The sequence below is a fragment of the Thalia democratica genome, chromosome 2 (genome assembly GCF_965202585.1).
Source record: "Thalia democratica chromosome 2, ktThaDemo2.hap1.1, whole genome shotgun sequence".
NCBI classification, from domain to species: Eukaryota; Metazoa; Chordata; class Thaliacea; order Salpida; family Salpidae; genus Thalia; species Thalia democratica.
In genome coordinates, this window is record NC_139166.1 from 26,251,613 (window position 1) to 26,323,701 (window position 72,089).

The window sequence follows — 72,089 nt, forward strand, 5'->3', positions numbered from 1 at the left end:
TGTAGTGTTTACCTTAAATGAACTAAAAGCAGCAAATCAAAACAGTAAAACTTTAATATTTCTAATAAAAATTTTTAAATAAAATTCAACTTCAGTTTAGATCAGGGTTTCCCAAACTCATTTACTAAATCGCACCCTTTTGAGAAACTTTAAAAAAAACCGTCCTCATGATTTTATACAGTAATTTTCCTCTTGAGTACGCACTTTTGAGCCAAAAAAGTTGTGTTTGAAATGTAATATAGACTGGTACTTCTTAGGCACGCGCTTTTGGGCTAAGTTCAAAATAATTTACAGAGCTTGAGAAATTAGTTTGCAGTTATTTTATTATACGCCTGGTAAAGTGTTTTAAAATACTTAATTATTAAAAAACCTTATGTATTCTGTAATCAATTCTGTTTAAATATAAGTTGTTTTAAAAATAATGAACCTTTTAGGTTAGTGATGGACAACATTTTTAGTCAGCAAGTCATATTTACTAAAATATCCTTTATCGTGTCGACTTGTTAAAAAAATTTACTGGCGGGCTGCGTTATTTAAAAAACTAACATATAAGATATTCAAAAAACTCTAGCAAAATTGTAATAAAATGATCTAGTATTATAGTGATCTAGGAAGTGCTATTGTGAACTGAAAACCAAATTGAAAGCGTAATTCAAAATATTAAGTATCAAAAAACTAAATTTTATTTATTTTGCACAAGTAGTTTTCAAATTACTCAGCGGGCCGAAATTTTACTGGATCTGGACCGTACGTTACCCATCTGAAATCTTAACTGAAACTTGACACTATAATAGTCTCTGATATAACGAACTTCGGACATTTAGTAGTTTATGCTAAACAATTTATTTAAGCCGCACAATATACTTAGATTATTGTGATTATCAAACACTTGTAGTAATAACTAATTTGCATATACACTACCTGGGAACGGGTCAGATATACACGAAGACAAAATTGCACGAGGTTACTAAATTGCACGAGAACAAAGTTCCACGAAGATACTTTTGCACAAAGACAAATTTGCTTGAGGGCACAAAGTTGCACGAGCGAACAAAATTACACGAAGACAATTTTGCAATAAGGGTAAATTTTGCAGTATACATTTTAGCTCAAGAGTAAAAACAAACATGAAAAAAAAAAAACAGAAAACAAAACTAAAAGATAAATTAATAAAAAAAACAAAAAAAAAACAGCTACCGACCGAGGGTTAGGGGTAATAGTGATAGAAAAAAAAATTATTAAAAAAATTCAAATTGAAAAAGAAAAAAAAAAGAAAAAAAAAAAAAAATATTAAAAAAAAATGTTACCGACCGAGGGTAAGGGTTAGGGCCCCAACAGGGGTAACAGTAATAGTAAAAAAAATAATAAGTTAACCCGTGCAAAAATGTCTCCGTGCAAAATTGTCTTCTCGTGCAAAAGTATCTTCGTGCAATTTTATCCCCTCGTGCAATTTTGTACACTCGTTCAATTTTGTACGCTCGTGCAAAGTTGACAGCTACCTACACTACCTATATTTAAAATATTTGATTACCATGTGAGTACATTATAATCAAAAGTTATTTTTTTAAATTTAGTAGTGCAAGCTAAAAAACAAAATGTTAATTTCAAAACTTTTTTATTCTATTGAAAAATTGACTTTAATATAGTTTTATTTTTTAGTCTAACTTAAGTAATTTTTTTTTAAACAATTGGAAATGTCATGAGATGATAGTTTTTAATAGATAACGTAAATTTTTACAAAAAATTTATGATCCCAAATAGCCTATATGTCAGGTTATGAAATGGTGAGAGGGATTCCATTCATCTATGAAAGTAGTTGTTAAATGAGAAAAGATATGAATAAAGATATGTAATTTACGTGAAAATAGTAGTCCTAAGCACTTAATTTTTTTCTATATTTTACTTAAACAAAAAGGACTTTTTTTTGTTTAAATTTTACCTTAGGATCAAATATTCAATAGCAAGCTACAATTAGTAAAATAGCAAGCTAAAAAGTAAGAGTTTATTACTGTCTAAAACTTTAAAATCGCCCCCCTTTTTGCCCTTTTACTAGTTATTGCCCCCCGACTTTACTAAAATCGCCCCCAGGTAGCGGTACCGCCCACTTTGGGAAACCCTGGTTTAGATGTTATAAATAAACTTAAACTTGATTTTTATTTTTTGTTCACAAATTTGGTTTAAAATTCAAGTTTTGCTTTTTATACAGTTAGTTTTTTAGCTTAAGCGTAGTTTTTTAACTTTAATGTTACGATCACTTTATATTAAGTAAAGTTTTAAAGTAACGATCAAAGAAAAATCAAAGAGGTTGAACTATACTATAGTAATAAGTTATAAAACTGAAAGCGCTTGTGTCTTAAAGTTTGCCTAATCTCCAAACTTAACTTAATGTATTTGATTTTATTCTACTAAAGTATTGGAATTTTTTTTTGTTGAATTTTTGAGGAACGATAAATTACTTAAATTATGAAGCAAAGTTTCTAATCACTGTCTAAAATACTGTATCAGAAATTCATTCAAGTTGATTTTCTGAAGATTTTTAGTTACCTGTTAAAAACATTTTTAGTGAAACAGATATTTAAAATATTTTTAGCAATAAAAACATTTTTTTTGGTCTAATATTCTGAAAAATTGAAAGTATTCTTTCATAACAGATATTTTTTAAAAACTTAAAGCCAAAAATCTAAACACTTCGAGATCTGACTGGATCAAAATAGTTTTAGAATCTTTAAAATCATGAATATTAATTTATTATTTTATATTTTCTAAAAATAAAGTTAGACAATTTTTGTAGTTGGTGGTAATAGTTACAGAAAAAAATTTGCAGGTCGGAAATAATAAAAACAAATCTTGACGGGCCACGTTATTTTTGAAAGTTATTCTATATACTTTTTAAAATCTTTAAACCTAAATTAGATGTAGTCAACGTGGTAACCGCTCACTTCCAACCCGCGCTCAATTCCTACCCGCACAACTCCCTTCCGATCAAATCCCACCCTATCGATTCCCACCCGGATCAATTTCCACCCGATTCCCATTCAGTCAGTTTTGCACGTCACTTTTATCCTTATGCACTGAGAGTCATTTTTTTATTGTGTCAGTTTTGCATAGTTGTCATTTTTTCACAAATTATCACCTTTTATGACTGCAATTTTCCACGAAGCGTTATGTTTGTTATGTCATCAATGTTTCACAGGTGCCATAATTTGCGCCAGTCGTCACTTTTACCCGGCTAACTCAACTTGAATATAAATAAAACCAAATTTGACATAAAATTTAAGTAAAACTAAGTATAACTAAAATTAATTAAAAACTACGTTAAGTAGAGTAAAAAATATGTATATTAATTTTCATTATCAATAAGAAAACGGACGATTGAGAGATCAAATTATTTAGTTAAAGTTTTGTTTTGTTTAACTAACTTTTCTATTTTACTTAGATACTCATTGTTTTTATACTACCAGATCCGAATATCCACACTTAATTATACTGTTAAAGCAAAATGTTTTTTAAATGAGAGTCTGATAACATTATAACTTTTTAAGACAAGTTAACTGCTGAAAATAAAAGCAATACATTTTTTAAAATTTAGAATTTAACCTACAAAATTTTACCACATTTTAAACTTAGTATGAATTTCAGTTTTTAAGGTTTCTTCTTGCTAAAAGTGGGACGGGTTAGTATTGCCCGTCCAAAAGTGTCCCGTCGTGCAAAAGTTTCCAATTGTGACACTTATTATGCAACTATAGTTTAAATATCTAAAGCCTATTATTTATTGATATTTTTTAAGTAAGTATTATATATGATCAGTTTCAAAGTTATATCGACTTACTTGTAAAACAAAAAAATAAAGGCACACTAATACACAAACCAGTCCATACATTCTACAACAAACAAATTCTACGTTGTACGGTAGATTGAGCTAATAAGATATAGATTTGACACAATAAAAGTTTATAACAGTATTAACAAACGAGTCTCGGTAAAAAATATGTCACAAAATAGTAGCTTTTTTGATTTAGTGCAGCACTTATACATGTTAGGGGAAAACTAGTTATAAACTAAAATATTTTAAACTCTTTTTAAGCTAAACGTCACTTTTATTTTAACACTACTAACATTTACTAATAGTTTAAAACTAAGTCTACTTAGTTGTAAAGTGAATAAACATAAAAGTTTAAGCTATTTTGTTAGCTGTATATAAGAGTTAAACATTTTCAAAATAAAGAGTAAATAACTACTATACTGATAAACTAGCTCAACATAGTTTAAACTATCAAACAGTTGTTTTACTTTACCATAATTAAAGTTTTTAATTAGAAAAGGCTCTTGACATTTGTACAGTTATACTTAAAAGAATATAATTTAATATAAATGTCTAAATTCCTAAATCGTGCGTGTTTTTGTGCGTTTGTGTATTTTAATTTCTATTTTCGATTTCAAACCAAATCAAAGTAATCTTTAAATTGATTTAGAGAAATATAAAAAAAAAACATTCAAAGCATTTTTAATTTTAATCTATTTTTTAAATTTTACTTACAAATATATTTTAATTCGCAATATTAGTTTAATAAGTATAATATTAGGTTTAGTTTATTTTGAATTTAAAATATTCTATAGTCTCTACTAAATTAGTCAATTTTTTTATATAATAGAAGTTGTTATATAATTTTTGATTGGTTTATGAAGGTTAAAATTTGGCTTAGTTTAATTTTTTTATATAGGATGTTATATTGATAAAATTTTAAATTGTGCAAAAATGTCACCTCTGTAAAATTGACGTCATACAAAAGTGGATGATCGTCCAAAATAAACGCTTCGTTCAAAAATGAAACTCGTACGAAAATGACTCTATGCAAAAAAAAAAAGATCTTGCAAAAGTGACAAATAACTTGGGTGGCAATTGATTCGGATGTTAATTAATCGGGTGGCAATTGATTAGGGCTAGAATTGATTCGGGTTGGAATTGTTAGTATACTAGTCAACGTACAGTACGCGGGTCTTGTTTAAAATGTATTTTGATATTATTTTACTCACATTAGAAAAGGTGGTAAAATAAGCTATGTTGTCACAAAAAATTACATTGTTTAGAAAATACATGTTTTAGTTTTTAGTATACTAAAAATTAGTTGTGACTATTAGATGTGAACTAACTAAATAAAAAAAGGTTACATAACATCTGACTAAATCCTTCTAAAATTTTAATTAATATTAAAAAAAAACTATAAAAACCTTATTTAGTACAAAATCAAGTGGTTTTAATATTATTTGAAATTGTAAACATAAGTATAAAAGAGAAGCTAAGCTAAGATGTGTTGTTAAAAATTGTTTAACTTCCATAACAATAATAAAAATTTTAGATGCAAGATGATCATAAATAATTTCTTTAGCAACAATAAAAAAAAAATTTCTGTGTCTCAAATTTTTAAATAAGATAAGTAGTACAAATAAATTGTTCAACTTTAACATAAATATATTGTTAAAAACTAATATAATCTACATAACTTTTACCTTAGTTTTTTGGTATTTTAAGAGACTGAAAATTTTTATTGCTACAGGCGATAAATACTTTAAATTTTAACTTTATATAAATGGTACAAAAAAAATTCAACAACTGATTCGAGTGACGAATGTTAATCTCATCATGTTATAATAAAACAGTGATAAGAGCACTGAGTGGTTTTTTATAGTGATCAGAAAAATAAAAGTCAACACGTAAATGAAAGTAAAATATTAATACTTGATTGCTTGATTAAAGATTTTATAAAACTTCTGATTCTTCATTAAAACACAACTGATTAATTAAAACTTTTAGCAAACGTATGAACTTTTTTAAACACAAAATAGAAAGAAATTAAAAAAACACATAACATATAAACTGACAAAAATTTGTAAAAAGTCAATTGTAGAAACGCATGTTTAATTTATAGCTTAATTGTTTTACAATTTATCTGAAGATCTTTATGTTTGAACATTTTGTGTCTGCAACTTCCCATGAGTTCTGTTTTGATATTATAGTTATTCAGTCACTATTTGTTTGGAAATTTTTCTAAACAAAACACATATTTGCATTATATTATATTTAACTACTGGACAAGACGGTAAATTGTATTCGTGCCGTGGTGTATAAATGTGTGACTCGATAACCGATTGGGTTTTTCGTACATCTGGTCTTAAGACAAATCTTTTTGTTTTTTTGTTCTTAAAATAAATAATATATGTTTGCCTCTGTAATCAAGCATTTTAGTGTAATAAATTGCAAATGTACCTAGGCACAGTTACCATAAGTAGCTATAAAGCTATAAATCTTAGTTAAAAAATTGCTTTTTTGGAAGGTGGTAATAAATTAGCTTTTAGCCCTTAAATAATTGCAATAAGTGATTTTACACTATAAGCTTATGGAAAAAAATATTGCCGTTTTGACAAAAAAATTGCTTTTAGAATAAATAAAACCCCCTTTTTTAAAAGCTTTAAAATTTTTTAATTCTGGTGACTCAAACATTTAGCTCATCTAGTAATAGCTTCTTGCTCTAAATTAACCTTTAATAAAGAGTAAAACAGCATAAATAATTAGTAAACTGAAATTAATGTATGAAAATGAAATTTTTTGTCAAAATAAGTTTTAAATTAACTTAAATTTTAGCTTTAAGCTTGTTGAATGATAAAAGTAAAATTATTACAATCAATTCTTTCCTTAAAAAATATTAAGAAATCTTATTAAAAACTGTCATTAAAAAGGTTAAGTTGATAATAATCTTGTTTGTTAGTTTAAGATAATTAAAATAATTTCATTGTTTGAATAAAATAAGGAGTAGAGTTTGAGACTGATATTTATTCACCATATAGAAAAAATCAAACAGCTCAATTCATAGTATATTAGTTAAAAAAATGTCTATTCTTTTTGATAGAAAGTATTTTATCATTTCATTTTATACATATTATATCTTAAAAATTAACTTTATAAACTTCAAACTAAAATTTCCAGAATATTGTTCCATAAGTAAACATAGCAATGTGAAAAAGCAACTTTTTTAACTTTTTTTTTGCACTTAGACATTTTTTTACGTTTTTCATTTAATTTACTTAAATTAAAACAAACTTTATGCTGGTTGGACATGTTAATTGTTTTATTCAATAAAACAAGTTTACAAATCAATAAAACAGTTGAGCAAATATTTAAAATTTTTACCTACATACATATAGAAAAATTTTCTAGACAATATTTGAAATACATGGTGCTCTTAAGTTTTATGATTATACTAAACATTTTATTGTAGTGAATTTACTAATTCTTTCCTTTTATTTATTTTAGAGTTATTTATTGCATTTTTTTGGTTGCTCTTGTAGAAAGGGAAAAGTAAAATTTAAATGATGTAAAAATCAAAATTTAGGGTAGGAGACAGTGTGGGCGGAGCCCATGGTAGACTATAGTTTCCACGGTCAATATTAGCAGTAATAGGTTAAAAAAAGTGCTTTCCATTTTTTTTATTGTATGTATAAATAGTTGTTAAGTTTTTTGGTTATTTTTTACTTATTATTATTGTTTTTAAATTTAGCTCAAAGTATTAGTCACAAGCAAATGGTGCGCAGCCCACGACTGAGAGGTCCTTCTGCACACCAATCCATTGACCTTAGTTGTGAGCCTCACATGTTTTCTTTTTCTTTTTTTAATAAATTTTAAGTTATAAATTGAAAATGTGCTTTTTCTCTGGTTGCTAATGGACTTATATTTAAGACAAAATTTGTATGAAGTTTGTGAAGTTGAATTTTTGGTAGATATATTAGTTTAAGATTATAAAATACTAACTGTTTCGAAAGGATAATCTTAAAAGGATATTTTTATAAAAAGAATAGAAAGGATCTGTTTTGATACAGAAGTGGTAAATTTGTTTTTAAAATTCTACCTGTAGATACAATATTGCACATTTTAGTTTTTATAATCAAAGTTAAATGTGTTTAGTGTATACAAGGTTCTCTCTGGCCCAGACTTTTAAAATACCTAATCTCAAAAAACGGAGGAGAAGATAAATTTTTAGTGAAATAATCTATTTTTGCATTTTTAGACTGCAACTCCTGTAAGGAACCTATTTTTGCCTCTTCCTTTGACTGGCTATATCTTAAAAATTATTTTGAATTTTTAAAAGCTGTAAAAAGCATTTTGTAGCTTAGTAAAAATATATAAAATAAGATCAAATTGTGAAAAAAAGTGTTTTATGATTATATGCCCCATGCCCTTAAATTATTTTCAAAATAATTACAAAAATTACTTCTTGATTTTTTAATGTTATTTTGAAACATTTGCAACTGTTTTGTTCGGTTTGTTGTTTTATATGGTGATTGGAAAATATTGATCAAAACAATAGATTTAATTTTGCATAGTGTTGGACTAGTTGTTATATTTTTATATATACAATTTACTTTGATGATTTTTTTAAATAGTTCCAGACTAAAAATAAGTTTGATCTGTTTTAGGAGGCTACTAACACTTTGTCATATTATATTGGTTTTCTATATTTGTGCTCCTGCACTTAATTTTACACTGTTTTTTGAAATACTTTTCAACTTGATTATAAACAGGGTTGCCACTATACCTGGAAACCTGGAATAACCTGGAATTGGACAACTTAGGCAAAAATAACCTGGAAAAACCTGTAATTTTGATCAAAAAACCTGGAAAAACCTGGAATTTTCCATAATTTTGATATATTCAGTAGTAAAATTTCAGTTTGACACAAAAAATCTATCATATAAGTAAATTTTTTTTGTCATCATCAAAATTTTTTTTATTAAAATACACATTTAGAGTAACTTTACAGTTTTTTTTTCAAAGTTTTTATACTATTTAACACAGTTTCTTATATAAAAATTAACTTAAAACTAAAAGTGTGTACTTTTAAAAACCTGGAAGAAATTTGGAAAACCTGGAAAAAAAATTTAAAAACAAGTGACAACCCTGTATAAAGGTACAACACACTTTATAAAATTTTCTCACAAATTTTTAAAAGAAAACTTATTTAGTTCCCAATTTTACCTTGAATTTTTAACTAAAAATTTAAACAAGTTCTTTATAAAATGAACTATTATATACTGATAATATGTTTAAATATTTTTTATATTTTTGTTTAATAAAAAACCCATTATATCAAGTAGCTGTATAGTATCTTTTCATTATTTTTTACCTTTAGTTTAATTTTATACTTAAAAAAACAACTAAACTTGTACTTAAAAACTAAAATGTAGAACGAAATCAGATAACCAGGAAGATTTTTTTTTTAAAATCACTGGCTACCCTGTTTATTAAAAATATTTTAACAAGTGGTATGGAATGTAAAACAGACCCAACTAATGAATTATTATAGAAATTATGTAAAACATAAAGATAAACTTTTGACAGAGTGGTAAAAAAATCTAGAATCCTGGAAAAACCTTGAATATTCAAAACAAATTACTAGAAAACCTGTAATTGTTAACAATTTTTTACATATTAAGTAGTAAAATTTTGGTTTGACATGAAGAATCCCTCATAATTTTTTTTTTAACACATTTGAAGTAGCTTAACTGTATCTTTTTAATGTTGTTATACTACTTAACACAGTTTTTAACCTTAACTTTAGTCTAAAACTAGACTGTGTAATTTCAATATCTGTACTCAGAACGGATATCAAATATGTCAATATTCAGCTTCCCTGTTTAAATTTGTTTATGAATTACATGTTGTTTTTTGTTGCTCTACTTGTTTAAATTCTTTAAAAAAAAAACTAAATTTTTTAAAGAAAAATAATTGGTACATTAAAAGCAAGCAGGTTGATTTGAAACAAATGTTATGCTATGAAATGTTACAATTTGTTTAAATTCTTAAAATATTTTTTTTTAATCTTGATTGTTACATCAAAAGCAAGCAGGTTTATATGAAATAAATGTTGATAAAAGAGAAATGCATGAGCATGAATGTTTTGTTTTAATTTTTATAACTGCATGCATATTTTTCAGCAGATATTTGTATAGTTTGATAAATTTCTAGATGCTTTTTAGTTTGTTCACTTATTTTTCTAAGTAAAAGTTATAGAATATAATAAACATAACAATAAACTGTACAGACATAAACAAAACCTATAAATAGTATGGACAGATTATACATGTAATTTATTTATTTTTACAAAATAATTGATGGGTTTTTAAATATTACCGAAATACTAAAAGTTTTACTCTAATGCACCATGCTATAAGTAGCCAGCATTTAACAAATGGCAGTTTTAATTAATTTGAGCTAAAAACATTTCATAAAAATATAGCTATTATTTAAAGTTATTTTTTGTACATTTGTAAAACTGCGTTAGTTGAATGCGCCTTCTGTAATATGATGTTATTAACTATGAGTATACATTCGACATATATGAATTTTTATTTATTAAAAGTTTATTAAATGTGAATCAAACCTCACCCTACAGAAACTTTGAAGTACTCTAAAAATATTTTTGTAAATTAATTATGTAACAGTGTTGTAATTCTTGCTTAATTTGTAAACACAAAATTAATTAAACTTAGAATATAAAAACTAAATTCAAAAAAGTAAGTTAAATTTAAATTAACTAAATTATAAGTATACTTGGAAAAAGAGCAAAGATCATTTTTTAAACTTACTGATTTTTTTTTTGGCCTCTAAGACTTTTTCACAAAAGTTTTTGTAGTATGACTTTTTTTAATTTTAATAAAGAGAATTTAAGTAGATTTCTGAAATTATAATTACTATTAAGTTACAATCAATTATTTGTAGTGGAGGCTTAAAAACAAATCTGCTTCAGGCTCCCTCATCATTCACAATAGCTGTAATACATGTTAAAACTCGAGCTAAGATGCTTGAGGCAATACTGGGCATAAGCAGCTGCTTGCTTAAATGTTTGATGATAAAGTACAAGCTGCTTGTTTGAGGCGTACCGAGTGCACAGCTGTAATAAAACATGACCTTTGGCCCATGTGCAAGGATTACTCAAAAAGAAAATTGGAGATGACTTATAATTTCCTTTTTGTTGACAAGGCTACTGTTAAGGCTGGTGAAATCAGCTATTTTGGTAAGCATCCAAAAGTTGTAACTATTTTTAATATACCAAATTTATTAACATTATGTAATAATGGTTCTGCTTGTAAAGATTTATTTTTTTTAGAATTTAATAAAGTTCTTCTAGTTATTTAGTAGAAAGGTTTTAATTTCATATTTAATTTTTCAGTTTTTAATTTATAAATTTGTAATAATATTATATATAATTATTATTTATTTGTAATCATTTTGAAAATTATTTTTAGAGTCTTTTGTAATATGAATGGGTTTTACCAAGTAACAGTTTTTTTTACAAAAAACGCTTGTTATTATAAATTGTAAATTTACCCAAAATTAAAAAGCAGTAAAAGTTGTTTAAAGCAAATTAAGTAAAACAAGCTACAAAAATTATACATATAAATTGTAACGCTTTTCTTATGAAATAGTTTTAGAAAATAGTCAATTCTAGTTCTGTTGATCATCTCGAACATTTAAACATTATTATCAAAATCTCTTTAATCACAAGTTCAAAAATTATATGAATAAATTGTATATAGCTTGACTTTTATTTTTGACTTTGGTAGGTCTACTTGAATGCCCTTGTTCATGCACTTTTCATAACCAGTATATATATATATTAAAGGGAGCATAACAACTTTTTATATTCTGTAGGTTGATATGAAAAATACTACCAATGAAAGTGGTTGGATAGAAACCTCAAATTAGCTTCTTTGTCCGAAATTAAAAATTTCAATTCAAAAAACAGCAGACCCACATTAGATGCTTCAACTACCCAATAATATAATTCAAGAGGTTTGAAACTTGTTTTTTTAGAATATGTTTTAATGCTAAAAGCATTTTTAAATGGTTAAGCTGAAATTTAAAACTCTGTAAAAATTTTTAAATTACCTTTATACATGTCTTGTAATTTAAGATAAAAGTATGTATTATTATGAACAAGTTGTTGTGTTTCCTAGAGGTTTTGCAATCTTTATTAAGATTTAAGTGTAAAATCACAAACTTCAGAGCTAGGTATGCTTGATATATTGAAATAGTTTGTTCTTAGTGTTTTATTTCATCTGAGTTTTTAGGAAATGAAAACTTTTTAGAGATGTTTTTTATTTATTAGTTTAGTTTAGTACATATTTGTAGTTTTATCACTCACAGTTTTTTTTTCTAAAAAGTTAAACTTAATTTATTTTTAAACAAAGAACATGTTCCTCTATTGTTTTATCATTTTATTAGAATTATAGTTTTATCAATCACTGATTTGTGTAAAAGTCTTAACAATTAGATAAAGTACAGTAGACTACCGCTTAAGTACGCACTTTTTTTGGTACGCATCACGCCTTAAGTACGCACTTATCAAGAAAGGTAGAATGGCCGACCTGCTGAGTTAGCCTGAGACTTTCACAAATTTTAAACTAGGGTGAGTAATCCTGAGTAGTTTAAGTGGCCAATTGTGACAGTCCTGTTGTTAAATGTTAATAAACTAAATACTTATGTAGTGGTTGCAGAAAAGTGAAAAGAATAATGATATTTGAGCTGTAATGCTATTAAATTGTTAAATCTTGATGACAAAGCTAAAAAACCTACAAATACAACATAGTTAAATCATAACTTAATTTAAATGTACAAACATTGATGTTTTCAATATGTTTGGTAAACACAATGTAGTTTTGTACTTTACTTCTAACAAAACAAAATATGGCTTAATATTCTTTTTTATACCATTGACTGACATTGACTTTCTATATTAATAGTATGTATTAATTATGTAGAAACTTTTTATAGACAAAATAAATCTTTTTAAAATCTAATAAAAAGTTTTGCAGATTAGAATTGTGTATTAAATGTTATTTAAAATAAAAAGACTTGTTTATTTGGCTTAATTATTTGGTGGCTAGTTGTAAGAAAGAAAACAAACAACTAAAGTTCATATTATACTATGTCTTCAAAAAGTACGCACTACCCATGCTAAGTACGCACTTTTTGGTTGGGTTCAATTTGCGTACTTAAGCGGTAGTGTACTGTATTGTTTTTTAACTTAAAATGTGCTTAAAATCTCCTGTTTAATTCTATTTTTTTGTTGTATTAAACTACAAGAGTGTGTTAATCTACTTTAAATTGAACAAAAAGATATATTTTTGCTGTTTTTGTTTTCTACATGTTAATAACAAATCAAACATATAACATTTTAACGAACATTTTATATAATTTTATGTTGAAAAGGTAAAATTTTCAAAAGAAAGTTCCTTCTTGTGTGAATTTTCTTTTAACTTTGATGCTACTTTAAGCTTTTTTAAAGAAGTAGGTGACTCTAAAAAAAAGTAACTGTTTAAAGCAATTTAGTTTTTGATTGCATTAAAAGTTTCTTTACTTTTTAAGTCAACTTAAATATCGACAAAAAGGTTATTATTTAGTGTTTTTTTATACTTATTTTTATTAAACTACATTTAAATAAGTTTATGTTTAAAAATTGATTTCAAAATGTTTTGTTTTAATTGATTTTCATATTTATGTAGAACAAACAAAATTACTCAAGCTTGCAATATAAAATGCATTTTAAAAGCTTAGTTATTTAAAACTTATTTGAAAGTTGTATAGTAGTAAGTTATTTGAAACACGTAGTTTAATTTTTTTAATCTCAGAAAAAAAAAACTTCTAAAACGGAATTCATATATACTATATGATCAAAAATGTTGTGTAGTAAATTTTAAATTAATTAGATTAAAGGAACATAGCTTATTGTTAATTATTGTATATAAGTAAGCTCATGTAATGTTTTAAAACATTTAATATTAAATTTGTTTTTTTTTAAATCTCTGTTTTTTGTTACATCATTGGTAATATATGAATGCTTTAAACTAATTATTTTTTTACCTTGTACATTGGAGGTTAAGTGTGTAATCTTTCAATTAATGTTGTAGTTTTTGATATTCAATTTTATATGAGTGTAAAAAGTATTTTAAGCCATATCTTCCCATCGATTTTATTTATTTTTAAAAGTATGGATAAAAGTTAGTTTTTTTATTACACACTGAAAGTTTTTAATTCAATTTTTAAAACTATAATTTTAAGCTCTACATTTTGATTAAAATTTAACTATTATGAATACCAGTGTAGATACTATTCTTAATCAACTTTTTTACATTTCAAAGTATATTTACTGATGTTGTTTGATCTTTTTTCATTTTCACTTAGCTAATGACATAAAACTATTAGAACAAGAATGTAAATAGCATATATATTTTTTAAATAATTTTAATAAATACCAATGTAAGTAATTTTTAAAATAGCTTTAATCTATATGTTTTCTCATTTTTATGATGAACATAAAGGATTATAAGACCAGCTTCAAATTAAAAATAAAGCTTATATGTATCTTTCATTAATAAATAAATTTTACTGTTTTTAGGGTGTATTCACACTTTTAGTTTTGCTAAGTTACAAATAATAAACTGTTTCTTAACTTTTTCAGTTTATATATTGACATTTACTTTTTCTTTGATTTTTATTTGTAAAAAAGCTTTAGTTTTTATTATTCTTTTTAAAGCGTTTTTTGTAGATTAACTTATACCATTTGATTTTTTTTTTCAAATCTAAAAAATAATCAATAAAAAATAACCGTTAACCGGAAATTCTATTTTCTATGATTCAGTTTTAATAAGTACCAATAAAAGTATCTATTTTCTTTTTCAATAGCTTTAATCCTTATATTTTTCATTGTTATGATGAACAAAAAATATTATAAGACCAGCTTAAATTTAATTAAAAATTCTTCTATGTATACTGTTGTTGTTAAATATATTTTACTGTCTATAGGGTTAATTTACAATTTTTTTAAAAGTTAACCATTTAAAACTTTAACATATTATAAAAATGTTAATTATGAAAAAGCATTATTTTTTTTACTGAGAGCTTATAAATGTTAAAGGTAATGTAAAATAATTTAGGTATTGATAAAAATGTAAACATTGAATGCAATATTTATTACAAATAAGGTAAGTTTTTAATAAAGAAACAAAAGTATTTAGGGAATTTTTTGTTTTTAAAAGCATAAGTATTGATTACTTATATAAATTTAGTTTTAAAATATCGCTAAAACTGCAAACTAGCGAATGGTTTTTGTTGATTAGATCATTTAATGTTAATGTAGTTTTTGCATTGTATCATAATATTTTTTAATATATTTCGTTCAAGTATATTTAATAGAAGTTAATGAATTAAAAATAACTACATTTAAAAAAAGTTTTCAAGTTTAATTTACTTAGCAAAAAATAGAAAAAATACTATTAACACAATTTCTTAAAATGCAAACTTAAGCAGCAGTGCAAACTCATAACTTGCACATTTAACCGAATGTGCGAACTCACAAAATTCTCCATTTAGAAATAATTATTAGTTTTATAAACAAAAAATTATAATTTTTGAAAGTAGCTTTTCAATCACCTAAAAAACAGTATAGGAATTTGCTCTGCTCTGATGCAAAGGCTTTAGTTTAAGTATTTAGTCATGAAAAAGTTTACTTTCATAAACTTTAAATTTGTGAGAAAAGCACTATACTATAACTTTTTAATAGTAAGCTAAGCATTCATTGATATTCAAAGTAAGTCAAACTTAGCTCTTGTGAGATACCAAACGGTTAAAATATTTTGTATGTCAAGTTTTCATTGAAAATTCTATAAGGGCAAAAATAGCTATAAAATTCTGGCAACTGTGTACCTAGGTCTCCTCAGATACCTTTTTACATAACTTTTTAATTTATTCTAATTTTACAACAAAGTAAGTTATGCAAGCCAGTAGATTTAGTAATAGGAGTTAGGACTAGTTAAGTGTTACTTATATTAAATCAAATTATATATTTTATATTAATAAACTAATTTAAAAAGTTTATGCCAAGTTTAGGGAATTTTCAAAATATTTTCAGCTATAAGAAACAGCTTAGTATTTTAATAATTTTAGTTACATTTTAAAGTAGTTTTACATTGTTTGTATGAATTTTAATTCGATGAACATCAATTACACGCTATGATTATATAAGAAATTCAATTGAACAAATTTATTTAACTTTAGTGGTTTTTTACGAATGCTAATACGATTACCTTTACTACTAACTTAAATTACTTTAAGTGAACAAAAAAAAAACTCGAAAATCTTTAAATTTTAAATACTAAATAACCTTTGGTTCGATAAAAGCTACATAAAGTATTATGGACCAAAAAACTTTTAATAGCTACACATACGTATCAAACTAATAGTATAACTTTTAAAAAATTTATAATTTCTTTATTTTATTAACCTTTTGTTTTGATAAGTATTCCACCTTTTACATACTCTCGATTTTTTTTTTCTGAATCTGTTTTGTTTTGTTAAAACTTTTAAAGAAATATTTGTTAATCTAACTAAGTACTGTAATAATGACATAATTTCGTTTGGTAGCTGCTTAAAATTTAAAACTAACTTCATATGTTAGGTGGCGTATGTATCTTAGCAACTTTGATGCTTTAAATAAAAAATTTATGAATAAGAAAAAGTCAAAATAATCTGATTTTAGATAATATCTTAACTGTATTTGATTTTATTATGTAAATATATTAAGAAGGTTAATAACAGAAACAGTTTTCTTTTATTAAAAATTTAAGCTGAAATTATAATTATTTTTTTCTATTTAAAAAGTCTGTTCTGGACAAGACATTAAAGGTATTCAAGTGTTGTGTGTCTCAATAACCAAAAGGTCTTTGTGCACAAGGTCCTAGGACCAAACTATTGGGCTTTTTTAATCTTTCAATAAACTCTTGACTATAAACAATATAACAAGTATTGTGATAACATATAGATATAATTGACTTTAAATGTCAAAATTTAATGGAGATAAAGTTGTGGTGCCCATAATAGTTATTGGTTTTAATAGTCAATATTGTTAGAAGTATATATATATCATTGTTTATTGACCAACAAAATAAAGCGTTCAAAATATTTGGTTTTAGAACCTGGTGCACAAAAAAACCTTTTGGTTACCAAGTTGCACACCACGGAAACCTTATAATGTCTTGTCCAAGAGCATTGAGTAAAAAAAGAATGATAAAATATTTTAAATAAATTTCTTTTTTGAACATTGCAAAATCAAAACAAAGTGGTCTACAAATTAAAAAAAAATTTCTTAGTTGAAATGATCTTTTCAATTTTATATTTTAGACTAAAACTTATCATGTGAATTTTAAATTTAAATTTAAATTATAGGTATCTGTTCCCTGCAAATTTAGAAAAAACTGTAATAACAAATTAAAAAAAATTAGAAATAAAAAATAAATAAAAAAGAAAACCTAAAAAATATTTATTAACTAAAGAAAAAAGTTATGTAAAATTTTTAATAAATCCCTAAAAGTGAAATTTATAAGTATTGTAACAATCAAACTAAAAAAAATTGAAGTACTTATCTCAAAAAACATAGAAGTAGATAGATATTTAGTGGTTTCTGTATAATCACAGTTCTATATATATTCTCCTGTAATAAGGAACTTACTATGCTATCCAAATTTAAATGACTATTTGTCAAAAAATATTTTGAATATTTAAAATATGTTTTAAGTAACTTGTAGCATATTTAAATCTCTAAGAAATAAAATAAAGTTGTAAACAAAGTGATTTACCTCTCCCCCATGCCCTTGTACAGGGTTGCCACTTTACCTAGAAACCTGGAAAAACCTTGAAAAACCTGGAATTTGACAATTTAGACAAAAAAAAACCTGGAATAACATGGAATTTTTAACAATTTTAACATGTCAAGTTGTAAAATTTCAATTTGACTCTAAAAATCTATCCTATAGACAAAAATTTTTTGTCATCATCAAACATTTTTTAATTAAAAACACATTTAAAATATCTTTAGAGTGTATTTTAAATTTTTTTATACTATTTAACACAATTTCTTACCTTAAACTTAACTTTAAACTAAAAACAGACAAAAAAATGTGTACTTTTAAAAACTTGGAAGAAATTTGAAAAACCTGGAAAAAATATATAATTGTCTTTATAAAAAATTTTGAAAAAATGAGTGGCAACCCTGCCTTGTATCATCAAAGATATTTTGTAGCATTATATAAGTATAAAAACTGAAAGCAATTGTTTACACTTTCACTGATTTGAAATAAAGTGCAAGAAATAGGAAGCCAAAAGTAATAGTTCTCAAAGCCTTAAAACTTTTGAAATATATTGAAATTTTTTTTGTGCTCTTGCCAATAAATTATGTAATTAGTAGAATTACTATTTAAAGTTTAGTTCTCATTATAGTTTTGTTGCATATTTTAACTACAATAGTCTTTCCCTCGAGTACACTCTTTAAACACAGCCCAAAAGTGTGTACTCACCCTGAAATCTGTACCAAAAAATACCTTTTTAAATAAAAACGTGTATTTATTCAGATTTTTGCAAAAAATTGCATACTCAACAGGAAATGTGTACTGTACATAAAAAGTAATTATTCTAGAAAGAAGATTACTGTGTTTAACAAGTATAAAGTACAAAATAAGAGTCAATTTGCATATACAGTGTTTATTCACTTATCAGCACATGTTGGGCAAGATTTTTCTGTAAACATGTCTGGATAAGTGTTTTTCCAAACAAATACAAAAATTTTTTTTTTCATAAATTAATCTAACTGCTGTATATTATGCGATGTAACTTGTTTTTTTTAATGTCTAGTTCGTTTCTTAAACCTAGTATGTTGAGTGTTTCAAACTTATATAACTTAAAAAAAAGTCATACACCTTATCCTAGACAAAAAATGTTTGAATTAACAACTTTTATATTATAGTTTGAATAAAAAATCTAACATAAAAGAACTGTTATACGTTTCATTAAAAAAAAAAAGATTTTAATCAACTCTCAAAAATATTTAAAAGTTTAGAAGAAAAACTTTAAGTCATATTTTATATAATATTGTTTGAAAAGATTAAAAAAATCCACTTACTTAACATACTAAGGTTTTTGATAACTAAACTAGTTTTGAACAAAGTTTGAATGTAAGCTTTAGTAGTATTGTTACGTTATAATAAAGAACTAAATTGCATAGTTTATAAAATTACTTGAAATTTTCTTATAACATGAAAGGTTAAATACTTGTATCACACAAAAATATTTTTCACATTGTATAAGTGTTTAGTATTAAACATTTTTTGATAACCTTCTCCAATGAAACTGTCTGGATAATTGAGCGTCTAGTTAAGTGAATAAGCACTGTATTTAAACATATGTTGATTATCCAAAAAATTCTTTGTGCACACTGAAGTTTATTGTTTGCAGACTGCTGTACTACCTACACTAACTTTAAATGATTTCTGCTGTAGGTGAGGAAGTAATTTTTAAAATCTTTTATAAACTCAGTTGAATTAGGCTAGTTTATAGTTTAAACTCATGTTTTTTTTTTGCTTTAAAAAGTGACAAACTTGTTTATTCGACATTTTTATTTCTATCAAAAGTTAACATATCTACAGAGTCTGTGAAGATTTCAATATGAAAGTATGAATAATTAATTTTAGAATAGGATAGTGTACAATATGTGTTTATTATAGTTAATTTCTATTAGACTTATAACATTCAGAAGATATATGCTTTACACTTTGTTTTAAAATATATGAGTTCTAAGTTGCAATAATTTTAACAATATAATTTAGTTAAGTTACACTTAAATAACTTAGTAAGTTTAATTTTTAAAGAATATTGTTTATAAACTAGGTTTAAGTTACAACAAATAGAATAAGTTTTTAAAATTAACTTAATAAAATATAAATTAAAAAAAAAAACACTATTCTAATGTTATTTTAATACTAAGAATATGTAAGCAGTAAAACTGTTATTATTTATTTAAACTAATTATATTAAAAAAAAAAATATCTAAATTTTGTCATTATTGTTGACTTATCTAACTTTTAGAACCTTATCATTTTAGTTACTACTTAAATTTTATTTTATAAACTGTTTAATGGTTTGTGATGACTTTTTGACATTTTTGTAAAATTAGAATAATTAAATAAATTTGTTTGTATGCTATTATCAGTTTTACAAAACTATTTTTAGACTTTTAAAGTTGAATGGTTTTGCTTAACAATTGGTAAAAATAAATAATAATTTTGTTTTACTAAAAATGAATATTCAAGTACCTAATATGATCAGAAGCCTTATATATTTTATCATATATTTATCACCATACTTGTGTTTTAGACTTAGTTTTTTTTTTTCAAGTTAATAAGTTGTTAAACTTTAGTTGCTATAAAAATAAACTAAATAAGCCTATGGAAGCTTTTGCATCTAAATAAAAGGTATCAACTAAAAATGTCTCATGTAGCTTACAACCAGCAGTGGCATGAAACTCACAAGAAGCTGAACAACCTTTTGATTCAAGAATTGCCAGCAGAACCTGAAAAAGTTAAGCCTGAAAAGAATACAGCAGTTGTCTACCAAAATCTTGCAACTCTTTTCATTAAGTATGTGCAAATATTTAGAAAACTTGAGGAGTGCTATGATCAAATAGTGCACCCACAAAAACGGTTGGTAATGAAAAATGTGCTTGATGGTACAATTGGAAGGATGTTAGAAGTAAAACAAGAGATGGTCAAGCTTGAAGCTTCTGAGTACCACTTTTTTGAAGACGTATTATCAGATTTAAAACTGACTCCTGATGACATGGAAATTCCTATACCCAAATACTTTCTGATAAATACTAAAAATCAGTTAAATGAAAGAGAACGGCTGCTTTCTAATATAATTGACAAGCTAAAAGTTGTTGAAAAAGCTCAAAAGCCTAAACCAATGTCTGTTGTTGATGCAATCAAAATAATTCAAATGAACGAAAGAGCAAGACAAGGTAGATTACGTGCAAAGTTTATGAAAGATATTCATTTAGAAGAAGAGAGAGAAAGAGCAGCTCTTCAAAGAGGAGCACCAACCTTAGATCCTAATGTAGCAGCAACGAGAATTCAAAAAGTTTGGAAGGGTTTTACTCAAAGGAAAATTACTGCACGCGAACGAAGGGAAGAAATGATTTTTCTTGGTATGATGCCAGAAGAAGATACTGACATTAAAAGTTTTAGGCCTCAAAAAATAGCTCTAAAGGTTAAACAAAACAGAAGGGTTGTCCAGGAAGAAAATGACATTGACTTCAAACAATCTTTAATTACCACAAAAGAAAAGATAAGGGAAGTTGAAGGTCCTGAAATGAAAGAAGCAATGCAAGACCAGATTAGACAATGGTTTCTTGAATGCAGAGATCTAACAGGAAAGCTTCCTGATTATCCTTCTCTGGAAGATGGTGGATCTTCTATTCTTTTTGCAGACAAAACTCCTGAAGAAGTTCAAGAAGAGATGCGTTTAAAAGCAATTGAGGAAGAGGAAAACAAGGGAAAGAAAAAAAAGGGCAAAAAAGATAAAAAGAAAAAGAAAAAGAAGAAGAAGAAAAAAAAGGGAAAGAAAGGTAAAAAAGGTAAAAAAGAACCAGAAGAAGAAAATCCCGGTTGGAGAATGCCCCCTTCAAAGTTTTTAACTCCAATAAAAGAAGGCCATGACAAATACTTAAGTGTGTGGGAAAACAGAGATGAAAAAGAAAACTTCTTGCAGAAACACGAAAATCAACTAATTAAAGAAGAAAAGAGAGTTGAAGTTGAGTCTGAGCTGCGACTCCAAGTAGATGAAATAATGAGAGAAGAACTTGCCAACTTAAAAATAGCAGTTGATCGTCAAAAGAAAGCTAAAAAAGGAAAAAAGAAGAAAAAGAAAAAGAAGAAGAAAAAGAAGAAAGGTAAGAAAAAGAAAAAAGACATAACTGCAAACAGGACTACTGAGTCTTTGTTTGAAGAACTTATTCAGCAAGGTATACTAGTACGCAATGAACAGTTTAGTCTAAAAAAGTATCTTGGCAAAATTAATTACTTAGCTACTGTTCTTCGCCAAAGAGGTTTAGAACCTCAACCTGAGCTGAGTGATGTCAGACAACTGATAACTTTGTATGGAATACTACCTTTGGGGTCTGCAATGGTACACGAAAGTATGCCACAAATAAAATCAATACTCATTTCAGGTCCGCGAGGTGTTGGAAAGAAAACTCTGATGCACACTATTTGTACTGAAACTGGAGCTAATTTATTTGATCTAAGTGCTCCAAACATAGTGGGGAAATATCCAGGTAAACCTGGTCTAAGCTTATTGTTAAACATGGTGTTTAAAGTTGCAGTTGAGTTACAACCTTCAGTAATATATATAGGTGATTGCGAAAAAATGTTTTACAAGAAAAAGGACAAAAAGGATAAAACTGAACCTGCAAGGTTAAAGAAACGACTTCCAAAGTTTTTGAAACTTTTTAAGCCAGGTAAAAGAGTTTTACTTGTAGGAACATCAAGGGAGCCATTTAAAGCATTAGCTAGACCATTGTGTAAAAATTACCAGAGAATAATAATGGTACCAAGACCAAACTACGGATCCAGATATTGTTTGTGGTCCAAGCTTATTCCTGAGTATGGTGGAATAATAACAGAACGTTTAGATTTAAGTAGTTTAACCAAAATAACTGATGGTTACACTCAAGGACATATAATAGAGTCAATTAAGTATGTTTTAAATGAGCGCAGGATATCTCTCCTCAATACAAAACCCCTTAAAGCTGTTGAGTTTGTTTCTCCCCTTTCTAGAATAGATCCTATTTATAGAGAGGAAGAAGAAACATTTAAAAAGTGGTACAAGAAAACACCTCTTGGTAAAAAGAGACAAAAAATGAAAGAAGCACTTGAAGAACCGGAAGATGGTAAAGATAAAAAGAAAGGAAAGAAAAAAGGAAAGAAAAAGAGATAAATATTTAACATAACTTTCAAATAAGCTTTTACAGTTTTCCGTCTGAATGTTTAAAGTACTTTTAATTGAACTTTTGTCGATTAATTAAAAAAATGTTATAAAGTCTGTTTTAGATTTAAATTGTAATTTAGAGTATAATTACACATTTAAACTTTTTTGTTGCCTGAATTTTAAGTTTGTTTACAAAATAGCTTTATACAAAGACTGTAGAATATTTTAAGTAGTCATATTTTATATTTTATATTTTTAAGTTTATAATAAAGTCCTGAAATATATAGCTTTTTTAACACTCATAATTTTTAATCATGTATTATTTTGAGTTTTTTTATTTTTTCATAAAACTTGTTTATAATTGTGAGTATTTTAACTGTGAACTGTGAATGTGATTTAATGATAATATAAATTATTAGTTTGTTTACTTAATAATGCATGTTTTCACTCTTGCAAAGTTTTTTTTTGTTTTATTCGCTCTGTGTGTAATCAAATTGATACCTAATGATTTATTTAATCACTTTACACTATTTGAAACTTTAATTTTAAACTCTCAAGTCGAACTTTTAGTTACTTAGTTTATTTAAAATTATCTTTACTTTATTAAGATCAAATTTGAAATTAAAGTATAAACATTTGTCAAAAAACTGTAGATTACTTACAACACTATTTAACATAGTTTATCAACTAAATTTATTTTAGTTAATATTAATTAAAACGTTGCTGTTTAATGGTGGTGTGTGAATGATTTAAAATCTGATCAATAGGTAAGTCATGAAGTTTAAAAAAAAAATTAAAAGTGACTTTCTTTCATCATGTATAAAATAGTACCTTTAAAAAAAACTTCTGTATTATGTTTCTTAATCATTTAAAATTTTCATAAGCATAAAGTTTTTGGAACTTCAGTATTTTTACACTAATAAGAAATATTAAAACAATACAAGTTTTCAAAAATAGTATACTAGCTTTTTACATAAACTAAAATAAAGAGAGCTTCTATAAACTTTAAGTAGATTAGTTTACAGTACAGCTATACATTAAAAAAGTTAACTGTTTTTAAGGGAGTTGATTTTTAAGTCAAAATTTGTTATAACCAAAAATAATGATTTTTCTCCGAAATTTGTATTAGCTTAGCATAGTTAAGATTTCAAGATTTACTATTAATTCAACCATTTCTTATTTATTTATTTTATGGTTAAATTTAATAATAAAAAGGTAAATACTTTACTGCAGTCAAAAACTATAAGCTAAGAAAAATTACTTGTTAAGTATTAGTAATATTCTCTCTAGATATCTTTTAGAACAGCTTGTATATCATTCAGTTATCATATTACTACTTGCTAAGTAGAAAATGTAGTGAAAAATAAAAGTACTATATGTTATTTGTTTTGACAGACTTGAACAAATAAATAATTTGAAAAATAATCCAGACTAGTTTACAAATTAGATGTTTTGTTATTAACATGTCACACACTGCTTATAACAATCAATGGCATAGAGCTCAAAAAAACTTGAACGAGCTTATAGAGCAAGAATGTTCAAAGGAACCTCAAAAGCCAGAGTTGGACAGAAATATAGTGTACCAGAAGCTTGCTACACAATTTGTTAAATACGTGCAGGTTTTTAGAAAACTTGAAGAATGCTATGATCAAATAGTTCACCCTCAAAAGCGAATGACCCTTAAGATTTTGCTAGATGGCACGATGGGTAGAATGCTTGAAATAAAAGAAGAAATGGTCAAGTTTGATCTGTCCGAGTACCAATTTTTTGATGATGTTCTTTCTGATTTAAAGCTGACGCCTGATGACATTGAAATTCCAATACCAAAGTACTTTATTGTAAATAACAAAGAACACTTGGAAGAAAGAGAAACTCTTCTAGCTAGCATTTTAAATAACATCAAGGATACTGTTAAACAAGGCAAACCGAAAAAGATGTCTGAAGAGCAAGCCATTAAGTTGATTCAAATGAATGAGAGAGCAAGGCAGGGAAGACTGAGAGCAAAGTTTATGAGGGAGATAAGAGCTGAGGAAGAGAGAGAAAGAGCAGCCTTAGCCAGGGGAGCGCCTAGCATTGAACCGTGGGCAGCTGCCATTAGAATACAAAAGAGATGGAGAGGCTACTCGCAACGAGCAAAAACTGAGGTTGAGCGTAGGTTTGAGGATGAGTTTTTGGGGATGACACTTTCCAAAGAAAACAACTCAAAACTGCATGAAAAAGTAATACATACTCAGCGCAACAGAAGAAAGACTCAAGAACACAATTATGAAGAATATTTAGAAGCAGTTGACGCAGCTAGAGATAAAATTAGAGATGTTGAAGGGGCAGACATGAAAGAAGCAATGCAAGACCAGATCAGGCAGTGGTTTATTGAGTGCAGAGACTTAACTGGAACCTTGCCTGATTATCCACCTGCAAACATGGGTGGGTCTGCAGTGCTGTTTGCCAAGAAAACTCCTGAAGAAGTTGAAGAAGAAATGAGGTTGGCTGCAATTGAAGAGGAAGAAAAGAAAAAAAAGAAAAGGAAAGAAAAGAATGAATTTCAAAAAGGTAGTAATAAGGGTAAAAAAGGTAAAAAAAATCAGAAAGCAGAAGAAGAAGTTGAGCTAGGTTGGGTGATGAGTGAGTCAAAATTTCTAGGTCCATTAAAAGACAGCAATGATCAGTATTGCAGCTTGTGGAAAAATCGTGATGATAATGAAAACTATCTTCAAAAACATGATGTTCAGATGATAAGAGAAGAAAAAAGACTCGATGTTGAAGCAGAAATACGCGAGCAAGTTGACTTTATAATGAGTGAAGAACTTAAAAATCTCAAGCTTGCTGTTGATAATGCAAAGCCTACTAAACTAAAAAAACCAAAAAAACCCAAAAAAGCAAAGGCTAAAAAAGCAAAACAGCCAAAAGACTTGACTGGTGACAGAACTGTAGAGTCAATGTATGAGGAATTAGTACAGCAAGGAATATTGGTACGTAACAAAAATTTTCCAATAAAAAATTATATAGGTGAGTATAACTACCTTGCTACTACCCTTCGTCAAAATGATGTTGAACCTCAACCAAGTGTCCATGATGTAAGGCAGCTCATAACTTTGTATGGAATTTTACCTCTGGGGTCTGAAACAGTGCATGAAAACATGCCTGTTACTAAGTCTTTGTTAATTACTGGTCCTAGTGGAGTAGGAAAAAGAAGTCTTGTGCATGCAATTTGCACAGAAACTGCTGCTAATTTATTTGACTTGACTGCTGAAAATTTAGTTGGAAAATTCCCTGGTACTACAGGCATTAATTTGCTTTTAAATATGATTTGGAAAGTAGCAAGTAAAATGCAACCCTCGGTGATTTGGATTGATAATGCACATAAAGCGTACTTGAAAAAACTTGATAAAGATGATAAAAGTGAGCCAAAGCGCCTTGCTAAGTTAATTCCAAAGTTGCTAAAATTTTTCAAGCCTGGACTAAGACTTCTTCTTGTTGGTACTTCATCAACTCCTTTCAAAGCCAAAAAAGGTTTGTTCAAAGCTTACCAACGAATAATAATGGTTCCAAGACCTGAGTACGCCTCACGACATGCTTTGTGGTTGGCCATGATAGTAAAATTTGGTGGGATCATAACAAACTCATTGAACATCAGCAGCTTGGCCAAAATGTCAGAGGGATACACTCAGAAGCACATAATAGAGTCAATCAAGCAAGTGTTGACTGAAAAGAGATTATCCCACATGGCTACTAGGCCTCTTAAGTCAGCTGAATTTGTTCCTCCGTTTTCAAAAATTGACCCTGTGTACAAGGAGGAAGAGGAAGAATATCAAAACTGGTATTTGAAAACTCCAATTGGTAAAAAACGGGAGGCAATGATTCAAGAACTTTTTGAGCCTGTAGACTTTGATAAAGATAAAAAGAAAAAGAACAAAAAAAAATAAGAAAAAATAGTTTTACTTTTTAGATATTTTTTTTTGCAAACTGCTGAGTTATAAAAATATGTTTAATAATTAAACTTCGTTTATTTGCTAGTTTTTATTTATCCCAAGTATAAGAATGCTCATAAATATTTTTGCATTTCAACATTGTTTTCAGTTTTGAATTAAGTTGAACCGTAACGACTCCTGTTAAAATGAGCTCTAACCAGCCAGAGCCAAAAAAGGTAACCATCCCTGACTTACATAACAAGATATATCCAATACCAGAGAAAGATGATGCAGACAAGTACGATTACACGTATGAAGACAGGTACAGTTATGAGTATCACGAAGTTCCCCCAGAAGATCAGGACGATTTTATTGAGTAGTAAGCTGTAGTTTGTACTTAAATATGCAAGTACTTAAATAAGTATATAATAAAGTATTATGCTATAGATGTTTAAAGTTTAATTTTTACTTAAGTATATTTGAACTTGTTTTCTTTATTTTTATTTATTTCATATTTGAAAGTAGTTTTAATGAAAATCATAGTTATCATTTAAGAAAAAAATGACTCACTTAACCTAGTATATAAAATTTTCAATTAACTGTCAATTTAAATTATTATAATTTTTATTTAAAAAAGCAAATAGGGTAAACTGAAAAAGAAAGGATATGCTAAAAGTTTACTATTTAGTTTAAATTTTAAACTCTTTTTATTATTCAGTCCGGATGTAATTAACACAAGAAAGCTTCCTCCATCATATCATAGTAACACAAAGAAGGAAAAGTTGTGTTTAGAATTTGCAAAAAACTTTAGACTTCAGTACGTTCACTTGTACAATGACAGGCAGCCTCTTATGCTTTTTCCCGTTAATGAGTGTGATGTAGAGGTTAGTTATGCTGTAGTTAGAATTTTAATAGTAGTGTAACTGTTATTGGTTTTTACATAAAATAGCTTTACTGTTATACAATTCAACGAAAAAAGTTATCCAGCAACGTTTATTATCATATAGTCTGCTTTTTTAATACTGGATATGGGGTAAATCTGCTTTGTATTTTACAAGTTGTGATTCAAGTTAAATATTTACTTATAAGATTTAATTTTAATTTTCAGATTCTTTATTTTGATGTATATGACAATTTAGTAAAGTTTTAAATTTTTATGTAAGTTTTACTTATTTAAGTTAAAATATTTGTACTACAAGTTTGATTGTCAGATAATAAAATGTTTAAATATTTTCTATACTTGTTATTTGTACATTAAAACTTTGAAAATACTAGTCTTTCAAATTAGTAAAATTTTAAAAAAGTGCTAAAGTTTTCATTAAATAAAAAAAGTTTTGTCTTGTACTCACATGTTATATAGAATTTTAATATGATGACAAATAGTGATTCAAAACATCTTTTACAACTTAGTATTCTATAGCATAAAAACCATAAAAAAACACCAAATTTATCAAAATTTGATAATATTAATATTTTTTAAATCTATCCATGCGTGAAAACAAAGCCCAGTTTAATCAAAAACTACAAGTGCTGAAAAAACTTATAGAAAGTAATTTGTACAACGTGCCGGCCAACCTTACTGCCGCAGAAACAATTCTTCCATTGGAAGGGGTGCGCTGATTTTGTAGCAGATTACGTTTCCCTTGAACAACTGCCCTGCGCTTACCGAGTTCCTGAAAAACTTTATTCTCCTACAACAGTCATCATGCGGCAAAAAGGTTAGTTTCAGTTTTATTGATGTCTGTTTTTACTTTTGGAGAACAATCTTTGAGCGTTATTTTAAACTTGACTTAAATAGTAATGACTTTTTTATCCGCGTAATTTTTTTACACTCTTTGGTTTTAAGAATTTTAAACTGTTATATCAATTTAATGTACATTCAAAAGTTGTAGAACAAACTAACTTCCAATAGTATTCCTACTTCTGAACTGTTGTATATCATTAACATTAATTGGCCTCACCTAATGTTTATTTCTGTCTTAAAGTTTCTTCATTTTTCACAGGAACTTGCTTTGATGTGAGCAACTTGCTATGCAGCATGCTGATTGGTGCAGGTTACGACGCCTACGTTGTTAGTGGTTACGCCACCAGGGAAGTGTGTCTCGCCGACGAGTCCAGGCAAATTTGTCCTCTGCTCATACCGCCTGAAAAAGTAAAATTTTGTATTAAAGTTTTGATAAGTGTTTGATTCTAGTGGAAAATTGAATATTTTTATTAAGCTCTTATTGTCTACTGTAAAATTTTTATAGTGTTCCTTGAAGATGTTTTAAAGTTAAAAAAATAAAACGAATTAAAATAAATTTAGGTTATAAATACGTTTAATCTTACATTATATTTTTCAACAAACTTAGTTTTTGTTGCTGAACAAAAAAAAAATTATAGCTGAAAAACAGTAGGTATTAAAAGTGGGTGGGTGTCACTTTTGCATGAGGTGACACTTTTGCACAAGCTGACTCTTTTGCACAAGCGTCACTTTAGCACGCAGGGTCACTTTTGTTTTAGTGGACAATTTTGCACGTTGACTCTTTTGCACGGCGTCACGTTTGCACAGGTTGAAACAAAAAAAAGTTTTTTTATTAATTTTAATCTTTTTTTTTTACTATCACTAACACCCCTAACCCTTACCCTCGGTCGGTAAATTTTTTATTTTTGATATTTATAATTTTTTTGAATTATAATTTTTATTAGGTATATATTTATTTTTTCTATCACTGTTACCCCTAACCCTAATCCTCGATCGGTAACTTTTTTTTATTTTTTTTTCGGTTTTTTATTAGTATTTAATTTTTGTTTTATTTTTTATTTTAAATATCACTGTTACCACTAACCCTTTTTGTTACTAATTAATCTTATTATAAAATTATATTTTTTTTTACAACTTGTTATTTTTTTATTTTGTATGTTTTTTTTTACTCTTGAGCAAAAATGACCCTCCGTGCAAAACTGACAACGTGCAAAAGTGTCCTCTCGTGCTAAAGTGACGCTCGTGCAAAAGAGTCGCCGTGCAAAAGTGTCCCCTCGTGCAAAAATGACCCGTTTCAATTAAAAGCATACTAAAACGATTTCTTTTATTAAGTGCATTGTCAGTACAAATGTTTAATTATTAATTCAACCAAAAAACTAAACTCATTCAAACAAGTACTTGCTAAAAGGTGGAGGAAGTGGTTGAAGAGAAACCGAACAAGAAGTACACTGTCAGGCTGCCGAGAGGGCTGGGAAGCAGGTACGAGAAAAGAATGAAGGAAGCCGAATTGGAGAAGCAGAGGAAAGAAGAGGAGAAGCAGAGGGCTGAAATCTTGGAAGTCTTAGAAGTTTGCTCGCTTTTGTTAATTTATCTTTTTTATCGTTTTCAGAATATGTAGTAGGTTTTACTACGTTTTATCATAACACATTTTTTTAATAAATTTTAGTTCAAAGCTACAAAATCTCATTGGAAAATAATTTTAGGAAAGGGAAAAACCCCCACCGGATCCGCTTTTCGGGTTGCGGGTCCACTCGTGGGTGCTGGTGAAGGCAGGAAAGAGGGAGGTTCCCGAAGACTTTTTCGTGGAGCCGTTCACGGGCAGGGACCACTCGCCGAAGAGCACCAGCTTCCTGGGCATCGAAAGCGTTTGGAACAGCGCCAACTACTGGGTCAACATGCAGGACTGCTCGGATGGATGTGCTGTAAGCATTGAATATAGTTTTAGTTGGTAAAATGTGTTAGAGTATATCCTTATAAGCTTATTTGAATCTGAATTGTTATTTAACATATTAGAACTATTAAAGTAACTAAAAACTTTTTTTTTACTTATCAAAGTTTGATTTGTTATACTGACGTCAGTACTGTATCTCAGCGGTTGAGCTTTGATCTGTACAACTCGGTTTGCTGGGAGCTGCTCATGGAAGACAACTTTCAGCCCAATTTCAAGGGCCTGCACGGAGGAGGAGGCGGAGTCGATGAGGACTTTGACGATTTTGAGGAGGAGAACGCGGAGGATTCGGAGGGAAAGCAGCTGGACTTTCCCTCCAGCTGGTGCAAGCCGATAGTGATCACCCAGAAGCAGATTGTTTCACAGTAGGGAAATTTTGATGTTTTGACTTGTTGTTGGTGATTCGAAATGTGAAAAATGTAAAGCCTTATGTAAAGTTTTGTTAAAAGTAACTTTTTTTTGTTGAATAACAGGTTTTGTAGTGAATGCAGTTGGTAAAGATTGTATTTTGATAAAAAACCTTTTTTTTATAGCATTTAGGTAAGTAATAAAACTATTTCAAAAGTTATATTTAAAACAATCTTTTATTTTTTGTAGTACTAAAAATAAGCCCTCTAACATAGTTGCGTTGCAGGATTCCCACGGGAAAGAAGACGATACTGTTCAAGCACGCTGTGATGGAAAAATATGCCGAATACTTGCTACCTGACGGAATGGTGTCGCGACTGTTCGTGTACGATGACATAAACCGTCAGTTTCAAAAACTTTCAACATTTATTATTACTACCAAAAAGTATTGAAAATATATTCTAGCTTTAGTTTTGTTATTGCACGCCTAGTTATTTGAAGAAACAGTCAGAGATTTATACTTTTAAAATGAAATTTCTTTTATTTATGTTATCATTTACTATTTTCTTTTCCAAAGTTTATTCTGCTAACAATGTTTCGCTCAAAGAGCTCGTCAGTGCTTATAAGTTTGAAAAAATTGAAAACTATATCTAAACAGACACGAACTTGCTGCGAACGGAAGACAGGTTCGCTAACCGAGCGGACAAGTGCGAGATGATAGTGGACGACCAGAAGTTCATCAGCGAGCACTTCACCGACGGCAAGACCATGGGGCTCAAACTGCACAGGTTCCGCAAGAACGACACCAACCCCTTCGTCGAAAGAGTTATGCGCTTCTTCAATCAAATCAGGTTTGCAGTTTGAACTGTTTGATTTTATTTCACTGTTAGTGGACTGTTTCAGAGTTTCCCAACGTTTTTTTAAAAAGCACCCCTTAAAGAAATTGGAAAAGCTATGGCCCCCTCCGACAAGATTTTTAAAAAAACTACCATTAAAAACGCTCAAGACTTTTTTTTATAATTATAACCTCATGGTCCCCCTGTGGCCCCTCTACTGCTCATTGCCCCCTAAACTTCTGTAATGGTTCACTTTGGGAAACTCTGGTTTACATTGTTAGATTTTTGCTACAGTTTGAGATTTCGACATTTAAATTTCAAATACTTTATTTTAAGAACCAAAAAAAAAGAAAACTATGAGTTGCTGTTTCTTTTCCAGGTGTTTCAGTTGAGTGTAAACTATTGCAACAGATTCAATTAAAAAACGAATGTAAAAATTTTTGATACTGCATATATTTTAGTAACCTGAGTTACGCATGTTTGTTAAAACTTGTAAACAAATACTTAAATTGTTTTTTAATGAATAAACTAATGAATAAAAGTCTTGTGTTGTGACGTTTTTTCTTACCTTACGTTTTTTATCAGTGCTTTAGTCATCTGATTTTAAAACGAACTTTGCTTGCATTTATTAAAAGTATTGACCTGCGTGCTTCTAGCCATGCTAGATACTTTTTATTACCAAGTTGTAATTCAATTAGGCCTATTTTTTTTTCTAGAACAGTTGCATAGATCTTCTGTACTCATAATTACTAAGCTTACTACTAAGCACGTATATGAATCGACCTAAAAGTATATTTGTAAACTGGAAAGTAAATTTAAACAGAACAGACGGTCTTGAAATGCGCAGCGACTGTATGTCGGAAATGGTGGAGTCATTCGTTGACAGATCCGACAGGCTGTACTACAGAAGAGTGATCTTCGGAAAACCTGAAAGCAAGTCGGACAACGAAAACTGGAAACTCGTTCGACCGATTTTGGTAATTTTTTTATAGTTTTCAAAAAGCTGAATTGTATGAGTTAAAAATGAATTTGATATTTAAATTTTTTTTATTGCTCAAAGCTTTGTCTTTTATGATAGTTGTTTTTTTAGATAAAACTAAAATGGTTATAATACAACAAATTTTATCTTTTAAACTCTATTTTACATTAAAATCAAAAACTTTATACTATTTATATTAGTACTTGAAAATGTTCTTAGTTCTAAAGCAGTATAGTAATTAATTAAATTTTATTTTACCAAAGCTCTTATAAATTATTTTTTATAGCTGTTTAATTTTTTACTTAAGGAAATATACTTTACATTTTTAAATTGTTCTTCTTTTTATTTGAGACAAATAGTTTTAAACTATTTAAAAACTTGTGAAATGTTAGTGTTACTCTAACCTTATCTTTTAAATGAAAATTTTGAAAATGTCACCAACAATTAAATGCAAACAACAAAAGAAAAAATAATTAAATTCAAACAAACTGTTCACTGCCTTTCTCATCAACAGAAAATCACCGAAAAGTTTCACAGAAACCCGGAAATAGACGCCAACGAGGACGTGGAAACCCGGATGTTTGTGGTGGCCGACGACAAGATCACCGTCAGCTTCCATAGAAACGATGAAAACATCACCAACTCTACCCGCACCTACTACAAGCCGCCCAATGCCGAGGAAAAGGGAGGAAATTTGCCGTGGAATAGGGACATGACCTCTGCATACATGGTAGGATTTTTGTGAGCATTTCAAATACGAATTTTTCATTATGAAATCTATTTGTATAACTTTTAAGAGGTTTTGCTAGGATATGTTTTATTATCTTTGGTTTTTCACAGCTCAATATTTACAAAAAGACTTTTATATTGATTTTTTTTCTCAGCTTAGTTAAGATAACTTCTACCCTATACAAAAAAAAACTGTATTTGAATTTTATAGTTCATATAATTATTAGTTTAGGTAGGTTTTAATCAGGGGTTCTTTGTTTAAAAAAGGAATAACTTTTTAAAAATTTCAGGTATTTTGTACGGTTGATCTTAATATTTACTGCAAAAACTCTTGTTAGTAAAGTAAAAGTCTCAAAATTAGTTGTTTTATTTTTGTTAAACTGTTATAATGTTGCTATTTTGATTAATGAAGTATTTAGGTTTTTAATAAGAATAAAAGCATTTAGTACATAATCACAATTGAAAAAAAAATTGTATACATCAACCATAGAATATCTAATTTAGAAATAAATTTAGTTTGTGTGTTAGGCTAGTCGTCTGAATGGTTTTAACTTTATTACAAAGTTTTTTTTTCTGTCTTGTTTAGTATTCTGCTGCAAAAAAATTGTTACGAATTAACAAAAATCCTCCTTATTTTGTATTCGTGTTGGTTTAAAGTTGAATTTGAACAAGAAAAATGCATCTAAGACATGAAAATTGAATCATTAATTTTATTTTAAGCTATTAGTTTAGAAATACTTAATGGTTATAACACTGTTTTGTTATTAACTATTAGTTTGAACGTTCTGCCTTACCACTCTTTTTATTAGTGATTTAAAATAAATTGTTGTGCACAATGTTAAAAGTAGACATGTTAACAAACACCTTACAGTTGAAAATTTCAAAAACTTCATTTTTCTAACGTGTGTAAAAATTAATTTCTCTTAGCTGATTGCTAGCTGAAAGTGTTTAGTAATCGTGCCAGTCCCGTATTAGTAGATTTTAAAAAGTATTAAGTACAATAATGAGTACCTGGAGCGCAAAATCATTACAAGAGTCACCATTAAACTTTTTGATGGCAGTTTTTTGTAAGGTTAGCAATGTATGTTGCATTCATTATAACATACACCTTCTTATTCAAAAGAATAAATTATCATTTTTTATTATTAGAGGTAAATATAGCTTGAATTTGAAAAAAAAAACGGCCATACGTTAACAACAGTTATTACTGTGAATGAATATTGAACATATACAAAACGGTCGTAGTTTTTTAACTAAGTTCACTATAGGCTGTGGGCAATATTTTCAGTCGGCGGGCCAAATGTAGAATAGTTTAGTCCTTGGCAGGCCGGAGCACTTCAGTTTCGTTTAATACACGAAAATTACTCATTTAGGTAGTTCACTTTGACAAAAAACTAATTCTTTATAACTTTTTTTTACAACATATTATGGAAGTTTAAAAACTCCTATAAAGTGAACCTAAGACGTTTTTTGAATTTTTTTTTCAAATCTCAGAAGTAATATTGTAACTTTCAAAATTTTAGTACAGCGGGCCATATTTACATGCTTCAGGCCGAAGTTTTTCCTTTCGCGGGACCGATTCCATTTAAGTTTCGAAAACATTGGTAGGCCGTACGTTTCCCATCCCTACTATAAAATTGTTTTAATTTAACTCAAGTTTTATAAAAAAACAAATAGCAAGCTTTTACTAAGAAAAATAATGTATGTTTTTAATTCTGATTGTTCATCAATTTATATAACATTTAAAGTTGATTTTTACCTTAAATTTTAAAGTGTTTTTATTATGTTATATTTGTTTATTTAACCATTTTCATGTTAAAGTTCTAAGTTTTTAAATATCAAATTTTTGTATGTTTTCTATTTAATTTTTAAGATAGTATATTCTCTTTTAATTATACTATTTTGCTTGTTTTAATACTTGAAAATAAAACCTTTTGTTTTTATTCATAAGGTAGTTCATCCTAGTTCAAAAAAGCCACCAACAAAACAAGTTCCAGTTTACCAGTATCTTCTACAACTCATTCAAGTTGAACAAAAAACAATAAAAGTATGATTTTTAGTTTAATTAAACTTAAAACTTTTTAGCGTATCCGCAATTTAACTTTTTATATGCTACGTACAAAGCAAATTAAAAGAAAAATGTTATAAAAATATTTTTATAACATTAACTTCTCACTCGTTGCGTAATATATGTAAATACAATAACTTCAGAGAGCACAACATTAGTTTCCAAGCTAGTTTTGTTGCTTTGTAATCAAGTTCGATCACAAAAGTTTAAAATAAAACTTCCAAGAAGATTTTATCTCACTAAAAATATTTCCACCGCTAGGGTGTGCGAGTGGCAGAAGACGAAATAAAGGAAATTTTGAAGGAGCGCGACGAACAGAAGAAGGAGAACGAACTCATTGTGTCTGTGTACGACACAGAAAGAAACGAAAAAGCAAAAGCTCACCGTGAAGAACTGGTTAGTTGTTTTAGTTGTGAATTGGGTAAGTTACTGAAATAAAGTTCTAAGAAGCTTGTATGCTTTGTACATACACATTGAATTTGAAACTTTGTTTAAGTAATATTTGTGAAACTTATTTATTTTAATATTAAAATCAGTGCTTTGTTAAGTACCACAAATCTGTTAAGGTTCAAAAACCTTTTACAGTTTTAGTACATACTAATTAAACAAGGAGTAGAATAGTAATCGTAAGATTTCCACGTTTGAGAACTTGTTTTACTAAATTAAAACAAATAATAACTTCGACTCACAAACTCGTCATTTTTCAAAAAAAAAAAAAACTCATTCGTGCCAACAAACAAAGGAGAGGTTTGAATTTGATTTTTAAATAAATAATACTTTTTTATTTGCTTTATAATATTTGGAGAAGTTTGAAATTTTTTGATATTTAAAAAACAATTGTTCCACACGAGAGTTATAAATTTTTCTAATAATCAAAAAAACTTTTTTTTTCACACAGAAGAGGTTTAAATTTTTTGTAATAAAAAAAAAATCCAAAAAAGAGGTTTAAGTTTTTTAAATTACTAAAAAACTTTTTTTTTCACACAGGAGAGGTTTAATTTTTTTGTAATAAAAAAAAAAATTCCACAAGAGAGGTTTAAATTTTTAAAATTATTAAAAATAACCTTTTTTTTCACACAGGAGAGGTTTAATTTTTTTGTAACAAAAAAAAAAATTACACAGGAGAGGTTGGCGGCGGAGGAAGCTGCCGCCAACGAGGACAAGGAGATGGACTACTTGGCTCCCTTCCTCCAGCAGATCAACAACCCTCGCATCCTCACTCCCCAGCAGGCGTTCAAACTGAAGGAGGAGTGCCTGGCCGACCTCAAGCAGCGGCTGATCGACAAGGCCAATCTCATTCAGCAGAGATTCGAGAAAGTTTGTTGTGCTTCTGGTGCTCTTTCGACATGCTGTTGTTTGTCTAAGGGTTGCTTAATGCTCGAATATTTTGCTTATTAAGATGAGTTTGAAACAAAATGCAGTCTTTTTTTTTGACTAGCAAGTTTAGAAACTACAAGTGCTTGGGCATATACAAAGTTTGTGTATATAAATTGACGTATTAATTTAATTAGCTAGCCAGTTAAATTGTTGTACTATTTTTTAGTTTTTATGTTATATATTTATAGTGTTTGTAGGGTTTTTTGTTGTAGTTGAAAAAAAATCGGTATGGAAAATATCGAGTTATAATTGCTAGAGAGTATGAATGTAAAATTATAGATTTGTAGATTTGAATGTAAAAATATATGGGATGAACCAGTTGATACAAAGTTGAAAAAATAATAATAATAAATTTAAACTTAAGATAGATTTTTAAAGTTTATAATATTATTTGTTTAAGTTAATAAAAACTGTTTCTGTTTGCGTCTTAAACTTGGTTCGTGTATTACTTTAAGTTTAGATGTTTTAGTTTGCAAATATTATATTTCAAATTTCTTCAGGAAACGATGTTTCACTCTATAAGAGTTCTTCATTTATAATTGAATTATTATTCAATTGCATAGTACATTCATGTCTAAATAAATTAAAATTTCATTACCTATTCATTACACTTATTGTGAAATTTATACAAGTTATAGTCTTGCATCAAACTTTTTAATGTTTCTAATGACAGTTTGATTGTTAAAAATTAAACAAAAAAGTAGAACAGTGTTTGCTTTTCATATTTGACTACAATAGGCTCTACTTTTTTCTTAAATCATTGAGTAGCATATAACAAGCACTGGTTTTGCACGTGCTTCAGATTTACTGCTTTACGGTAAAAACATAAGTATAAACAGTGCCATGCTTTGCTGGTAAACTTGTTTATTGAAAATTTCGTAAGTGATATTTTTCAAGGAAACATCTGAACTGCACAAGAGGCAGCAGGAGTACCAACAGAAACAAGTGGCGATGACGAAAGACGATGAGGAGGAATACTTCAACTACTGCTCCGAAGCCATGTTCAGAATTCACATACTTGAAATGAGACTCAACAGGTTTTATTCGTTTGAACACCAAAAAATACTGGTGTTAATAAATTGCACCATTCGAGTTTTTGTAAAAGTTTAAGTGAGCTAGCTTGTTAAATAAGGTTTTTATTCTGCTTTGAGTAAGGTTTACTTTTGATAAATATAAAAACTAAAGGTTTATAGTTACAACAGTTTATAGATGTTTAACTTTAAATTTGTTCTACTTAAATCAAAATGCATTTACTTTTAGTAAATATCTATTTAAAGTTTTATAAGACAAGTATTACATACTATTTACATGTACTGATTATTTTGATGTCAATTATCTCACGATACAACATTTTTGAAATTTAAAATTTATTTTTTTTCAAAGGCACAAGCAAATAGCGCCTAACAAGTACATGCAGATGGAGCAAAAACTGCGCTCGGACCCAAGGCTGTCCAAGTTGCTGTGATAATATAATAGCTGAGAAGCAATATTTATTTTATGATTTTTAAGCAAGCTTATCTGAACACACTGTGCAAGTTATTGTTCTTCGAAGTGAAAACGCTTTACTAATAGCATGTTGAATAAAACTAAAGAAAAGTTGTAAAAACAAATTTTACTGAAAATGTGTTTAGTTTTAGTTTTTAACAATTTAGAAAAAAAAAACTTATTTCGAGAAGACTCATAGTTATGACTTGAAATAAAAATAACATGTGTTTACGATGCACTTAAAATTGTTTGTATTCAGAACGGTACAGTGTACGCTAAAGTTTTTCAAAGTTCTATTTTTACGATTGTTTTCAAAAGTTTAAAAAAATCCTATAACTGTATGAAAATTTTACTCAATTTAAACCAGGGTTTCCCAAACTTTGTTTCATAACGCCCCCTTTGAAGAAAGTAAAAAGCTTGACCCCCTCTGATAACATTTCCCAGAAAAACTACCTTTAAATACGTTTTTTTTTGCTTTTCATCATCAACTCACGAATATATGGTGTGTGTTTCAAGTTATGACACTTTTACTAATCACACCCCCTTTGCAGCTTTTGGCCCCCATGGATCGTCACTTTAGAAAGCCCTTTTTGAATTAATCTTGATAACTTTTAAGTTTTATCTTTAATCACTAGTTTTCAAATGAGGGTGATTTTAATAGGGTTGGGGGAAATAATTAGTAAAGGGGCGAAAAAAAGGATAGATTTTGAAACTTTGGACAGTCACTAAATTTATATTTTTAGCATGCTATTTTAATTACTTTAGCTTGCTGTTTAATATTTAACCCTGAGGTAAGATTTAAACCACGGTTTCCCAAAGCGGGAACTGTCAAAGAGGTGAAAAAGTAAACGGGTAATAACTAGTGAAGAGGCGATACCTAATAAAGGATCAATCTGTTTTATTTTTAAATTTGTTACAAGGGAATGATTATGAAATTAAGTTTGGAAAACCCTAGTTTAAATAGAAAAGCGTTAAAGTTATGTGCACTTTTAACGTCTAATAATTTTTTACAAATATAAAAGCCACTACTAAAGAGTTATTTTTAGTTTCCAACTTGTTTTATAGAATAAGAAAGCAGCAAATAGTGTCATACTTTTACTAATTAACTCACTTTTGTTTTCGAAAAAAAACCTGTGCTTTTAAACCACAAAAAAATTAGAAAAATTACCTTATTTTGAAAAAGCTAAATATGATTTTGTTCAAAGTATGCTGACTTTCAGTAACAAAAGTTTGAACTTTTATATTCAATTAAAAACAACGCTTTGAGTTATTGTACAAACTACTTATTTAAAATACTTAAAGTAGTGCTAGAATTTTCAAGCTGAGTTTTTCATACATTTTTTCCTTTACTTTTGTTTATTAGATGAATGATGTTTATTTAAAAAAAATATTTATGTATAAATTACATTTACAATTTACAAAAATCTTTTATTAATTGAAAGGTTTCAGCATCCTACTACATTTTCCCAAACTAAAAAAAAATATTTTTGAAGTTTTTGTCATGTAAAGAGTTGTTAATTTTGCCTTTATTAAAATTTGTAACAATCGCTTAGTTGTCATAACTTTTGAAAATTTTAGTTCATAAAGTTCATTTTGGAAATATCTTATATGATGAAGAACAAAACAAATCTTGATATCAGCTTTGCTTCATTAAAAAAATGCTGATTGTATATTTAAAAATAGTTATGAGCTAAAAAGTTTATAAAACTAAACTACACTAAAGCAAGGTATGTAGAATTAAGATTTTTTTATGAAAAGTTATTTAGGAACTGTTGTGTAGTTTGTTTGTAGTTTTAATCTTGCATCTTCGTATTCTTCATCATCTGATATTTTTGACGTTCTGATAAAATCTTCTACGAAACGGAATACACTTCTAGGTGCATCTTCGCAAACTTTATTTCCAGATCCCTTAAAATAAACACACGATTGTTAGCTCCAAAGAAATTGCATTGATTTAGGTATAGTTTTTGTAACTAAACAACCAAAATAACATAAGTAGTATGGGTAGGAGTCAAATATGAACGAAGGGACACTTTTGAACGAAGGGTCACTTTTGCACGAAGACACTTTTGCACGGGTTGAACTTGTTTTTTAAATTTTTTAATTAATTTTAATTTTCTATTTATTTTATTTTTTATTAGTTTAAACATTGTATTTTTCTTTGTTTTTACTATCACTGTTACCCCTAACTTTACCCTCGGTCGGTAACTTTAAAAAAAAAAAATTATATTTTACTTTTATTAGTGATTTGTATAAGTTATTATTTGTTTTTTTGTTTTAACTATCACTTTTACCCCTAACCCTTACCCTTGGTCGGTAACTTATTTTTTCTTCTTTTTTTTTTTTTGCTTTTTTAATATTGATTTTATCTTTTTTTTACTCTCGTGCAAAAATGACTTTTCGCGCAAAAGTGTCTTCGTGCATATTTGACCCGTTCCCAAGTAGTATAGACTTAAAGAAAATAGAGTAACTTTTTCATTACATTATTTGATTCATAGTTTTACTTAAAAGAAAAAGCTACTTTTAAAAGATTAAAACTTAAAATAACATAATAAAACTGTTAAGTACAAAACAATTTTGAAAGTCAATGATTAAAAATATGTTAGTGTAGAACTGGGTTAATCCAACTTATGTCTTTGAAGAAAATTTTTATAAAAAGATCATAAGTTTAAGTAATACAAAACAAGCTGCATCAGTTTTACATTATCGCGAACTTTATCTTACTTTGATTGTAAACAAAGACATGCCATCCTTGTACTTGGTGAAGCCCCCGACTTGGAACTCTTTTCCCGGTTCAGGCTTCGTATACCAAAACTCTCTTGAGGCATGCTCCTGAAATGTATATTTACAATCAAATACTTCAAAATTTGTGAGATTTTACACAAAACGGTTCTCACGGTCTCCAATGTGAGATCTTCCCAAAACAAGTCTCCATGAAGGAAGTTGTTGATGAGTGCCTGGTCTCCGTAAATCATCATTGTTTTGAAATTCTATTTTGAAGGCAATTTATTATTTTGGTAGTTTCAAATATTTTTTTTGTTAACTTTAAGTTTTTCATAATCATTTACTAATGAAGTTAATTTAGTTTTTGAAAAGTTGAGCATAACTTATATAAGTAATTGAAGTCTGCGTTTGGTAAAACTTTTTTAGTTGATTTAAGTAACGTAATTTATATTCATAAAAAAATCTAATTAGCATATTAATTGAATAATCATAAAATTATTTTTTTTGTAACACTTTAAAAATGTTTTTAGCAGCGTTTCACTAAAATTACTAACGTGTTCTTTTATTAATTGTGTTTAAAAACAAATATGCGCTAAAAATTTAAAATTTTTTATGAACTAGTTATAGTTTAATTTATTTAAATATAAGGTCACTATAAAATAATTGTTTTGAAGGGCAGACTGTTTTTGTTAAACAAACACACTTCTATTGATTTATGTTGTTGTTTACAAAGTTAATTTGTTCAATTGCTTGCACGTGACCTATCGTTTGTGTTTAACATTTAACTAAACAATTATTTTTCAACTTTGTTCAGTTTAAACATTGTAATACTATTTTCAAACATTATCCTCTACTTTAAAAACGTTTATTAAAAACCATTTTAAAAAATACTTTAAAACGAACTTTAAAAATCATTCTTCTAAAGTTTCTTCTTGAGTCCGGAGCGCTCTCGTTCACCATTGGGTGTGTGCTAGTAAATAAGTTCAAATAGTTTTTTTTAAAGAAAATTAAATGGAAAAATTCATACTTTTGTCGTTAAACTATATAAGACTGCTAAAAGGAAATACAAACATACTAATTAAAATCGAGAGTTATTCCGATTACAGGAAGTTTAAAAAAAACAAGGTGGCTACCCTAAAATATTGAAGAATAAAATAAGTTTTATTTATATAAAAATTAAGCAGTTTGTGTATTTAAAACCTATCAATGATTTTTTTTAATAAATTTTTTAAGATGACAGAAAAAAACACAACGCTATCGTTTATTACTATGAGTCTTAAACCTTTCTAAAGCTGTGTACATTAAATTAATGAAACTAAGTATGTAGAAATATCATAAAAAATAAGTTTTTATTTTAAACTACTACTCTAATAAACAACGAATTCAGAACTCTAAGTTTATGTTATAATTAACTTAAGAAAAAGAAAAGTTATTTTTTTACACTACTAAACTTTTTGTGCACATTTAAATAGTATCTATGCACATAGTGAAGACTAGAGGTGTCGCGTTGGGTGGAACTCTGGAGCTGTAGCTCCACCTAGAATAAAAAAGAAAGTGTACAAAAAAAACTAAATTTAAAAGTTTAAGCTTGTAAAGACGCTGCTTTAAATGAGGCCCTGCTTCAGCTGTACCACCTCAAAGAAAACTAAAATAACTTTACTTAAAAATTAAGGAATTTAGTTTTAAAATGTTGTAAATTTTTTTTATGTTAGTGTAAAAAATGAAAAAGTTATGTAGTCATAAAGTTGTACAAAAAGTACAGCAAAATGTATATTTGACCGTCCTTAATTTTCCTGTTAAATTAATTTTTTACCAATTATTATACTTGATATTCGAAACTATGGTAAAATTGTAGTTGCAAGCTTAACCTGTGTCAACTGCATTAAAATCTATACAAATTTACAATATAAAAAAATGTTGAATGGCTTAACTCTGGAGCTGCATGAATTTTCAGCACCATGTGAATTAAAAATCATAATCGTTGTTGAAAATTCAATACAACGTGAGAACAATAAGACAGGTAAAGATAAGTTGAACTAAACTCGAGCAGGGGCAACTCGAGCAGTGGTAACTATCTTAGTTTCAATTAATAAAAAGTAGTTATAATAGTTAAGAGACTGCAATTTTTCGCATTAGATTTTTTTCTATAGATACTTTGATTTTTTTAGCAAACAAATATTTTGTTGCATTTACAAGTATATGTAGTTGTAATGTAAAAAAGTCTTAAATAAATTTAGTTGAAAACTACGAGTTTGGGGAATTTTATATTTCGACTCCGCACCCTATAACAAAAATACCACGCGACGCCACTAATGAAGTCCACTAACAAACAATTAATTAAATATAGTACCTTATTTTGATTTTTTTTTAAATTTATATCTTTATATAAATATAATATAAATAATAATAACAAATTATACAGTATTCTTCTTTTATTACACTGACATATGTTTCTGCGTGTTAAACGAGTCAACACACTTCTACTGAGCTATGAAATAGCTCTTTATTTCCACTTCCTTCATTTTCAGTTGAAGTGTGTTGACTCGTTTAACAAATAGAAACGTATGTCAGTGTAATGAAAGAAGAGTATTGTATAAATTGTTATTATTATGTATTCCAGTGAACTTGTTTCGCTGGGATCTTTTGTTAACAGACGCATAAATTTATATTTTGAACAGTTATAATATAAATATAAACTTTATTGTAAGTGACGATCACTGGTAGCATTGCCACTGTGAAACTATAGTTTTGCAATAAACTTAAATCACTGGGTCGTTTATCGGTTATATATGTTTAATTTAAAACAAAAATTTTTTTTAGACTATAAAACATTATAGCATGTCCAAGAGGGTCTACAATAGTACAGAAAAACATGTATAAATAAAAAATATTAATAAAGCCGGCTTTAATACTAACTTTATTTCAGTTTTATATCTCTATTTATATGCTCCAACTATAAAGTTTTGAGCTCAGCTAATAGACGTGTTTTTTATAGTAATTTTTTTTTTGCTTGTTTGTATTAATAAATAAATAAAAAGGGCAAATTGTATTATTTTTAGTCAGATTTAATCCTTATATGTATTACACTATATTCTCTGATAACAAGATACTAATGAATAAAAAAAAAAACGCTTAATTTTTCAGTCAAAGTTTGTTATTTTATCAAAATTTATCTTTTATCATTTTGTTGTTAACTAAAATCAATCATAAGTTTCAAAATGAAACGACGGCATATATAAAGTTATTTTTTGGATATCGCTTTAAATTTAATATCTGTAAAACTTTTTTTTTTACCTAAAACTCAAAAAAGTAATACAATGAATTGTAAATGATATAACTGTAAGTACAAAAAGTAGACTTTAAAACACTGAAACAAAAATTACTATGATTTTACTATGTACTAAGCAAAAATAACATAAAAAATTGATGAAAGTCAGCAACAACTTTTCAATTTGCTATGAACCTGTAAATGTCATTCGAAACAAGTCAACCTCACATAATATTAAAAAAAAAACTATTATGCTGTTATGTATATAATTTGGTCAAACCAACCCGCAAGCTTGCCACGTGATGGAGCTGTCGACACCAATAGCTTCTCTTACGTCATTACGGTTTATATAACGCTCAATTGGATCGAAGTTTGAGCAGGACTTTGACGACCCTTTCTTTGAGAAAAAGTTGATGTATTTACATTTGCTGACCATATACAGCGGTAATTTAGAAGTGCGTTTATGTGCAGTCGTTAAAGAACATATTGTATTTTTTCTACTTTAGTAATAAAAATACATTAGCAACTAAGAAATAAACGTGTTTGTTTTAAAGTATTTAAATTTTTTGTTCAGTTTTATATGATGAAAAGGCTGAAAAATGTAAAGACTTATTTTTAGTTCTTGAAACAGCAATGCTATAAAAATTAAAAAATATTTTACTAATTAAGAATACTAAAGCTAAAACTAATTTCAAAAATAAGTAAAAAGGAATTAATGGTTTTGTGAACTAATCCAAAAATCAGTATATAATAATCAGTACTTTAAATTCACCTTTAAGCTTTCAGAGAATTCAAAAGGTTTTTGAATAATACTTGATACGTTATGGCACTTTCTAACAATGTTGTTAACATTTAAGCCACTTGTAAAAACAAACTCCAAAAATTCCATTATCTGTAAATTATATCAACTATTAAAAATGAAGATTTGTAGATAATTATGGATTTGTAAAAAACTTTTCTAAAATATAATTATATGTTGTCAAAAGCCTTAATTGTTGCTGCATAAATTTAGTATCATCTAATCGAAATTAAAACTAGCAAAAACAAAAAAAGTGTTTTTTAACTTGATATTACTTCTTATAAAACGTAACTAGTTAAAATACAAATAAGAATTTTTACTGCGTTGTGGCAAGCCTGTTCGACTGGCGATTCGGGCTGTTTATTTTTTAATAAATTGAATTTTTCAAAACAGCCGTCAGAGTCAAGACTTTGGTACATTTCCGCACTTATTAAGCCGTGATAAAGAGCGTAGTCGGCCATGTTTTTCAAATTGTCTTTCCACGTTAAAAAAGGACTTAACAATACTACTCCCTGCAAATACGTTAATTAAAAAAACGTGATTTTGGAAAAGGCGTGTAAACTGGTAAATTGTTGTTAATAAAGTTTTGAAAAATAGCATTTAAAAAAAACTTAGTTAACTTCATATTCGCTACTTAAAGTTATTTTAAGTAAAAATATTACTATTATATCTTTAGCTACTGATTTTATTAATATAATAGACTTTAACCTTTAGTTGACTATAAAGCTGTTGATATCTTCGTCTGGCGTAATTAACAATGTTCGGTATTATTATTCCTGAATAACTTTCACCGGAGAGAAATATGTCACTGCTTCGAAAACGAGGATATAAGTCAAAAAATTGGTAAATAGCTTTGATACTTTCTTGAGTTACCTAAGTTTTGTACAAACATAAACATTTTATACTGCTACACAAAGTATTAATGCATTGAACAATTGCACCATTTTTCATTAGACATACTAGACTAGATTTTAAGAAAGTAGGCGAAATCACTCTATTGGAGGATTTTGGTTATTAGAGAGCATCATTAGTAAAAAAAAAATGATAAAGGGGGTAATTTTATTTTTAATTGGTGCCAAAGTGGGAGACTATGAAATCGAGTTTGAGAAACTCACTACTATACACATGTTTTATAAAATATAGAATATAAAAATACTTATAGATGCAATTAAAAGTTTTAATTTTTGTGGTATAAAATGTTTTATACAGAAGTAATTTTCATTTGAAATTATTAAATGGTAACTAACTATGAAAAACTATTATTTGTACCAACAAAAAAAAGGCTTAATATTCAGTAAACGGGTTAATAAAAATAATTAAGATTTTGAATAGTATGTGTTCTACTACAATTGGGATTTGAAAACTAGACAAAAATTTTAACTAAAATTCCAGATCTTCAATACTTTTACTTAATACAACCTTGTGATTATTGAAAACTCCATCGTTTTTTGGAGAAAACCCTGTCTCTGATGGCGAATCTATGTAAAGCACATGACTTAATTTGTTCCAAGACTGTAAGTTTTCTTCAAGTGTGTTGTTCGATTCGTTCAACTGTTTATACATTTATACATAAACAAAAATAGCAGTAAAAAACAAGGTATACACTTGGTTCAGACGAAAACGCTTCAAATAGTATTTTGTTGTATAAATTCACTGTTTTACGCAAAGCTTTAACTCTCGTCGTAGTAATAAAAATATTCTAACTAAATGAAAGAAGGTATTAGATTTAGTATTGTTATACAATGTAACATTATGAAAGTTATACTTAGTTATAAGGCAGTAAACTATCATACAAACTTCTATTGCAAACAAGCAATTATTAAACTACAATTTTTAGGTAAACTTTACAGTCATTGTGTGATTATAAACCAACTGACAATAAAAGGACCGTTTTCTTTCAAAATAGCGTAAAGTGAGCTGCACCCAGAACACCCGTTGAACCAAACAACTAAATTGTTTGAAGAATTGTCCGCACATTCAACGAACCTTAAAAATAAGGGTTACGTTTTTTTAGTATTTATGACTAAAACTTAAATTTAAGCTGCTTGAAAATAAAGTATTGACTAAGGAAGTGTTTTTGATTCTCTTCCAAGTTAAAACCCAAAGTTATTTATTTTTACTTACTAAAAACACTAATTAAGGTGTAAAAATAAAATTTTGAAGCAAAAAATTGTTTTAAAATACATAAAAAAAAACTGATTTTTTTGAATGAAATTAAAACTTAAAACTTTTAAAAATAGTTAACATTATTTAAACTTATACAACTCTTAATAGTGATATGGTACAATTAATAGAAGATCTAGTGGTGATAAAGTATTTGCAAAAATTCTTGTGGTAATAGAAAAACGTTAGAAACTAACATTAACATTTTATTAATTATTAAATTTACGAAAAAAAAAACAATATCCAAAATAAAAAAATTCAAGGAATTTGCAAAACAAACCAATAAAAAAGTGATCCCTTATTTTTAGGCTTGTTTGTACCACCAATGTCTAAATAACCAGTGTACATTTCATAGTCATCTGGAAATGGATTGAGACCTGGTAAACTTTTTATTAGGTGCTTTGTACTTCGATTTTCTCTTGACGTTCGTTGCTTAGCAACAACTCTGTTTAAGTTGTGAGCCAACAAGAAAATAGTAACTGCTATTAACGTTTTCATAGTATTTCTTTGATCGAAGTCTTATAGAATTAAAACATCCTAAGTTATAAGTTATGGTGTTTAGATTATAAAAACAGATAATAAAAATAATTTTTTAACACTTTTAAAAGTAATTAGAAGTGATGTGTAGAAAATTTAAAATACAAGTAGACATTTATAAAATCACTGTCATTTGCTACAAAAGTAGTATTTTTCATAAATTTGTTTAAAAGATTAACTAATAAAACAGTTGCTAATAACATTTGTTTACAAATGTAAAAGGCTACGCACACAAAAATCCCGTTTGGTTTTATTTGTTAAGTAGTAATTTTTTTTTGAATTTTAAAACAAAGAAAAACACATATTTTTAAAGTAAGAAACTAAGTAAAACTGCAAAAGTTATATGAAGTTGTAACTTGAAAATGTAAAATGTATGTTACAAAAAAGTTTTAGATATAACTAAAAAAATCTCAATACATTTTAAAAAATTGTTTTAAACGTGTTCCTTTCATTATCTAAAATATCTGAAACTTCATCCATTATATTACAGAATAATAATAAAGTTTAAAAGTTTTACAAGACTAGTATAAATTTTTCTATTAGATTTCAGCGCAAAATAATAAAAAAAGATAAAAGACTTTGTGAATAAAAAGTCTAAAAATAAAAGTAGATAAAAAAAGAGATCGTCAGCAGTAATAGGACCTAAAGATATAAAATATTAATTATCATAAAAAATTTTTAATGCATGTTTTTGTTGTATAAGTAGACTAGACAGTGTTTTGAACATTATGTAAACATTTTTATCAACATGTTTTGGCTAGAAAGCTTGGATGATCGGACCACAACTCGGTAGGCTGAGACCTGAAACTTTTCTCATTGAAACTTGTCAGTCAGTCACAACCTAATAAAATTGTGGTCATGAATCTATAAACAGTTACAACGCTTTACCAATGATCTGTCCAAGGAGTAGTTTCGTCATCTGAATAGCTTTTTGTCGTTGAGTCTTGGAAGTTGCTTCCAAACAAATTGTTGTTGGTACCGTTGATGAAATCTGACAGAATTCTCAGAGTTTCAGCGGGGCGATCTATGCTGACCATGTGCCCCGCTCCCTTGTACAAGTAGTACTGAAGCTTTCCATCGGCGTACGCTTTGGTGTACCCTCCCAATTGAAAATCTCCATTTTCGTCTGGAACAGTGTACCAAGGTTGTCTTTTGCTAGTCAGCTGTGTTTTATTTGGTAAGCTTTTGAAGTAAATCATAGCTGGCTAGTGGTATAGTATTTTTGATTATCAAAGTTTTAGAGTTAAAATAAGAATAATGTTTTTATAATTTATTTTTATTTTTTTTTAATTTCTGAAGATTCTTCTTAATTATCGAAGATACAAGGACTAAAAAATATATTATAAAAAATTTGATGGGTTTTAAAATTGTTAATGACTAAAGCGAAACTTATAGTTATGGTTTTCAAACCAACAAATTATATCAATTAAGTGTTTTTTATACAAGTTTGCAAACATTAATTTGTTTGAAATGACCAATGAAGCAGCGTACATTAACTGAGACAAACTTTTGCTGAAAGTAGATAAAATTTACAAGTATTTTGATGAGTAAGGTTTCACTTGTTTAAATTGCAAATAATCCATTTACATTTATTTAAGTTTAATTTCTATTCAAGTTAAGAACTAAAAGTTTTGTAGCTTTTGAAGTTTGTAAGAAATGTAATACATTTTTTTTTTACAATATCATTATTAGCTTTAACACCTAGCAAAAGATAAAACAACTTAAAATAATCCGTTTAAGTTTGTAAATTAATGAATGATTGAGTACTTTGATATAAAAGCTTCTTATTTTGAATATAATTGGTTGGTCAGAGTTGACAGGGCTTTAAATTTTTTAAATCTGAACCTTATGTTTATCCATAGCTGAGTAACATTTTTTAAAGCCTTTAAAAAACAAAAAAAAAAACGGTTGTTTTACATTTGTTATATTGCAAAGATCACTTACCGGAAAACCTAATTCTTCCATAAACTGTTCACCATGCATAAAGTTGCAAACTAAATCAGTTTCTCCAAACAGCAAAAGGACATTGGCACCCTGTAAAGTTAAAATTTTTAAGTAAAACAAAAATTTTATTATTTTTTCACGAGTCAATGAAATTTTTTTTCGAATAGTTTTATGAAAAAACTTCTGTCAGGAAAAATTAAAAGTTTCAAATCAACAAATATGTTATTTATTCTTTTCAAACTTGCTTATTACTTATCATAATTCTAAGAGTCAAATACATGTACCAGTAAAAAAATTAGATATCAAAGGTAATTAGAAAAAAGGAACAAATTTTAATTAGAATTACGAAAGAAACGAAACAAGTATACTAAATATTTATACAAATACAAATACAATTATACAAACTAACAGTATTTACAATAGTTTCTTTTACGTCTTTCAATACGTCAACGAAAGGGTTCCTACGGTACCTTTGAAATAACCATGTGCTGTAAATATATAAAGAAATTATTAGACATACACTATTACTTTAATTTTGAATAAATGTATTTATATTGAACTTTTACTCAAGTGAAAAAAGCACTGGCTTTAAGAAGTGGCTATACGCATGAAAAGACGCGAGAATAATATATCTTAGCTCTCTTCTAAAAGCTACAAGCAATAAAATGAATGCTTTTAGTTGTTTTTATTATTATCGAGGAATGTGTATTGGGTAAGAGAGTTTTAATTCGTGATTTTATTTTATACAGTAACCTCTCCCGAATATACGCACTAGTTTGGTTACGCACTCTCGTTTAGTTACGCATTTAGAAATACAAGAAATAGTAGTGAGAAAAAAATATTAAGGTTTTTTCAAGGTTCCAGGTTTTTTGACAACAATAATAAAAGAAAATTTCAAGATAATTTAAATTATATATTTCTAAAATAAATACTTAAAAGTTTTAGTTTGTGCCTTACAAAAGTAACCTATTGAACTTTATGACTTTGCTCTTTACATTTTAGGTCTCTTAGCCTACCTTCATACCTTTAAATGGAACAAGGTACAATGTTAAGCTTTTCACAAAAATTATGACATAAAGTTTCATTGCAAATCAATCACTTATTTTTTGCTAATTTGTTCATCGCCCGCCCAAGATAAAATTTCTCTTGCATGGTATTAGAGAAAAGTTCATCTCTAATACTATGTATACAAGTTTAATCATAGGCTGGAAACGCACAAATTCAGAAGTATAATTTTTACCCACAAACATTTTTTATAAAAAAACTTTTCACATATATGTAAAACTTGAAAGAAAACTATTTTTGTAAATAAATAAAGTATGAAAGTCTTAAAACAGCATTCTATCAAATGCTTTATAACAAAACAGCCAGTATACTAGGTATATTTGCTACATTTCGTTTAGCTACGCACTTTTACTGTGGACACAATGTGCGTAGATTCGCAAGAGGTGACTGTACAACTATCTATGTTTAATTCGTACATTAATTCCCAAAATATAAATACATACTACGAACAAAACACTGCAATATACCACTAGATTATCTCAGAAGCGACTGATCAAAGCTTTGAAAAATATACACTTAACACATTTAACCACATCCAGTGTTGAATTGATGAAACAAATTACACTTGCGGTCACAAGAATTAAAAACTCTAGGGTTATACAAAACTATTTTTAATTTCATTAAACTATAAGTTAATAAAAACCACAAAGTCTGAAAGGCATTAACTGATTCTGTTAGTTAGAACATAAATTTACATAAGAAACTATAAAGGAGAGAAAAACAAAGCATGAAAGAATTCAAACTTTAAGATCTTTTGAAGAATTGACATTAATGTAGTGCATGGTTTTTAAACATGAGCAATTTTCCTAAACATCCTGAGTTTGTTTAACAGTTAGTAAAGAGAAGAACAGGTAAATGGGTCGTTTACTAGAAAAGGGGTGATGTCAAATAAAGATTGGTAGGCGATTGTTTTTTAAGTTTATGCCAAGTTGGCGATTATGAAAACAAGTTTGGGAAACCTTAATAAAGAGTATGTATAGTTACAAAACTGAAACACAATATGATTAAAAATTAAAAACAGTTTTTTTAAACACTTCAAGGGACTTAAAATATTAAGACTAGTTTAATTCGTAAAAAAAGTTTTTTTTTAGATTTATGAATTTATCGTACTCCCATGTTTCAGTTGTCGAAAACTACTTTTGAATATTTGATTATTTGCTCTAATAAAACATTTTTTTTAATACTTACTTACACATAGTCCATTCGTGATCACTAGGTAATTCTTCAACACCAAGAGCTAGACGGACATCCTTGCGGTTGAAGTAATCACTCATTGATGAGGACTCTAAGCAAGGTACTATAGTTGCCTGCACAAATTTATGTTTCTTGAGTAGTTGAACTTAAGTTAGTAATGATATAACCTACTTTATGTTTAGAATAATTAAAAAGCCGTTAGCTACCAAAAAAACTTTATTGAACGCAATTTGTTAAAGGTGACTTTTTTTCTAAAAATTATTGATTGAAAATAAATTTAATTTGTATACAAGTATATTTGAAAATAACCGGAAAGAAGTCAAAAGCTCCAAATGCGGAATTGTACTTGATGGAGTCTCTGATTCCCTTGCACTCTTGCAAGTAGTGGTAAATGTTTATTCCTGAGCTCCAGGTTTTTTTTTGAAAAATTTCTACCTTTAGTAATTTATAAAATAGTTTTGGTTAACAATAACTTTTAATATAGAGTATATAAATATAATTTTTTAATAAAAAAAAACTACATTAGTACAAAGATACACATTATTTATCATAAAAGCATTGGTTTAAAAAAATTTGTTTAAAGTCATCTTAAAAATACATTATACCAAAATACTTCTATTGTAGTAATTCGTAAAGTAACAAACTGAGTAATTGTAAACAACTTAAGCTGTACTTGAACAGCAAAAAGAGTTCATCTACTTTTATACTTTAGTTATGTTTGGTAATTTTAAGAGGAAAAAAAGCTTAAAAACAAACTTATCAGAAGATAACAAACATTTTTATTTAGTTATATTTATCAGGAAAAAAACGTGTACTAACATTTAACATACCGCTTAAAAATATTTTAAACAACTTTAAAATATCTGTCACATATTTTACCTTGTACTTTTTTCCACAGATAATATTTTAGAGCTCATTGATAATTATACAGTCACAAATTTCATTAAAATAAAAAAGACACTTTTTTTAGCAAAACAAATTTTTAGTTTTTATAGACAAGTTCAAAGTTTTCTTTAAATTTATCAATAAAAAATAATAGCTATATTTAAACAAACAATTGTGTTCAAATATTTCGGAAATCTTGTACAAGTAACAGCAACGTTTTCAAAAGTTTGTAATTCGTAAGTAGTCATACTAAAGTAAAAGTCTTTTGAAACAAATAACGCTGTATATTCAAGAGAAAAAAAAAAAACTGACCTTTGATTTGCAAATATATTCCCACTTTGTATATGAATGGCTGTAGTACATGAAATCAAAACACTTTTGATTTTTCAGATGTGACCACAGCTGTTTACTTATAAAACCGTGATAGTAAGAATAGTCGACGATGGTTGCGTAATTGAGTGGCTGAGATAAGCTTGGATTTGACAGAGCAATACCCTTTAAGTTAAAAAATGGTGTATTTCTTTTATAGTACAAAAAAATTTTAAAGCTAACTTTAAACTTTTGACGAAATGTAAGCTATATAGCAAACTTTGATAATACTTTTAGAGTGAAGCATTTAGAATTTGGATTAAAACCGAAATGTTTAAATACAAAAACCATTAAAACATCAATCGCCTTTTTTCAATACAATTACCACATTGCTAATAGTTAAGCTTGTTTCTATATGAGCTTAATTTCTAAATCTATGCGACTGTAATACCACTTTCAAAACTTTCGTCGGTCCATAAAAACTCTTAACTTGTTAGTACTAAACTTATATTGATGACAAATAAAACTGACCTTTATCATGTGAGAAAGAGAAGTTGCTTCTCGTAGTTGTGTTACCAAGTTTGGAATGTAGTTGCCAGCATAGCTCTCCCCAGTCAGAAATATACTTGCATTTCTAAATCTCGGATAGAGCTCTAAAATTTTTTCAACCGCTCTCTGATTCTCTTTTGCAACCTATTTTTTTTTATAAACCTATTTTTTATTAAAATAGTCTTTTTTATTAAGTTTTAAGTGAACCTCAAGTAGTTACTCGCTATCCTGTAGTGAGTAAAAAGAGTAAAGAGATAAAACATATTAGGTGTTAATAGGGTATACTATCAAAATCCACCCGCGTTAAAAATCCTCCCGATTTTAATTATTTATTTATTTTGTATGTTTTTTGCATTTTTATTTATTTTTAATTTATTTTTCACAATCACTGTTACCCCTAACTCTTACCCTCGATCGGTAAGCGGTTCTCGAATTTGACTGGGTGGATTTTGATCGGGTGGACTTTGATCGCAGGTGGATTTTGAACGTGTCCCATTAAAAGAAAATAATATTATAGTAGTAATTATCTCTTAACTGCATGTTTTGTACTATATCAGTAAAAGTATATAGTTTCAAAGTTATGTTTCGTTTACTGTGAGCTATGTTTGTTTTTTTTAATCAATATCATAAAATGCTTTTACACCAAAAACAAAACTATTTAAATAGTTATAGTTGATCTAAAAATAGTATTTAGTATGTAACTAAAAAAATATTTAGTCTAAAGAATTTTTTAAAAATTAACTAAAGTTACAAGTTTCTACTTTAATAACTATTTTGATTTTTAAAATTTTTACTAAATAAGTGTACTTAACATACTTCAAATGTATACTACAAATTGTACTTAAAACAACTTTATAAGCTAATTTTTAAATAAAGCATTTTATCCTTATCTTTTAAACGCATAGTAAAATAAACGTACGTATGATATTTATAATACATTTCATTCAATTTCGGAATGTATTCAGTTAAAATAAAGTTTACCATAATAAAAAAGCAACAGTGATTTTTTTATTAAATTAAATTTTTGCCAAGTACAAAAAAAAAAGTTTAATTGAAAAAATTTCTAAGTATGTTAAAAAATAGGGAGCAAAAATGACAAAACAAAACAAAAACTTATTATAAGTTGTTAATAAATATTAATTAGTTTTTTACGAAAGGAGCTTTTTCTGTGTAAAAAACTGACAGCTTTAAAGTAAGTTATAACCTTTATAACTTTAAGTTTAAAAAAAAGGTAAGTTTAATTTGTACGATTTACGTAATAAACCTCTAGGTGTTTTTGAAAGAGAATTGCACAAGTTAAAACATACTTTTGAGTTTAATTATAAATTTTGTTTCAGAAATTTTAGACAACAATAAACTATAAATATCAAAGTATTTGAAGTCGAATAAAGTATCTAAAGAATTTCACACTTTACTTTTAGTTCATATTCTGTGTTTCACACCTTAATACAACGTTCACTGTTTTTTCATTTATAAATAAAAATGATTTGTATAAGTTATATTCATAACAGGTAAACATAGATCTACGTAGTAAGTAATATAATTATCATTAATGATTGTTTAGTAAGTTGAATATTCATCATTGTATAAAGTATATAGTCGTACATTATGTTTTTAATTTTTAATTTTTTAAAAACTTAATAAGTTTTAAAATTATATGTTTATGAAATTTATTTTAATACTTAAGCACATATGTATCTGTTTTAATTACAATAGCATGTATTTATTGTTATGACTTATTTTTATACTTTCGTTTTTAATACTTCATAAAGTTTTTATACTTTCTAAGTATTTAACAATTGAAAAGAATACATTGTATGAAGTTTTGAATGCTTAATGATAATGATAATTGAATTTATAGTGTAGAGTTTGTTTGTGGTTATATATTCAAAATACACAAATAATAAATTTAAAGTTAACAATTTAAATACCAAAAAACTATTGAATATTATTTAACTTAAGTAGAAAGAAAAAATTCACCAATCTATGTTTAGAAAACATCTTCACAAATACAACCAGTTTCAAACCTGATCGTCAGACCAAAATCCGCTGGTCACCGTCGAGTACCCAACTTCGCCTGGAGACTCCAAGTAGATCACGTGACCCAGCTTGTTCAAGGAGTTCGGGTTCTTGTGCAGCAGTTGATCTTCATCAAGCTGTTTTTAATTTTTACTATAATCCAAACTTGTGAATATTTTATTTTTGATGAATTGAAGTATTTTTTTTAAGGGTATTAAGTTTAAATCTAAGTTGATCCTCGAAAGTAACAACTAAAACAGTATGAACTACATGAAAGTTATACTTACATAAGTAATCTCTTTAAATTACTTACATCTATTATCAACTTAAAAAAACTGAAAAATAATTTTATGTAAAGACTCGTGGCTCTGTAATTTGTTAAATAACAACTTATTGAACGACAAATAAAGCGCTCAAAAATTTTTGTCTAAGGACCTGGTGCACGAAAAAGCCTTTTTGCACGAAAAAACAACCGATACTGTGTAATGTCTTGTCCATTTATTACATTCATATTTTATATAATTTTCAACTAACGAGAAATGGTCCATTTTCTTTTACATTGCCATAAAGAGAACTGCATCCGGGACCTCCGTTTAGCCAAATGATCAAGTTGTTTGAAGAATTATCTTCACACTCAACTAACCTGATATATAGTCAGGAAACATAATAAGAAACTACTTAATGATTATCTCTAGCTACAAAACTATATTTTAAACTTAATAAGATATGTTAAGTAAAATTCTAAACAGTTTATTTTTAAAACAAATTATTAATTTTAACTTAAAATTTGTATTCATGTGTAATTTACTTAACTTTCAATACAGTAGTATTTCGAAATTTTATTTTGTAGAATGTTTCGCTTATATTAAAAACAATGCTAAATGGTTGTATGACGAACAGAAATTTTAATAATTTATAAGAAATATTAATAGAATAAGAATTTTAAACACTTAAGTCGGCACACTAGAAAACTTAATAATTTTCGTAATTTTTATCTTTTTTGGTTTTATTACTTTTTATTTTTATAATAAAAGATTACAGTAACAGAGAATAAGTATAAAGTAAAAAAGCGATGCAGTTTATTTCGTTTCTCAAGTATTACAAAACGTTTTAAAACTTTTTCATTGTAGTTACGACGCTTGTCGTAACAAATTTCTTCAATAAGATTCCACACTTTCATTAAAAATTAATATCAACAAAAAATAAATATTCCTTAACCAATTTAATTATAATACGCTTCTAAAAAATTTAATCTGTAATTCTGTTTTGTAGATAAAAAACTACAAAAAAAACTTGCATAGACAATACTTGAGCAAAAATATTAACTATGTTTAAAAGTTTTCTTACCAATAAAACAGTCCACCATACTTTGAAGAAATAAAGTAGTCGTCATATCCAATCTTAAGGTAACCGGTGTACATGTTGAAGTTTGTAGGCATGTCTGCTAAACCAGGCAAACTTGTTATTTTGTGTTTGGCTCGATAGATTGTTGTTTCATTATTTATCAAAGTATCAAACGGAAAACTCGATTCCTTAGAAGGATGAACCAGTAACAACAAAAGTACTAAGACTGTAGTACACAGTTTCATTTTATTTCGATAACTAAGTCACCTGTATATTTATTTTTGTAAATTAATTTAAAAATAAAGTTTTGTTACAAAAACATAATTTCGAATTTATTCTAAAAAAATGATCATCACTTCACATAATGTTTATTTTTAAAGTTTTCTACTTTTAAAAAAGTGAGTTAGCCATACTAATGAAAAATATATATTGTTTTGGAAATGAATTTTAAAAAAGCTTAAATTAAAAAATAATAGTGAAGTGAATTCAACCAAAGTAATACTAATATGTTTGATTTATTATTTTAATATTCAAGTTTATTCGTTTAAACTTTGTTATGGTACAAAGGTTACGATTAGAAACTTTTAATAGATAAATAAGGTTTTCTAGTTTTTCAAAGTATAATCAATCTTGTTGTTATATAGTTTATACTACTAAGTATACTATGAGACCAATAAACACAAACTCGATCAAAATTAACTGTTTTATACCCATCTGAAGTTTAATACAATAAAAAGACATGGAATCTTATAGCTCTTATTTAAAAATGTTTTTTTGTGTATAAGGTATTTCAACTCTCACTACTTTCGGTTTTTGCCTCAAAAAAATTATTATTATATATTAAATTTCCTTTCAACAAAGCATTTTAGCTCATCTTTGACCAAACAAAGTAATGAAAAAAATAAGTAATCATTAAAAAAGAACTAAACTATGCCAGGAGTCAAATTACTTATACTTGTTGTGCTGACTTTAAAAAAGTCTTTTTAATAACAATATGTTAAAACTTTAAAGTGTATAAACTTGTCATACACATTTATTTTCTTACACAACAATACAATAGTTTGCATGCTGCAAAAATAGCTACTTTTTGTTGTGTATTTCAAACAGTTGTGCAATTAGAACTTTGTTGTTTTTATCAGAAAAGTATTTCTAAAAAGCAAAAAAAAAGCTTTGAATGTGCAATATTAATTTAATCTATTATAGTAATCGTACTTGAAAGTGAGCAAAAATTTTAATTAATTAAATAAGCTAAATAGCAATTTAAGTACAACTCCACAAAATATAGTTTAAACATAAACAGTAACATTGTCTTAATTAGATCCCCCGAAAAATTTCTAAAAACGATATATATAACATTATATCATACATATATTGTTTATTGAACGACAAAAAACGCTCAAAAAGTTTGGTCCAAGGACCTGGTGCACGAAAAAACCTTTCGGTTATCAAGTCATACACCAGAACAGTTTAACGTCTTTTCCAGGAATATATTTAAATGGTTTAAAGACTACTACGGGTGTAATACTTAAAAAAATAAAATTAAAAGTTGTAACACTTTTTTTAAACATTCAAAAACAAACTATCCAATAATAGATTTAAACTAAATTTTGAATAAAAAATGTTTACTTCAAACTTTAAGTGTTTTATAACTATTTACTGCTGAAATAATTTAACAAAAAAGTCCTTTTTTTATTTTTAAGTGCGAATCTGTTCAAAAAAAAACTTTAAACACGTTTTTATAAAACAAGAATTGCAGTTTATATCAATTGGTTTTGATTAATTAACATTGCCCACGTACAAACTGCAAAAAAACTAATATTGACACAAATTCCCCTGCAATTAAAATAGTCGAAAATAATCAAAATTTTGTTTGTTTGCAGCTTTCTACTATCACTTAGATAAACAAATTTCAACTTATATGGTGGCGTGATTGTGTCCCTGACACCAATTTGACCTCTTTCAGTTTTATAATCAGTTGTTGAGTGCAGTCAGTATAAAGGTTAGTAAAATAATCTTTTATTAAAACTTTAAAAATTTATATGTTTTTATCACAAATATTTTACATGCACCTTTGAACTACCTTGTGTGTGTTAGTTTAACAATTAACACTTATAAAAAGATAATAAATAAATTTACATATCTATAAAAACTTTATTTAGTATTAATTATCGTAGCTAATATTTATAACAAAAAATATAAATAATTACTGGTATTTGATAACACCACAAACATAGCTCAAAATCGCTAATAAGCTAAAATTGTAAAAAAAAATTATTTTAAACAGTTGTTTACACTGTGTATTAAATTGCATTAGTTTAGATAAAAGTATTTTAAAATATTTATAAAAGTGAAACAACTACATTTACAATACAATACATATACATTTTTTATTTACACAAACTGAACAAAAGCTACTTTCGTAACTAATAAAAACTACTTTTTCGAAAGAAACGTCGTTATGAATTGTTTAGTTATTTTTAAAAGTGGAAAGTATTTAGTTTATTTCTAATTTAAGAGTATAAATAACATTGAGCTTAAGTACGTAAAATATGAAATTTGTTTATTTTTTATTTAGTTCAAAATAAAACTGATAATTAATTAAGAAAATTGTAGATAAATTGTCTAACTGTTTGGTATATAATTTTTTTCATTGTTTTTAGTATCTTTCTAAACCTAGCAAAACCATTAAATTTCAATAAATAAAGTTTCAAATTAATTTGGGCAATATCCTTTATCAGTTCTTTTTGTAATATATTTATAGCCAGTATATATGAAATACTTTTTTACACGATTCCAATTTATAAAAACTCATTTCTAAAACATTTTGTTTTAAATTGTCTTTTTTGAAGAACTTTGTATAAATTCATTTTATTTATAATAAAAGAGTATAATAAAACAACTTGATAAAACAATATTAGGGTATAATATAATTCAAAAAAAAATAATTTTTATATAATCATTAAAAAAGTTTAAATTTTAAAAACATTTTAGGAAACACAGTATATTGCCTTATAGTTTTGAATCAGACAAACTGCAAATTAAACAAAATTCAATTAGTTATTATTTAGTACATAAGCTATATTTCGATATACAAATTGATTAAATATATTTTTACTTCCAAAACTTCCTTCTAAAGGAGTTAATCATAAATAAAAAATTGAGGAGTAAATTATTGATGGTTTCCTAAACTCTTCTATTAAATTGCCTACATGCGAGGAGTGAAAATATTTACCTCCACTTATGATTGGCTGTAAGGTTTGTAAAATACCATAAGTGTAACTAAATCAGTTATTTAAAATAATATCTTATTAAGAGTAGGAAATTTTTCTTGATATTGCTTAGTTTAGGAAATATTTATGAATACAGATTAAAAGATGTTAAATTTGCAGTTTTAGCTTAAGTCAAACAAAAAAGTCTATCTTAATTAAATGGCTACAGTTGTTTAAGTAAAATTTGGATTTATGAAATGGTAAAAACATTTTTGTTACCTGCCCGACTTAGCACAAAGTGTTGGTGTAAATTAGAAGACTAGACTAATAAAAAAAAGTACCAAAGTATTTGGTTAGTACGAATAAGAGCTTACTCAAAATTAAAATTAGGTAGGATGTGTCTGTCGTTATTTTAAATAAAAAGCTTAGTTTGAGTTATTTTGTAAAATAATTACTTTCATTTTATACATACGTCGCAGGACAGATTTTTCTGTTTGAAAAACCAGGTTTGGCTTGTGTCCGTAGATAAAAAACATCAGACAAAAATTATGATACTTAAACAAAGAATCTTAAGATCATAAAAAATGTTTTACTTTTTCTGTCAGCTGAATTAAAATTTGCAATAAGAACTTTGCATAGAGTTGAGTTAGTTTATTATCATGCAGTTTTTTAACCTTTCATACTTAATTATACAGTTTTATATTTTTTAAGATATTGTTTTTAGTATTTAATCACAAAAAATATGACAGCTACGCGAAAAACTAATTAAAAAATTAATACTAACCAAAAAATTACTAGATTTATAAATTGAAAAATTTAGATTTTTTATAATTTTTTTTCAAATATTCACTAAGAAACTGTTCGCCACTATAACATTTAACAAGTATATACCAGGGGCGTAGCGTGGGGAGGGACACTGGCGCATGCGTGCCACCCAAAAAAAGAAAAATGTAAAAAAAAGAATGTGATATCTTTATCCTTTATTGTTTATTTTTTCTGCTTAATTTGCCTTTTTTCAACTATGTTTATCTAGTATTCAAAAAGTTAAACGAAATTTTGAATACCAATTAGTGACAAGTTAGGAAAGTACATGTTATTACTCAATATACTGATTCGGTGCGTAATTGCAAATGCGCACCGATGTTGATGAAAAACTCCATAAGGAAAAATTTTATTCATTATGTTCATTAACTTCATAAGAATTTAGACTCAAACAGTACGCAATTAATATAGCGCACCGCTGTAGTATAACCTTATGGCAGATTATTTTTCTACAAAAAAGTTTACAAAAATACGTCACGCTTAAAGAAAAATTAAACAATTTTACAAATTTTTTTTTATGCTACATTGTTAAGACTACTGCTAGTTTTCCGAACTTTATTTTTGTAAAAATACAAGATAAGCGTGTCGGCCTATGAGAAATAAACTTTGTTTGTGATTTTTGTTTTAAACAAATACAATCAAGTGAATTAAAATTAAAAAGTATACTTTTAACTATTTTACAAAGTTGTAATAAACTGTAATAACAGTTATAAAGTTGGTCTGTTTTAACTTCTGTGTAACTTTATTAAAATTATGTGCAATGAGGTGTTGTTATCACTGTTGTATTGTATATTAAAGAGATTGATATTTTTTCGTAAATAAAACAGATACTTTCATTTTATTGAATATATTAATTTTTAAAGATATTAAGTTTACTATAAGTTAAAAAAAACAATTTTTATTTAGTAAGTTTACATTTTTGCAAGTATAAGTGATTCTAATGAAATTTATACTTTTATTTAATTGTTTAATTTTGTAATATATAAATATTTTTTAAACAGTGAACGAACTTATTTTACTTAATAAATTTATTTCGATTATATTACTTATAAAAAGTTTTTTTATAGCTAGTTACAAAAGTTTTAATTTAGAGGTTTTTTGAGAAAAAATTCTGCGCACCCCCTGACCAAAGTACCATGCTACGCCACTGGTATATACACATTTTGATAGTGTTAACTTTAAAAGTATGGCGATGAAATGTGTATAAGTTTTATACAATATAAACTTTCAAAACTACACCAAAACAATCTGACATCTTACTAAGAGCTTGATACAGCTTTAGAACTATAAAACTACTTACTTAAAACAAAGATTTTTAGACTAAAATTTTACTTTTGAAAAACTTTTATATCAGTTTTTTTGCTACTCTCTGCTTTTACTTAATATTAGTTTGAAATTGTATGTTACACAAAACGTTTTAATATTGAGAAAACTTTTTTGATAGACTATTAATAGTATAACTAGTAAAACAATTATTTTTTTATTAATCATAAGCAAACAAGAATCTTTTGTTTTTGTTCATTTCTTGAAACATCTTTTCAAGTTTCAATCTCTTTTTTGTTGCACGTTTGTTAGGGTTTTTTCTATAAAATAAAATCAAACGTCAAAATTAATCTAATTGCATACATTTGCTTAATCTAAGAAGCTTTTATGATATATGTTGCTATAAAAGTTGTCATATTTTTTTTTAGACTTAAGTAGTTGTTTTGTTTTTTTGCTTTTATCAAATAAAAACCCTTTAAAAACTACTATTTTAATTTTAGATTTTGTAAAATAGTTTAAAGCTAAAAATACACTTTAACTAAAACCAAGTTTTCAGATTGTTTTTATATCTTTCTCTATTCAAACGACAACAGTGAAAGTTTAACGTTTTTACAAATTTTTGGCAAAAAGCAGTTTTTTTCATATGAATAAATGGACTGAAGTTTTTGTAGTAATTTAGATTATAACAAACGGACTTTATTCATTAAATGTTTGTTTTAGTATTGTTAAAATTATTATTTATGTTTAAAATGCCTTAATTAACAGAATGTTATCAAAATGTATGTTATACCTTTTTACGGCTACAGTCTTTACCAAACACTCTTGAAAAAGAACTTTTTTTGCGCTTGTTAAGTGATACTTCCTTTTTAGGATAATGCTGAACATTTTTTTTGCAACTTGTAAAATAACTACTTTTATCCGTTTGTAAACCAGGTTTGTTTTGTGAAACTTTTTCAATTGCTAAGTTATCTGGAGTTTTCGGAAAACCCACTTCACTTAGTTGAGAATTTTTATCTAAACTCAAAGGAGCACGACCAAGCTCGTTTTTACTTAATTTAGTAATTACTTGTTTAATAAAACTAGTTTTTTCAATACCGTGGCTCTTTTGAATTATTTTCTTCATTGATTCTTTTGCAAAGTTTAACTGGTTTTTGAGTATCTTTATTTGCTTAGTGTGAAAGTTTTGAATTGAAGCGAAACATTGTTCTTTTTCACAACTTAATTCTTTTAAATCATTGTATTTATCTTGAAGATTAGAATAAATATTATTTTTTCTTTCCAAGTTAAGCTCTCTTTGTCTAAGCGCTAGGCGTTGGTTATTAATTTTAGTTTTTGCCTTCTCTTGTAACAGTTTTAGTTTTTTAATTTGCTGAATTAGAGACATTTCACTTGTTACTTTATTTTTCAGCTTATTAGTATGTTTAACTTGATTGTTATTACTTGGTAATAGAACTTTTTTACTTAAAGTACCTTGTTTGTCATATGAATCTTTAAGAGATGAAGTATCTAAAGTTATAGTAGGTTCTGATTTAGCTCTTTTATGTAATGACGTTTTAAAGTTTGTTTCTACTAGTTCATTTACAACTCTTTTTCGTTTTTTGCTTGTAGTAATTCTTAATACATTACGTGAAGACTCTAGTATTTGTTTACATTCAGACAAATTTTTAGTATTGATATCAATACACTTTGATACATAAGTGTTTTGTTGCTTGAATTGTATTTTTTCAGTTGAGTTCGTCGAAAGAAACTCTTCAAACTTTTTGAAAACGACTTTTACATCACTTTCTTTAAGAATCTATGAAAACAATAAAACCTACATTATTAAGTTGATATAAAATAAAAAATTAAACAGTTGTGGAAAATTTACAAAATTAGATTATAATTAAAACTGTATTAATGATGTTCAACGTTTTTAAACAGGTTTTTGTTATATTTGTTTTGAAAAACTAACTACAAATAAAGTCACACTAATGGGGGTAGATTCAGATTTCCACTACTGTTTTTGAGTAGCTAGAAAATCATGCAAATATGTTGCATATTTGCTTAGTTAGCAAACATTTTTTAAAGCTTTTTTTAATTTTTTTAAATAAATTTACACCCTTATTCCTAACCCACCTTACCCAAACATAAAAAAAAATCAAAAATTAAAGATTTATTACTAAAAATAATAGCCAATATTTATTTCGGCCATCATCAACAATGTTGAGATGTTTTATGCCATCGATAATAAACAATGAACTTTACCGCAAGATCAACAACAACAGCATCCGAGACAATCCTACGACCGGTTTCGTCCTTATTAGGACTCATCAGGCAGGAATAGTCGCGAGAAACCGCTATTGTGATCTTAAACAAGCGGGTTTAAGTACTAAGTACTGAAGCTACCGTTTGTGGGTAAAGTTGAAAAAATGACACAGCTATATCATTCACAGCTCAACGTCTCAGACATTGTCAGCTTGTTGTGAGATTGTAGTCTGCCTGATGAATCCTAATAAGGACGAAACCGGTCGTAGGATTGTCTCGGATGCTGTTGTTGTTGATCTTGCGGTAAAGTTCATTGTTTATTATCGATGGCATAAAACATCTCAACATTGTTGATGATGGCCGAAATAAATATTGGCTAAAACTGATCAAACGAGCGCAGACTACAATCTCACAACAAGCTGACAATGTCTGAGACGTTGAGCTGTGAATGATATAGCTGTGTCATTTTTTCAACTTTACCAACAAACGGTAGCTTCAGTACTTAGTACTTAAGCCCGCTTGTTTAAGATCACAATAGCGGTTTCTCGCGACTATTCCTGCCTGATGAGTCCTAATAAGGACGAAACCGGTCGTAGGATTGTCTCGGATGCTGTTGTTGTTGATCTTGCGGTAAAGTTCATTGTTTATTAAAAATAATAGGAAAAAAAAACTTTTTTGCTGACTTAGCAAATATGATTTGCTACTTTTATGCAAACGATTTTCATGATTTCAAGCTACCCAAAAGCAGTAGTAGAAATCTGAAGCTATCCCATTTATGGTAATCATAAACAATTAATTTAGAACAGTTTTACGTATAAACTAAATTGATCAAATGTTCGTTGTAAAAAAAAAATAAGTCAATATTTTAATTTGTTTACTTAATTATTGTTGAATAGAAATTGTATAAACTTTAACAAACATCATACACATTTTCTTCTACTTTCCTAAAACTTGCATTGTCCTTATTGCTGTTAATCATGACTTTAAGAACATCTTTTATAACATTTTCCAATGCTTTAAACGTAATTTTACTTAATGATAACTTTGAAGAATGGTACAACCTATTTCGAACCTGTTAAAAATATCTTTTTAGTTAAAATTACTAAATAAAAATTCTGAGTTATTAGAAATAAAATTTAGAACTAATTTTAGTTTATGCTCATTATCATAACCAAAATATGACTAAATTCTTAACGGCTTAGTAAACAAAAGACCTCTTTTAGTTTGTGGAAGCATTTGTGCAAAAAAGAACGTTGCTTTTTGTAATTTTCACTCTGCAACAAGTAGTACAGACTGGAAAAGTCTTCATAGTTGAGAGAGTAACTTTCTCGGTAGCCGCTGTAATCCATTGAGAAAGCACACTGTAATTTTAATTTAAGTTTAAAAAGAAGTAAAATAAAAAATCGAATTAATTAAAAATGTTTATTTAATTTAATCAGAGTGTACGGTTGGCCGACTTGAGCTAAGCAATACTTGAATACGACTTTAATTTCAAGAGTAGTTACTTTTCCACAAGATTCAAAGTGCCAGTATTAAAAAGTCTAAATTTGAACGTTTATAGGGTAAGTAGAAATAAGTCTGTAGTTTTAATGAATAAGAAATGTATTTATACAAATTTTTACTAAATATTAAATCATTTTGAATCAAAGTTAACATAAGATTAATTTTTTATTCAACTTTACACAAAACTAAAGAAAGCATTAAAACAATTTAAAAAAAAATTTACTAGAAATTCTAAACACTTTAGAGTTTTATACATGAACATTTTGGGTTACTTAATAAAAATTGAAAAGTTGTGGTAGATATTATACTAAATGAAGCTAAAGTCAGTGACTATTAAAGTTTTCGAAAGCGGTGATCAGATGTTAATTAATTAAACTCTATGCACACTATTTAATTTAAGATATATTTTTTTGTATCAAAACTAATCTTGATACAATTTGATTTATTATTTTTCTGATAAATAGTAGATGTTACAAATTAAAAACTAAAAAAAACAGTTAAAAAAAGTAGACATAAAAGTTTCTCTGCACAAAAAAAATATTTATATGCTGAGACACTTTAAAAAACACTGGTTTAAGTTATGGTTGCTGAATTTTTTAGCTCTAGTATTGTAAAATAATTAGCCTAATGTTAACCTAGAGTAGGGTTTCCCAAAGTGAATCAGATAGCTCCTATGGGGGCAGTACAGAAATTTAGGGAGCCATAAGCTGCAAAGGGGCTAAAGGAGGTGGGGGCGTGACTAATAAAGGAGTCATAAGGCCATTACTTGAAACTTACACAAGCTTTTCTGGAGTTGATGATAAAGAGCAAAAAAAATCTTAGGCGTATTTAAAGTTTGAAACTTTCACTAGATATTCTGGAGTTCATGATGAAAAGCAAAAAAAGTCTAAGGCGTATTTAAGGGTAGTTTTGGAACTTACACGAGATTTTAAGGAAAAGTTAGAAACATACACTAGATCACGGCTTTCCGAATCATTTTAGAAACTAGGGGAGCCATAAAGCTACCATTTGAAATTTGCACTAGATATTCTAGAGTTGGTAATTAAAAGTAAAACAAATTTCTTAGGATAGGTTTTTGGTAAATTTTATAGGAGGGGGTCATTGTTTTTATTAAATTTCTTCAAAGGGAGCCTTATGAAACTTATTTTTTTGAGAAATTAGGAAATTCTGACCTTTTTGGAAACCGTGATAAAGTTGTGCTCCGTTTGTTTTCTAACACTTATTTGTTTCTTAAAATAAATTCAAGTGATTTAAAACATAAACCTCCTGTTTTGAAAAAAATATACTATAAACTGTTTTTGTATAAAGAATAACCTTTTAAGCTCTACGAATAAACTATTCTTAAAAGTAAAAAAAGTTGTAAGTAATAATTGTTATGTGAAAAAAAGTTTTCGACAACCAGTAAAAGCAACTTCTTTAAAATATGCAAAATTCACAATTTAACTCTGTTATACAAAAATAATTCTCTTAAATTCTTACTAAGTGATCATTTAAGTATAGAAATAAATTCAAATTTTTAGATTACGTAATGTTTTAAATCGTTATATAAGTACTTTGCAGTTTGTATATACGTTTTTGATGATAGTTGGTGATATTTATGATTATTCAAATATTTTTTTGAGAAAAATCTCGATTAAAACCTTTTAAAAATATCAAATTTGAAAAAAAAAGTGTTTAAGCTTCAAAAGTTTAATAACAACTAACCTGAGCAACATCTAAGTAAGTTTCGTTGTTTTCAATCATTTTGGGCCAATTGGCAAGAAAGTTCATTTTGCCTAACTTTAATTTGTCTTCTTTGAACGTATCATTAGATGGAATAAAGCTTAACATCCTAAACATCCAAAAAAATGAATAGGTATTTTCCTGGTTTAGTTTTCCAGAATATCTGTTGTAATTTATGGTAACTTATAGCTGTAAAACTACATTGTTACTTTGATAAAGTTTAAACTGCGTGACAATTTCTTAGTTATTAAAAGTTTAGCTTAAAAACTGTAAAACATAGTTTTAAACTTACTTATAAGTTTTACCACGTTTTATTTCTCGCTTAAAAACAATATACTAACTAGTAACATTTTTTGGTTATTTGTTTTTAGTTTAGTATTTAGTACACATTAATACCAGATTATTTAACTACAGTTTAGAGTTTAAATTTCTTTGATACAATTTTCTAAAACATATAGGCCCGCTAAGATTCTATTTAATAAGTTTAAGCTACAAAATATTTTTTTAGTAAATCTAACCCACCGACTATCAAAGTTGCCCACCCTTAATTTAGTGGGCAAATATTAATCTTTCAAATACTAAATCTCACTTGAACTTATAGTAAAGTCAGTTCATTAGACAAAAAAAGTATCGTTAGTTTAACACTAGAAAAAAAAAACAATCTTGTAATTAATTCTTTAGTTACAATTTGTTGTTTAGTAACTATATTTAGAAATACAACTTTGTTTTTATAATAAATACATTTAAGATTTTACAAAAGTAAAGAAGTTTTTATAGAATACAGTCAAAAAAGAATCTAAGTTCAGAAGTGAGATACAAAAGTATTTTTTAGAATAAATTCCATTAAACACTATAGTATTTTAAACTGAAGATTTATACTGTAAAATTTTTATCATTTTACCGTACTTACTTATCAGCAATATATTATACACTTGAGAAGAATTAAAGTTGTAAAAGTTTTAACTTGTGAAATACGTAAATAAGGAAATTAAAAAGTACAGTCTCAAAAAATATATACTTTTAAGTCTGTAACTAATTAATAAGAAGTAATAAATAAGTGGCTGATGAAGGGGGTATACTATCAAAACCAATCCGCGTTCAAAATCCATCTATTTTTTAAAATATTTTCTTTCTTTATTAATTTATTTTTTATATTTTTGTATTTTTTTGAATTTATTTTTCACTACTACTGTTACTCCTAACCCTTACCCTCGATCGGTAAGTGGTTCTCGAATTTGACCGGGTGGATTTTAAACGCAGGTGGATTATGATCGCGGGTGGGTTTTGAATGTTCCCGTATAAAAGTACTTAACATCGTACTAAATTTAAGTTTTGTTTGTATTAGTTTTATGAAACTAAAAATAAGAATGACAAACGAGTGACTACAATCCTTTAATTTAAAAAATAGAAGTGTTTAATTGAGTACAATAAAAGGATTTACACTAAACTTTTATAACTTTCTCATAGCGAAACTAACTGATTATATACACATTGATGGAAGTATTTAGATGAACGCATTTTGAAATTAGTTACCACTAAATGTTGGAAAATAACCGGTAAACAAGTACTAACTGTTTGGTTTGCATTGCGCTGTAATACAAGAGATGCTTCAATCTCTGTTTCTTCGTAAAAAACCTGCCTTCCAGAACTTTCTGCTTTACCTCAACTTCGGTTTCGAACATGATTGCTGTTGTATCAACAACGTCCAGGCTGTCTATGGTTTCGTCGAAAAGGATTTTAGTATCAATTTCACTGCTGATCATAGATAGGTTAGATTTCAAGTAGCTATCAATCTCTTCGTTTTCGTGTTTCAAAGCGGCCAACAAGCATTCCAAGCTGACTGATTCGAATGCTTTTGTGGCTTCAGCAGCGCTTACTGGAAAGTTCGTTGCTACTTTGCGACCAAAGTCTTCAGCTAAAACGCCGATGTCTTTTCTTAGAGCGTCAACAACCATTCTGGTTAAAACACAAGCTAAAGGTTACAGCTGAGAATAAAGTTCAATAGATAAAATTACAAATTTTTAAAGTCTTTACTTTTGTTTAAACAAAACTGTTTATTAGGAATCAAAAGAAATGTATGCTTAGAAAGTTTTACTCCACTTAATTTTAAAAAACACTGTTATAAGACATTGGGCATAATTAAAAATGTAAATAAAAATGTTGCTTTAGACAACTAAAAAGCATAAGTTAGTTAAATCTATTGTAATCCTGTAGATTGTATCACAACTAATATATGATACCTATAGCAATATTATACTAAAATTTAAAACTTAGTTAGAAAAAGCAACATATGTAAAATTAGACTCAAACACTAAGCTATAGAGAGGGCTAAAGCATTTTTTTATATATTAGTCCTATTTTGTATACTATTATCTTAACTTCCAGTTAAATTTTAACTTTTTTTTGAAATTAAAAAACTGGTTTTTAAATTTAAGATAACAAAGTTAGACAGTACAATAGGTTACTTATGGAAGGGACTAAGTTAAAGATTAAGTTTTTAATTAAATAATGCTTTTACAAAATAATTAGAAATTGTTCAGAAGGGATGTTTTGAGTAAATATAAAAAAATCTCTATGTTTTTAAAGTTTTTTAGTCACAAAAATATTTAAATATTTAAATTTATAATTAGCAATGAACTTTCAGAGAATATTTACAATAATTTATAGATTTTTAGGTTAAAATAAAATAGGAGATGTGTTTTTAGTTATTTTCTAGTTTAAAAGGTAAGTGTACACGAAATTTTCCTCGCTATACATTTTAACAGTTAGGTCTTTTTTTTTAAACTAACTACATCTCAAAAATTGAATTAAATTTGTATTAGATAAAACATAGCTTATAGTTTACACTTAGAGGTTATATTATAAGAGCCTTTGTGATTTGAAAAATAGATCTTTACCCCTTCCATGACTTTAAATATTGATAAAAACTTTAGCTTTAACGGTAAGAATATCAGAAGATACTTATACAATTCTAAACTAACTCTAAACAAGTTGCGAGTTTTATCCAACTTGTAAGTTCTTCTGGGCTACCGTGTCCTGAAACGTCAAAAAAAAAACAACTTAAAGGTTTTTTTATTATAAAGTAGTGGTACAAATAATTACTACGTCTTTCAACTATTTTTCAATTTTTTTGTGCTTAAAACTCATTTAATACTTGATAAAGTTTTTGATAAAATACTTAATAAAGAAAAATGTTTAACAGTTATAGAATTCAAGTATTAAAAGTGTTGTTTTATTTAAAGAATAAGTACTTTTAAAACACGAGAAGATTTATTATAGTTTAAAAATCAAAACAGTGATTTTTAAGTGTACTACATGTAGTGTCGAATATTTTTTTCAAGTAAGCGTAACGTACCAAAACGAAAAAGTACTAGCAATTTTAAATGAATTCATAGTAGAACAATTCTTTCAAACAGTTGTAAAAAAATAAAAGCATACTTAAAGGTCAGTCTGATTTGCATATTTGCTGAGTCAGCATTTTGAAAAAAAAATTTAAAGTGCTTATTCACTTATCCGGACGCTCACTTATCCGGACAGTTTCGGTCAGAAGAAAATTCAAAAACAATTTAATAGTTAACACAAAAATTCATTCTAAAAGTTTTGCAACTTTTTAAATTCTATAAGTTTTCTGCTGAAAAACGTGGAAAAACTATAAAACCAACGTCTATTATTTCTAATTCTAGTAAAACTTCCAATAAAATCTAATTTGTTAGGAGTGATATGTTTCCGTTAAATTGACTTTAAACTTAGTATAAGTTTCCCGTTTTCTTTCTGTCTGTTTTTTAAATTAAAAAAAAAGTCTTTCATTTCATTTAAAGAGATAATAGGTTTACATTATTTTTTGTTTTTTAAGATAAATTTAATTTATATTTTCTTCTAAACAAAAATTAATATTTTTTTAAATTGAGAGTTAGGGCAGGTGGAATTACAAATGATAAATTTTACTTGTTTGACTCATAAAAAATGTATATAGTTGCAGAGGGTTAGTAAGTCTGATGTTTTTCTACCATAGAAAAAATAAGTTAATTAACCTTAAGTTTAGCTTTCATTATTTATCATTTTATTATATATTACTTACATTTACTATGTATTTGTTTTTACCATAACACTTTTAATATGCATTGCGTAATATGCAGCAGTTATATTATTATATGAAAAAAAAGATTTTTTGTAGTTATCCGGATTTTTAGTTATCCGGACACGTTTACAGAAAAATCTTGCCCAACGTGTCCGGATAAGT

At 27.2% G+C, this 72,089-nt stretch overlaps 3 protein-coding genes across 4 annotated transcripts; 2 read left to right on the forward strand and 1 right to left on the reverse strand.

Moving 5' to 3' along the window:
• The first annotated feature begins 20,302 nt into the window (after positions 1 to 20,302).
• On the forward strand, positions 20,303 to 39,131 carry LOC145829651 (dynein regulatory complex subunit 7-like). Of its 2 annotated transcripts, XM_082937504.1 has the most exons (17): positions 23,565 to 23,631; positions 26,942 to 27,151; positions 27,491 to 27,656; positions 28,319 to 28,490; positions 28,776 to 28,924; positions 29,925 to 30,083; positions 30,220 to 30,438; positions 30,609 to 30,829; positions 31,099 to 31,214; positions 31,471 to 31,663; positions 32,472 to 32,625; positions 33,142 to 33,357; positions 35,308 to 35,403; positions 35,686 to 35,820; positions 36,547 to 36,741; positions 37,699 to 37,838; positions 38,185 to 39,131. In XM_082937504.1, the coding sequence occupies exons 2-17, from the start codon at positions 26,979 to 26,981 to the stop codon at positions 38,264 to 38,266; spliced, it is 2,586 nt and encodes an 861-aa protein (XP_082793630.1). In that variant the 5' UTR covers positions 23,565 to 23,631; positions 26,942 to 26,978; the 3' UTR covers positions 38,267 to 39,131. The 2 variants fall into 2 exon arrangements, with proteins under 2 accessions (XP_082793629.1, XP_082793630.1); XM_082937503.1 differs by lacking the exons at positions 23,565 to 23,631; positions 26,942 to 27,151 and adding an exon at positions 20,303 to 22,012 and having other exon boundaries at positions 27,516 to 27,656.
• LOC145830180 (dynein regulatory complex subunit 11-like) lies at positions 24,328 to 26,957 on the forward strand. The gene has a single exon (XM_082938093.1). It carries the CDS (start codon positions 24,328 to 24,330, stop codon positions 26,785 to 26,787), a length of 2,460 nt encoding a protein of 819 aa, XP_082794219.1. The 3' UTR covers positions 26,788 to 26,957.
• Positions 39,132 to 40,044: 913 nt separating the features above from the next.
• On the reverse strand, positions 40,045 to 47,738 carry LOC145828491 (serine carboxypeptidase ctsa-4.1-like). Its single transcript, XM_082936245.1, has 8 exons — positions 47,521 to 47,738; positions 46,955 to 47,063; positions 46,497 to 46,628; positions 45,398 to 45,589; positions 44,559 to 44,675; positions 41,184 to 41,276; positions 41,011 to 41,118; positions 40,045 to 40,194 (listed from the first exon to the last, which is right to left on the reverse strand). The coding sequence occupies exons 1-8, from the start codon at positions 47,736 to 47,738 to the stop codon at positions 40,045 to 40,047; spliced, it is 1,119 nt and encodes a 372-aa protein (XP_082792371.1).
• Between the last annotated feature and the right edge of the window lie 24,351 nt (positions 47,739 to 72,089).

Coding starts and splice junctions, on each gene's coding strand:
- LOC145829651 (XM_082937503.1), top strand. CDS start 20,366: ATGTCTCATGTAGCTTACAACCAGCAGTGGCATGAAACTCACAAGAAG. Junction 30,084..30,219: donor AAATCTTGGAAGTCTTAGAA/GTTTGCTCGCTT, acceptor AAATAATTTTAG/GAAAGGGAAAAACCCCCACC. Junction 37,839..38,184: donor CTTGAAATGAGACTCAACAG/GTTTTATTCGTT, acceptor TTTTTTTCAAAG/GCACAAGCAAATAGCGCCTA.
- LOC145830180 (XM_082938093.1), top strand. CDS start 24,328: ATGTCACACACTGCTTATAACAATCAATGGCATAGAGCTCAAAAAAAC.
- LOC145828491 (XM_082936245.1), bottom strand. CDS start 47,738: ATGAAAACGTTAATAGCAGTTACTATTTTCTTGTTGGCTCACAACTTA. Junction 45,590..46,496: donor GAGTTTTCAATAATCACAAG/GTTGTATTAAGT, acceptor ACGTATTTGCAG/GGAGTAGTATTGTTAAGTCC. Junction 41,119..41,183: donor AAGATCTCACATTGGAGACC/GTGAGAACCGTT, acceptor TATACATTTCAG/GAGCATGCCTCAAGAGAGTT.